Source organism: Pinus tabuliformis, chromosome 8 (genome assembly GCF_031772625.1).
Source record: "Pinus tabuliformis cultivar Carrire ecotype Pingquan chromosome 8, CPIR1, whole genome shotgun sequence".
Lineage (NCBI taxonomy): Eukaryota > Viridiplantae > Streptophyta > Pinopsida > Pinales > Pinaceae > Pinus > Pinus tabuliformis.
The window spans coordinates 1,149,452,971-1,149,525,059 of NC_142294.1; positions in this window are offsets into that span (position 1 = coordinate 1,149,452,971).

Here is a 72,089-nt window from a genome sequence, read left to right on the forward strand (position 1 = left end):
ATGAGTACCATTGGCCTCAGGGCCAAACAACTATTCAGGTTGGTCATCATTCAAAGTGACAACATCTTCTCCCTCTCCTATATTTAAAGTTTCAGTTATCTTTGATCTATAGGATTAATTCTTTACTAGTTCAATCAAAGGAACTGATATCTTTAATTTTGTTATTTCAATTTTGATGTTGAAAGGGATCTAAGCTTTGTTTTTTTGGATGAGATCTTCCTTAACAAATGTAGTTTTTGTGTTTTTATCTTGTTTCTCATTAGTAGGCAATTCAGTCTGTGTTTTAGCTGTTTTGCTTTGATTTCTCTTGTTTGAATTGATTTCAGTAATTGTTTCAGTTTGAGCTTCAGTGGAGGTTATATCTATAAATTTTTGGGGTAGAAGTCTCCAGTGTTCCCTTAGGAAGGATTTGTAAAATTTTAGTGACAAGAGTTTATGTTATCATTTTAGTTTTTCTCTGGATTGAGCTTCTGTTATATGAGGTTGATGAATAACTGGTTTAGGGGAATGGACTGTGGTGGTTAATATAGGTGAGGTAGAGGTAAATGAAGGTGTATTCATAGTGATTGAAGATTGTGCAGAAATATCAAAGGCAACAACAGTAAGAGTAGCTAGTTCAACAAATTGTTGAAGGTAAGCATCATCTATGTGGCTTATCAGTGTAGGGGCCAAAGATTCTAACTTGTCAAAAGTCTCCAAGACAAATTTATCTAAATCTGGATGGCTAGTCACCCTTTTTTATTTTATGAGTTGAATAAACTAAGGGTCTAAAACAGTTTCATGAATGGAATTCTCATATTTAGTTCTAAATAATGAGAGGTTAAATGACAAATCAAAAAGAAATTCCTCTAAAGTTGACAACTCCTCAGGGAGTGAGTTTGCTTTGACTAACTAGCTACTACTTACTTGAGTTTCTACCTTTTTTGTTTTTCTTAAAATTATGTCTGGGTCATCAGCTATAGTAGCAGGGTTTGGATATGGATTTGCCCTGGTATACGGAGTCTTCTTAGGAGCCATAATTCTAATTTTTTAATTTTTTTAATGAAAATTTTCAAAAACGACTTCGGAAAATGACCTTGAGGGGATTCAAATTAAATTTAAGGTTTCCTTAAAGTTTTATCAGACTAAGGATTGAAGTCCCTAGTATGGTTGCCAATGATGTTATCACTCCAAAATTTCTTCTAATTTGTTAGAAAAAGAAATGATAGAGGTAGCCACAAACCACTTTTAGATATCAAGACCTAGCCTTCCTAATCTCAGAGAGGGCTCTCTCTTTATGATTTAACTTTGTTTTAGTTAATTAATTTTCGGCCAGTTATGGTTGCACTTGGGTTTTGATTTGAATTTGGGTTGTGGGATCACTTACTTAGATGAAAAAGGGTTGTCTTTTACCATTTGGCTATGGAGTCAATATGAGATAAACAAGACTGGATTAAGTTCTAAAAACAATGTATACAGGGCAAGATAGAGGAGTTACTACAGATCTCAAAGGCTTAAATGGTGAAATGGTTTCCAATCAGATCTAGGGAGAAATTAAGGGTTCCCTAGGCCGGATCATGAAGAGAATGAAAGAGGTCAATCGGGATGAGAGAGCAATTAAGGGTTCTCAAATCTGAATATCAGAGGAAAACATATAAATGACTAATTGTACAAAACAAAGTGTACTTAAACAAATTTTGAGTTAAATGTCCAGTTAATTCATTCAAATTTGGAAAAACATTTAAGTTTATGAAACACATAATAAAGTAACAAAATCAGACAAAGAAGATACTTCACTGCAAATAGCTCATCACATGAATCCTGTAGTGCAATGCTTTTATTACTTGATTCAGTTTGTTGACTTGAAAATTGGTACAATCACCCTTAGGTTTAAGATAAAAATAACTCTACAAATGTATAGAAATCGACACTGAATACTTCGAATTATGAAGTATTTATACAAAAAGAATTTACAAAATATCTCAAACTACATTGAGAACTAATCTAGGAAAAGGAAATATGTTCATGCAAGAAGATAGAGATAAATATTGAATTGTTGTTTGTTGTCCCTGTTATTTAGGTTCTGTTATCTTTTAGTCTCTAATATTTTCCATTTAAGCTGCTTGGCTGTTTGGTATTCACACTAGATGTCTTATTTACTTATGACCTTTCATCTGATACACTTTCATCTATTTTTTTTCGAACTATTTCTTTATCTATCTCCTCTGTTTAACCTTTTAACTATATGCTCTATCACCTGCTTTCATTTTAACGTTTTACTGTAAATCTTACTCACTCTTTCATGTTTTTGTGTTTTTAGTAAAAATGATTTTTACTATGTAGAATACATAATGTTGCTTGGAGAGTAGTTTGTAAGAATCCTTTGCTATGCTAGTGAAAATGATTTCATCTCTTTTTTTTTAACATTTTACTGTGTAAATTGTTTCCTTCTACTCTGTGATAATTGTCTTTTCCTTATAGATAAAGGCTTTTGAATAGACTTCCTTTCGAACCTTGGATTAAATAGTTTTTATAACTAGTATCAAAATTGTTTATCCAAGCTCATGTTCTGCTAATCACCTGCAAAATAAAACAATTCTTTAATAAAATCCAGGTCTAAGAGGAGATGACCGAAGGCTGTATTTGAATTGGGAAGAATTGTCGACGGAGTCCAGAGCATGTTTGGGAAGTAATCCATGGTGAAATTCAATTTGAGAGGCTCAGGGTGGTGTAAATGGCTAAGGCAGGTTTTAGTGAAAAACGAGCAAAAAGAGTGAAAATGAGGGTCTTCAAGGTTTTAATGGGTAACGGCTAGAATTGGTGCAGAATTTCATAATATGAACAGTGGATGGTTTCGGCCTACACGGGGAGGCGGTTTTAGAGGCCGTTGCACTGATTTTGGCCATCGGGCGGTATTTTCATGAGATCACGCGAGTTAGCGTGGAGCTGCCACGTAACCAAAAGGGGCCTGAGAAAAACCATGAACCTCGCGTGCTCTCGGGCTGGTAAATGTCGGATGTCAGGAGCGCGCGATATGAATGCGTGCCGATAGATCTAGGGGTGAAAGATCTAACGGCTATCACACGGTGAAGTTGCACCAAGGGCAATTAGGTAGAGATTGGCGGGGCTTGGGGGATAATTACACTTAAATTGTAATTATTTAATGAATAAGTGGTATGGGTTAAAAGTATAATAAGTGGGTTTAATACTTGGGACCAGGGTTAAAATATAGCGAAGGTTTATTAACCGCACCAAGGGTGGTGTGTTAAACGGGTTTATATCGGGAAAAAGTGAATATGCGGAGTTAATTAAATAAAGCGAGGGGGAAGAAAAACTTAGGAAAAAGGGGTTTTATGGGTTAAAAGGGTTTTCTCGAGAAATATATGAATGAAAAAGTTAATAAAGTAATGCGGGGGAGGGAACCTAGGATAAGGGGGGTTTTAGTGGGTTTACAATGGAAAAAGGAAATTAATAAGGGGGGTTGATTTTTAAAGGGAATTGTCTAGGGAAAAGGGTTGAGATTAATGAAACAAGGTTAAAATGAGGGGAAAAGGTTTTTTTTCAAGGGGAATGGGTTTCACACTAGGGAAAAGGGGTTTTGGGTTGAGAAATGACCTCTACAAGGTATTTTTCTAGGAAAATGTGTGAAACTAACGGGTAAGGGTTAAAATGAAGGGAAAGGGTGTTTTTTTCAAGGGTAATGGGTTAATGGGGGAAATTAGCAAGTAAGAAATGGGTGGTGAAATGAAATGAGGGGAAGTTAAGAAAATCAACTTGTGAACATCTTTTCACTTTCATAACTGCTCCTGCACATTGAAACATAGGATTAAGCTTGATAAATATGCTTATGCTTCAATCAACTTTGTACTTTTGCAACCTTTCTTCTACTTACCTTTTATTACCCTAACATTTTTTCTTCACTTTATTGGGTGCATTTAAACTAGCAGACCCTTTCTTTCCTTTTTCTTTTGAAAAGTAAACTATCTAATTCTAACCTTATATCTTCCAATGGCTCAGATTAAGCTTATGAGTGCATTTTATTTCTCTACCTAACCACTGATCTGCCAAGATTAAACAGTTTGGCTAGATCTTTATTCTCTATCTAGAAACATGAAATTTAAAACATGAACTAGTCAAGATTAAACAGTTTGACTATCATGGGTTGTGGAATTTATGACAAGCTGCACACAACCATTATTTTTTACAATAAAGTAAAAAGCAATGGCACTTAGACTTGCACACTTTCATGATCTGTTTTTGTTTGGGGTTCATATTTTTTTGACTTTTTTGGTCTTTTCTTATTCTTTTTGTCCTTTGATATTTCTTTTAGGACATACCCTTTTTACATTTTTTAATTTTTAATATGGAAAAATTTTTACAGAAAGCAAAAGTATGTAAAATATTACAAGACTAATTATATCCAATTAAAAATTATGAATCCTACTATTATAGGACCCTAACTTATCCAAAGGTATATCTCTATAACTTTGTCGTATCTTTGGATCTCTAACAATATTAACATTAGGATTCCTCCATGAAATTTTTTACTTCTTATGATTCCATTGTTTGGCCCATTCAACATACTAGTTTTTGGTAAATCCTAATTTAAAAAATTCTTCCAAATACCTAGATTCCATATCCCAAGAAATTCTAGATCCCCGGTCTTATCACATAATAGACACTTCTTACATCATTTATGAATATCAATAGAGTCCTTAATAGACTTTGAATCTTCGGACCTATCACATGAAAAATTACATACATTTCTTCTATTTCACTTGAAGAACCTTGGGTTTCATCCTATTGACAAAATATGAGACATATCCCTCCAATAATTAATAGATATTAACTTCCCATATATATTAATTAAGGGGCTTTCCATGTAAGAATTTTTTTAAATGGGCGATTATTCACTAGAAAAACCAAGAAACAACACTGTAAAATTGAGGCTAGTTAACTTAACCAATTTCAACTGACAAAAATGGAAAGAGGGGGCTTATCAATTAATAATTATTTTAACCAAGCCACCAACCATTGAGAGAACTTAGTAATTGACTCCAATGAATCGAGGTAAGTTCAGTTAATAGAATTTACACATAATCGCTATTGCATCTAAGTTATTAGTTGTGTCTCCTATCAGACCATGTGACCAAGGGCTCTGGCTAAAGACTGCCCATCCCCAAACTCCAAACTCAATACTTGATTTTTCTAAAGGATATTTGTTGGCCTTTAATATAGTTTTCCAACGAAATCATAGGGATTGGAAGCGACTCTACTGGGGAAGAATTTTATTCAAAATACTGCTAAAGCTACAAAGTTCTTACCTAACCTTGAAGGAATCCAAAATCCTTCCTGTCATAGCCATTTACTAGGGATTTATTCCTTCGGAGCTAAAAGATGTCATCTCTCACATTTTTTCCCCACCTTTTACACAGTATTTTGTCATGCCTCCTGCACTTCCTTGTGACATACCCTGAAGTGCTCGAAACATGATCATTACACAATATACTCATCCATGTATATAGCTTAGATCCCTCCTTTAACTTTTCCTCGAAAATATCTAGAGCCTTCCCTGAAGAAATGGCTCATGAAACCCTAAAATGAAAGTCATCGCCCTTATGGAGCTCAAAACTGCTATGATCCCCTATTGCACCATGTTAAGCCAATGATGGCATCACTCTATTCCCTCTCATACTCACGATGGTCTCAAAAAGGAAGTTTTCCCAAATAGGATGAGAAGCTTCATGATCTAGAAGCTTCCAGAGCGGCGAGTTGGAGGAGGTTTCACATAGATAAGGTTGAATCCCCTTAATTTGACCTCTTGGTCTCATCCCTATGAGCTACCTCCTTGAGATGTGGGCCTAATCATATCTTTGGAGGAGGTCTAACTCCCTTTCCCAGCCTATAAATTCCCCTCTACCATTCTCAAACGGTTGATCTATGTCCATTTGCACCCCTATGCTGAGCTTGTGCTTAGAAGCTATTCATTAGACTTGGAGAAGGAGTGTTGGAGAGTATCTTGTCTTGGAAATGGATTACCACTCAAGGACAGCCTTTCAACATCAAGGCTATGGTTGTAAGCTTCCCCTTTATTCTTTAAATAATAATACAATTGTTGGTTCATCGTCTCAAAATATATATGTTCATGTATGTATTGGTTTGGCATTCCTTGATCAACTAAATAGGTTATTATTGGATTTGATATTGGTTTTGGCATGTTTTGTTGTCTCTTGGTCACTTGTGTAAGTACATAAGGGCTGGAAGAAGAAGGAACAAGTTTGTGACACAAGCGTTTCGAGGATCTCAACAAAGGAAATTAGATTAGCATGAGAGCAAGGTAGGCCATATCTCTTGTTATACTTTTCAATTATAAACTAGGAAGATGTCTAGTTGATTGTCACTTCAGTTGCTAGACCCACTCATTGGGCTAGAGGGATTGTCTCTATTTGCAGATAGGATTAACCTTGTCAACAAAATGGTGACTCCACTAGGGAGCCTATGACCCTTTCCTTCCATTCCTTCACCTTGTCTTTTGATGAGTTTGATCAACCATTAACTTTTGGACTTCATTACTTGTTTGTAGTTAGTGTAATTTTCTGGTAGATGCTTGAAGATTATTAACTTGAGATGTTTTTGAAAATTTTCAGTTTCTTTTTTGTTTTTCTTGACCATCATGGATTTGACCTTGATAGTCGCAATGATATAGCGGATTTTTTAGTTACAGTAGCAATGATCGCTACTTTACTCTTGACAGGTGTGATGATTGCAGAAAATTAAGAAATTTAGGGTTTTCTCTCTGATTTTAAGTTCTATTTTTCTTCTCTGTATGATTTACCAGTGTGTTCTTCATTGACTCTCTCATTGTCTGATTGCAATTTTCTTTTAACTTGGCTTGAGTGTGCTTGAAGTTTGATTAGCCTTTTAGGGTTATAGGTCTTCTAGGTTAACCTTCGTCCACTCATCGGTCTTCCCATAAGAGATCAGAGATCCATTACTTGTGTTAAAGAGTCTTTGTGTGTTCAGACATACTTTGTAGATCACGTTTTGGTTCTTGTGCCTTAAGTTGTTTTTATTAGTCGAATCATGAAAGTTACTTAAGCTTAATTTTACGAATGATAGATTACAAATCGATTGTCTCATTGGAATAAGAAAGAAGTGTTTACTTTGAAGTTTTCAGTGTTTTGAAGTGAAAGTGAGAGTGTTATTCTTCTCATAGCTTTCGAAGCATTTTGAGTTGCATTCAAATCATTGATGTGAAAGAGATTTTAATATTTTGTGGCTTGCTTGCATTTTCTTTTACTTTGCACTAGATTACATTAGTTGCATTTTGAAAAAGAGAAAAAATCATCATTATATCTTAAGGAAATTTTTCTTTAAGATTTGTTTTGCCATTGTATTTCCTTATCATATGAAAGATTACATTTCATATATTGCATTTAGTGTTTGAATATTGTATGGATGTGTTTTTGCATTTGGTTTGATGCATGATTTGAGTGATCTTCTTTACTACATAGATAGCTTTAATCGAATTGAAGGATTTCATTTCATCAACTAGTTTTCATTTTAGGAATAGGTAACAGTGTTAAGGCCTCGAAATTTAGACTTAATTACAAGATCAACTTTAAAATATATCAATTAACCTAAGGAGCATTTGAAACATTAATGATCATATCTAGTAGTCTAGGTTAGAGACGTATTTTGACATCTTTAAAACTTAGCAGCTATCATTCGCTTCAGCATTAGACAATGCTAGCACAGAATTGTGCTCCCCATAGTGTCGTGTATATAAAGGGAGACCCCCCTAGGTTGCATCCATAGGAAGACGATTCTGCCACCCTGTAAACATGATACATCGAACACAACATTCGGGGATATTACCTGCATGTATGTCAAGTCCTTGGTCAATTTATTTTCCGAGGTGTATATTGCAGTTCACAGTTACTTGGTACTCCCTTTACATAGATTCACCTGAGTAGTCATTTGGTCTTTTCTGACTCTCTAAATTTGAAAATATCACCGAGCACCTTGTCTTTTCAAGCTCGCAAAACTATTGAAAGTGATTAGAGTCACCTTTTCGCCCTTTTCTTGACTCTTAAAAGATGAAAGGCAATGTTTTTGTTTCTAAAATATAATTGCCCACAGTAAACATTTCAATCCCAAGCAATTGCTTCTTAGACCAAATTGAGTAATTTCCTATTAATTTCAAGATCGTTAAAACCCTAAACGAATTTTCCTTTCCTTTTTGCTGTTGAGAGGAAGCCATCATGGTTGAACCATTGAGTCCATCTCATATTTCCCCTTTGTTGTCTGATATTGAAGGGCCCTCCCAAGGAGTTCATCCGGAAATTCCACAGTCGTTTGAGGATCAAGGTCTTCAACTTGGAATTGTTCTAAGTGTTCAACCTTTGTCTTCTCATCCCCCTCCATCAGATTCCTAGTCACCTCAAGAATCTGATCCAAGTTCATCTGATAACCCTATCCAGACCCCCAAGGGTTTGCAAACTCCTGAAAGTTCACAAATGATGGTTGTTTATCCATCGAACCCATTATTCGATTTTGTTGTGATATCTCCTCAGCATCCTTACAGTCCGTATGATAAGCCTGGTATTCCTTTGGAGTTATCTCCTCATACATCTCTGGTCCCTTGTCACCAGCTGTTTCCATATATGGAGTGAGAAGGCGAGATCCCAATCTCCTCCCCAGGTCATTCAGAAGTTTCCGCTACCCATACTCCTCACATAGATGAAGAGCAAGGATATGAGTTCCCTCTAGAAGGCTTTCCTTATACAGGAAGAGTTCTGTCTCTATCCTATCGTGAGACTAGTGGACCCATGTTTCCACATGGCTATACATTTTAGCTCAGTTAGCTTCGGGTACTCCTAGTGCTTCGTCATTGTATTATAACCCCATTTGGTCTTACAGTGCTATGCCTACATCAGATTCGTTTGTTTAGAACACAACCTATCGACTGAATGTGAAAACTGCAGTCACTTTAGTTCCGGTTCAACCTACCATTCCATATCAACCTGTTTAATCATTTCAACTGACTCTTCTGGTTTAACCAACTATCTCAGGTCAGGTCTTGGTAAATGCTTCTATCCCTCCATCGACTGGACAAAATGTGCCACCACCTAGGGGGCAAGATCCAAATATTCCTCTCATGTCAGGAAAAACCAGTGTGAGTCGATTTTAAACTCACATGGTTGGAATGGATCAACCCTTTTATGGCGCTATTCCTAACCCTACTAGTTTGTTTGGGTCAGGTAACCTCCAATACCAGCAGCCATATATAGCTTAGGTCCCATTCCAATAGACTTATGTCCCATATGGCTCGTAAGCCTTTGTTAATTCCCCTTACATTCCTGAAGCTGGACCTTATGTTCAGCCTGGTCAACCTACTATTCCAGGTGGATATGGCCAGATCCAATTCGGGAAATATCAATACCTTTAGGGTATAACCCCAGGAACTATCCGTCTACCCTTGCAACAATAGGGACAACCTTTGCAGCAGCAAGGGAAACCTTCGTAGCAATAAGGGAAATCTTTGCAGTAGCAAGGGCAAGCATTATAGCAGCAAGGATAACTGCTACAACCAAAAGGGAAACCTTTGCAACAGTCGCAACAACCTTTGCAACCGCAAACTTAGTTTGTGCAACAGTCCTCTCAATATTTGTCCTTGTAAGGCCAACCTTTGCAGTAGCGAGGTCAACCTTTACAGTAGCAAAGCCAATCTTTGCAATAGCAACAAGGTTAGCCTTGGCAGTAGCAAGCCTTATATCCATATCATCAAGGTGAACCTTTGCAAGGACAAGGTCAACCCCTACATCAACAAGGTCAATCTCCTTACGTCCAGGATCAACAAGTTCAGTAACATTATAACCCATATGTCGCATACAATGTTGATCAATAGCCTATGGCAGGGCAGTATCAAGCCTACATACGGCTGAATCCTCCTTATAGGCAAGGTAACCCTCAGTGGGGACAAAACCAGATTCCATATGGAAAAAGTCCTCCATTTTGGGGGAAAAATACTTACCAAAAAGGATGGAATCCCTAGTTTGGGTCTCCTCAAAGGCCCTATATGTCGTTTAACATGCAATTTCCTTTCTTAGCTACGTTGGAATTTCCCAATGTTTAGAGGCTTACGAATGATCATATTCTTCATTTGCTTTACTGGCCCCCAGCTCCAACAAATATTCCAAGAGATTGCCCCAAATTTGAGGGAAGAGAGGAGGATCCACAAGCTCACGTGATGACATATCACCTCTGGAGCTCCTCTAATTCGTATGCTGATGATTCTATCTGTCTTCAAATATTTCAAAGAACTCTCACAGGTGTTGCCGCTAAATGGTACATCGAATTGCCTTGAGGTACCTACGATGACTTCAGCTCCCTCATTATGGATTTCCTCACTCATTTCCAGCTGCCAATTTGTTATGAATCTAGCACTCATTTTCTTACATCCCTTAGGCAAGACACCACGACCCACATTTCTGATCACATCCATGAATGGAGACGTCAGCATCACCTCATCAAGTTTGAGATTGTTCATGATTTTTTAACACAGTGGTTCACAAAATCATTCGTCAGCAAAATTGATAGTCATAGCCATGCGTGGATGCATTATTGAAGAAAACGCTATCGCCTGTGCCCATAATTTAGACTTGGTCTATTAGCAATCTGGCACATTGTACGATATGTTGCCTGATGGTTCAAGACCATCATTGGATCTAACAACATCTAATTCCCCGGATACTCCACCTTTTGATGGTGTGATTTGTTCTGTGTCTCAGACTCCCGTGAAGGCTTCTTTAAAGCAGAAATATGTCTCGAACGTTGGTTCCAAGAATCCCTCCAAAATTTCATCCAGTCTTGGTAAAGCCTCTGAGGTCCATGTTGTCCAGTCTACCACAATAGATAAGACCTCTAAAGGTAAAAATAAGGGCAAAGGTAAGGGTAGATCCGATGCCCCAAGATAAGACCCTCCTAAATCTTCTACTGATGATGCTTCTCGAAGAAAGCCAAAGTATCCTTGCCTCATCTGTGAGGAGGATCATTACACTAAGGATTGTCCCCAACAATCTGAAGTTAGTCACTTACTGAAAGGGAATCTGTCTATCTTAGAAGAACCCTTTCCATCACAACAGACGCAATTGGTAGACCATCCTCAGTCATCTTCTTCCTCAACTTCCCAAGTGTTCATGATTCAAGGTTCGTCATCTATCTTGATCGCTACCCAAACTAAGGACTATCAAGCTATGTCTAAGTAGACAATGGAGTATGAAGCAAATGATACGCCTTTACTTCTATTCCATCCAATTCTGATTTGCTCCATATCAAGAACCCTAATAGTGCAACCGTCATTTGACCACCTCGCAAAGGTGTTCTTCGGAAGTCATATTTCAATATGAATGCTAGATCTACATAACACTATAATATTGTTGAGGATTTAGCTTAGGCACTTTCCACAAATTCTACCTTGGAGGTTCTTCAATCCTGTCCAACACAGCAGAAGTCACTGCTGCCCACTATAGGTGCTATCGATCCTTATGATTTGAGTTTGATTACTTTCAATCTAGAGAATCATGTAACTCATCTTCCTCATTAGATTGCATTTCCGATACAAGTCCTTATCAAGGGAACAAGGATTCATCGAACGATTATTGATGAAGGTGCCTCGACCTGCATCATGTCAGTTTTTTGTTGGAAAGTGATTGGCTCTCCCCCTCTTAACCAATCACTGAACACCTTGGAAGACTTTGATGGCAAAGGTTCACGACCATATGATATTCTCACAAACTTACTGATTACATTAGAAGGCAAGACTGTTGAATTAGAAGTAGAAGTTGTAGATGCCAATCTCAACTACAACCTTCTTCTTGGGTGAAGCTAGACTCACACCATGTTTTGTGTGGTGTCTTCTTTGTTCCATGTACTTCATTTTCCTCATGAAGGAAAAATAATCACAGTTGATCAATTGTCTTTCTCTTCTTCTGGTTCATCGAACGGTAATGTTCCTTATGTGTGCAATACTGAGATTCCTTATAAGAGTGTGGGATTAGGTCTCTTCAAAGACTCTAATTTAATGGGTACCTTTTCTCTCCCACATCCAAACATTCATTTAGTCAATATGATATCGGGCTCTATGGATCCTTGGATTATCCCTATCGATGATCAAATTGACTCATTTGGTGATTCTATTCCTTTAAGTCCATTGGAGATAAATTATCAAGAAATTGTCTTAGATTCAATGGCCACTTCAAAAAGTCATAATGTCTTTAGTATGAACCTAGACATTTACGTGCCATCTCCTTAGCTTGGCTCTTAGGAATCACTGGATCCTTTGAAGGCGACATTTACCATTGATGAGAGTATCGTGGAGGTCATGTCTCTAGATGAAACTCCATGGAACAGTCTACATCATCGTTCTTCTATCCTCCCTAGCCTCGATGAGATGTCTTCCTATCTTGAAGCATTTGTTTCTCATTCACCTACACCTCTGCTTCAGACACCTATATGGGTGCATGAAGTCTTGTTGGAGGGTAACATGGGAAACATCATTGTTATGATGCCTCTTGACATTTCCATTAAGCCGGGAATTGTCAAGAACATCCATATTGGGATGTCCTATTCTCCCGATGAGATTAGGATTTATACTCAGCTTTTTAAAGAATTCTGAGACGTTTTCACCTGGTCATACGAGGAAATGCTTGGTATTGATCCAACCATAGTGATGCATGAGATTCCGACTTATCCCGCTGCTAAGCCTGTTTGGCAATGGCTTCACCATGTGCACCCTCGAAATGCTACTGCTATCAATGCAGAAGTAGAGAGGCTTTTGAAAGCAGGTTTCATTTATCCTATTCTATTGACAGATTGGGTATCCAATATTTTCCCTATTGCCAAAACGTAAGGTACGATACATGTTTGTGTTGATTACTATGATATCAATCGTGTGTGTCGGAAGGAAAATTATCCTACTCCCTTTATCGACCAAATCATTAATGAATGAGTGAGATTTTTTCATTCATGGACGACTTTTCTGGCTATAACTAGATTAACATTTCGCTTGCCAATGAGCATAAAACAACTTTATTTGTCCCTGGGCTACTTTCACTTACAAAAATCTTCCTTTCAGTTTTAAGAATGCTCGCGCTGCTTTTCAGCGAGCAATGTCTTATGAATTCCATGACATTCGACACATTGTTCAGTCATACCTTGATGACTTACCAGCTCAATTGGCTAAACGTCATGATCATCCAGATCACTTAAGAGCTATCTTTTTACGATGTCGGCATTACAATATCCAGCTCAATCAACACAAGTGTGTGTTTTGCATCGAGTCTGACCGAATCTTAGGTTTTGTGGTGTCTTGTGAAGGTATCAGGATTGATCCTTTGAAAGTTGAGGTCATAGTCAATCTACCCCTCCTTCTTCACTGCCACAATTATAGAGCTTGCAGGGAAAAACTAATTTTGTCTTTCGATTTGCCCCTAATTATGTTGAACTTGCCAAAGGTTTTACTCACCTACTTAAGAAGGGGATCCCTTTTATTTTGTATGGAGTTTCCCAAAAATCCTTCGATGCCTTAAAGAATGCCTTGATTAGTGCTCCTTTACTGCATCCCCCATTTACATCAACGATTACTTCCTGTATTTGGCTACAACAGATACCACTATTGCTATGGTGTTAGTTCAGGATGACGATGATGATAATGAGCACGTGGATTATTATCTGAGCCATAATCTTCTTGATATTAAGTCTCGCTATGCTCATGTCCAAAATATTGCTTTGGCGGTGGTTCATGTTGTCCACACATTTTCGACACTATATCATTTTGCGGAAAACCACCATGATTTCTGATTGTAACCCCATGACATATATACTAACTCGTCAGTTGCTGGGGGGAAAATACTCCAAATGGATTGCGATCCTCGAAGAGTTTGATTTGGAATTTACTGCTGCCAAATCAAAGAAATCGCTCGTGTTTGCATAGTTAATCTATCTTCTTCCGTCTGAAAGAACTCCAACTGATTTTACTGAGCAGATACCTAATGAACCTGTGTTTCTGGTCATCACTATTACCCTTGGTATGGAGACATTATTTTTTAATCTCCAAACCCAGACTTTCCGATTTGAGTTGTCCTAATCTGACTGACACCGCATCTGGCGTCAGTCCCAACACTATCAAGTCATCAATGATACATTGTATCGGGTCAGTGTGGACTTTATCCTTCACAGATGTCTCACCCTTGAAGAGGATGAGCGGGTCTTAAATTATTCCACTCTAGTGCCTATGGTGGTCATATGTACAGATATGCCACTACTCGAAAGATCCTCCACACTGGTTATTTTTGACCTTCTATCTTCAAAGATTGCATTCTAGCTATCGAAAAGTGCCATGAATGCTAGGTTTTCAATCACAAGCAGCGTGCCCCACCCACAGCCCTACACCTAGTCATTACCGTTGGCCCATTTTCCAAATGGGCCATTGATTTCAGGACCTGTAACCCTTGCTCGACTAGGGGGAATGGTTATATCATCGTCAAATGGGCTGAGGCCATGCGTACACACAATGCAGATGGTATTACTGCTGCACAGTCCCTTTTTAACCACTTCATAGCACATTTTGGTGTCCCTCAAGCTATCGTGACTGATCATGGATCATATTTTCATCAACACATGATGGCAAAGCTAATTGCTCAGTTGGGACTTTGACATGATAGCTCAACTCCTTCTTATCCATAGGCCAATGTCCAAGTTGAAGCAGTCAATAAGGTTTTGATTACTATGCTTCAGTATACTGTTTGGAAGCACAAAAAGGATTAGCATTTAATGCTATTCTCACCACTTTGTGCTTACATAACTTCTACTAAGACAGCCACTGGATTCACTCCATTCCAGATGGTGTATGGTTTAGAGGAAACTCTTCCAATCGAATGCGAAATCCCTTCACTTAAGCTAGCTATCTAACTTCTTACAAATACCTTTCCTGAATAGGAACGACTAATGTATCTTGAGAGACTCGACGAGACTCGTCGCATTTATGTGATGGTCATCAAAGATCCAAAGAAGCACGTCAAAGCTCATTTTGACCAAACTGTTTCTCCTCACACTTTGTTGAAGGTGACTTGGTCCTTCTTTATGATCAATCCAACAATAAATTGGGGACAAGCAAGTTCAAACCCATGTGGCATGGGCCCTACATCGTTAAACATGTTTTACAGAAAGGTACCTATGAGCTATGTGAATATGAGGGAAATGCATTGTCACAAACCTGTAATGGGTTGTATCTCAAAAAGTATTATGCGTGAAATTCATGTAATAAATTTTGTACATTAGTGTGTTAATTCATTAGTGTGTTTCTTTCTATTTTTGGTGTGTTTGTTTGCTTTGCAAACATATGTTTTTCTACTTACCCTATGTTCCACTCGGTTTGTAGATGTCATTAGGTCATTACATTGGTTTTACTGATGGTGCTTGTCGTAGCACACAGAACCTCTCTTCTGCAACATGGGTACTCTATGACCCTAATGGTGAGCTAATTAACTTACAAGGTATCTGCCTTGGTCGAACAACCAATAATATTGTTGAATATAGTGCAGTTATTGAACTCTTGTCAGAAGCAGTTGCTCTTGGCATTAGGGATTTAGTTGTCAAGTTGGATTCACAGCTCATTGTGTTACAATTAAACAATCATTACTCAGTAATAAATCCACAAATATTGCGTATGTATCTACGTGTTAGATTGCTAGAAAGAAATTTTGATTACATTACATATCAACATATTCCATGTAATTTAAATACATTAACCGATGCATTAGGAAATCTTGTTATTGAAAGGAATCTGCGTTATTTATGAAACTGAATCATGTCATGAACACATAAATAGAAATAAAACATGCATATATATATATATATATATATATATATATATATATATATATATATATATATATATATATATATATATATATATATATATATATATATATATATATATATATATATATATATATATATATATATATATATATATATATATATATATATATATATATATATATATATATATCACGTCTACTGAAGTGTTTACAAACAAATGTAAAAAAAAGGAGTGTTCTGGGACACTTGGCTTCCAAAGCGTACAAAATGTGTAAAAGACTAGATAAACTATCAAACTGCATGAATCTCATGGTAGCACGAGACCACCCTGATCACTCGGCCTAGCAAATTATGCAGTATCATAGAGACTCCCATTGTGTGTCTCTCCCAATGTAGTGGAACATCATCGATAGTGGCATAATTTGGAACCCCTCGAGTGATTGCCTCCATATTGTGTTCCATCTCAGCTAAGGGGTCAGCCCCTTCCTCATAGTCCGTACCCACTATCGGATGGGAATATCGTTGTGCTATTAGCGACATGCCTGGTGGTCTCTCTAGTCCCAAATCTGCACATTTATCATAAGTTGAGTCTCATTTTACACTTTTATAAAAATCATAAAACTTGAAAGATCCAAAAAACAAGTTTTTACCTGCATTTGTCCATTGTTCGCTTGGTGGTAGAGGTAGATTTGGATCCTCTGTGAGATTTGTGCTAGCATAAGCGTATTCATATACCAAAAGTAGTTGGTGTTCAAGCCAAGAGAATAATTGTGGTGGATAGTGCATATATTGACTTGTGCCTCCTCGAGGTATGAGCTGGCTCCATCTCACAAGCCTTGGATCTTGGGGGGCAGGATGTGGTACTTCTGCCCACTGATACCTGAAGAGGGGCACTTGCTTTAAAAATAAGGTCACCAGTATAGAGATGAACTGAAATTGCTTTAGGTGTCCATGCTTACCCTTGTTATTTTTTCGCTTAATGTTCGCCAAAAGTCCTCCACACTCGTTAAAGATGGTGGGGGTCAAACATGCGATAACATACTAAAACTGAGACTTGGAAGCGTCATGCAAAGTTTTCATGCCGGACACACTCATCATGGTGAACAAAATTATTCTCAGAATGAGGCTTTTGGTGATTGTTGCGATATTCACCTTACCTCCGTTATTTATATTGGCACCAGGATAGTATATATGGACTAGAATCCTAGTACTCTCACGTCCTTGGTGAGATCCAAAGATTTGAACTGCTTCTACTTGACGGGATAATCCTGTGATGAAATAGATGTCCATCTCCTCTGGTTCCAGTTCTTGCCCTTTGATGATGAAGATCTCTCATTCTACATCCCAAAGGCTAATCAGATAAGGTAGTAGCTCCATCTGAGCCCTCAACCCTGTGGTCCTGAAGAATTGTAGTAGGCCACAATCACTTAGAGCATTTATCCATGCGGGATCCTGAGATTCTTGGAAATCTTTGGCCTCATGGCCTCTTTCCTTCCACTCCATGGCCATATTCTCCTACAAAACAAGGTTAATCCTCTCTGTGGATAGAGATGATCCCTCTAACCGAATGAGTGGGTCTAGAAACTGAAGTGACAATCAACTAGACATCTTCCTAGATTATAATTGAAAAGTAGAACAAGAGAGATGACCTACCTTGCTCTGATGATAATCCGATTTCCTTTGTTGAGATCCTAGAAACACTTGTGTCTTGCTTCTTTTAGCACTTGTGTACTTGCACAAGTGACCAAGAGACAACAAAGCATGCCAAAATCCATAGAAAATCCAATAATAACCTATTTAGCTGATCAAGGAATGCCAAAAAGATACATGAATAAACATATATATTTTGGGAAGATGAACCAGCAGTTGTATTATTATTTAAAGAATAAAGGGGAAGCTTACAACCATAGCCTTGATGTTGAAAGGCTCTCCTTGAGTGCTAATCCAAGTTCAAGCCAAGAAACTCTCCAACACTCCTTCTCCAAGTCTAATGAATAGCTTCTAAGCACAAGCTCAACATAGGGGTGCAAATGGACATAGATCAACCCTTTGGGAATAGTAGAGGGGAAATTTATAGGCTGAGAGAGGGAGTTAGACCTCCTCCAAAGATATCATTAGGCCCACATCTCAAGGAGGTAGCTCATAGGGATGAGACCAAGAGGTCAAATTAAGGGGATTCGACCTCATCTATGTGAAACCACCTCTAACTCGCCACTATGGAAGCTTCTAGATCACGAAGCTTCTCATCCTCTTTGGGAAAAATTCCTTTTTGAGACCATCACGAGTATGAGAGGGAAAAAAGTCATGCCATCACTAGATTAACATGGTGCGATAGGCGATCATGAGGATTTTGATTTTCATAAGGGCAATGACTCTTATTTTAGGGTTTCATGAACCATTTCTTCAGGGAAATCTCTATATGTTTTCCAGGCAAAGTTAAAGGAGGGATATGAGTTGTACACATGGATGAGTATACTGTATAATGATCACGTTTCAGTCACTTCAAGGTATGTCACAAGGAAGTGCAAGAGGTGTGAAAAAATACTGTGCAACAGATGCCCCCTAAAGCATGAAGGTAGAATGAGGAGTGATGGTTGAGATGGTTTATGAGACTTTGGCAAGGACGATGACACACACTATCAAGAGACCTACAAATCAAGGATGCATATACATATAGATATCTGAGATCAAGACATGAATCCACATCATGGACGCAGCCATCGAGATGAAGAAGAATAGATAAAAGATCCATGGTATGGGCGCAGCCATCCAGATAACGAGGATCATCATAAATATAAAGTCTCACAGTATGGTAACAACCATCCCTATAGTAGAAACATGTGTACAATAATGAATGACATATAACTCCACAAAACCTAAGTAATAACAAACAAGACTCAAGGTGTTGCACTCAATCTTGACTCGATCAATGCACGAATTCTAACATGTGAATAAATGTGTTGAAGTCGAACATGCTAGAAAGCCACCTGGTTACCAGCCAATGATGTGGACCATTAACAGGTACGAGAGAAACCACCAATAATGACAATGGATCTCAAGGTACAACAATACAATCCATGAATGTGATATTGAAATTGAGGTCGAAAACTCGTGGAGTCACCCATTCGAAAGCTGTTAAAATTGGCAACCAGGGCAAAACTTCATGTGGGTCATCTTATTCATGGCTAATAATATTTTTATTAGATTCATCTCGTCGAGAGGTGTAGCATTGATATAAATATCATCCAATTCCGATAAGAATTCATGGAGATATGAATTTATTTTGATTATGGAATTATTATCAAGCCGACCTACAACTCATGTAGGCTCAGAAGCCCAACAGTCGCATCTATTCACCCACCAACGTTGTGTATAAATATAACAGGACTTTTCCTCATTTGGATTCACTCATCTCATCACATCTCTCTCTCTCTACTGCGCAGATATGAGTCTCTTCTCTAATGCACTAAAATGGGTCTCTCTCTCTCACACATGTGAAGCCGGAAGCTGTTGAATTTGACGCTGCAACCGCAGAAGTAAAGATTGACTTGCGTGGCCTAGAAGATCTCCTCTTTGGAACTACGCTGTAGGTTCATCTGAACCTCCTCTGAAATTCGCAACTTTTGGTGGTGGAATGAAGTCAATCCGACGAACGGTTTGCAAGATATCGACTGCCCTAGTTTGAAGCCGGAAACTGCTGAAACTAAAGCTGCAACTACAGAAGCAAAGATTGACTTGCGTGGCCTAGAAGATCTCCTCATCTGAACTACGTTGTAGGTTCATCTGAACCTCCTCTGGAAGCCAAAACTTTTGGTGGTGGAATGAAGTCAATCTGACTGCCGGTTTGTGAGATATGATCTGCCCTAGTTTGATAATGAAGCCGCTAATGCCGATGCTACTGATCTAGGGTTTGCTACTGCTGATATGAATCAGATTTATTGTACTATTTCTCTCTGCTGAATTATTGAAGATAAAAGAAGATTTGATCAAAGGGTTTCCCCACACATTGTGGGGTTTGTCCCTGGCTAGCCGCCACATCTTGTGTCTCTTGTCTTGGCTTGTTTTCTGTCGATCGTTTAATGTTCTATCTGCACTTTACTTTATGTACATGTGATTGCTAATCAGTGGAATATAATAAGAAAAAGAAGTAAACTATTATAAGCATAGAACATACCATAACTTAACATGGTATCAGAGCTGAGGTGAAGACAAAGCCCAAGCAAGAGCAAGAGCAATCATTGAAGAGAAGATTGGCAAGGCTATCCTAAAAGAACTATGGGGTCCTCAACACTCTTTCCTGCCGAAGACAAGCTCCGTGAGAAAGCTGACTATCACAGATGGAAGATGTCTATTGATCTAACCCTTGGAGATCAAGGAGTGCTGGACCATGTAAGAGGCAATATTGTTGAGCCTTCATCAAATGCATCTACTGCAACCTGGAACAAATGGAAAAATGGAGAAGTCAAAACAAAGAAGATCATCCGGGACTCTATCGACAAGCGCTTGGTGGCCTACATCTCTGATCTAGACACCTCCAAGGAAATCTACGACAGATTGGTGAGTTTACTTAAATTTAATGATGCAAATCAAGTTTTGTTTCTTAGAAATAAGTTGAGGGAAATCAAGAAGGGTAAAGATGAAAGTGTACAAACATACTTCTTAAGAATCACCGAGATCAAGAACGATCTCCTATCTATTGGGGAAATCATTACTGACAGAGAAATGGCACTCACAACTCTCATAGGATTACCATCTGAATGGTATGTGTTCAGGACTACTCTTCTAAACAATAATGTAATTCCTAGTTTCGAGAAATTAATGGCTAGATGCATTCAAGAACAAACAAGGGTAGAAGAGCAGGAAATGCCCTTGCCTAAAGGTCCTCCTGCTTCTTTTTCTTCTCATGCTAAGAAAATAAATAATTCTGGGTCTAAATCGAAAAGAAAGGCTGGATTTAAGGGTGGAAGAAAAGGATGATGTTTCCTTTGCAATAAAGTAGGTCACTATGCAAGCGAATGCCCTGATAGAAAGGACTCTCACCGTGACGATGATCAAAATCCCTCTCATGGTAATCGAAGGAATGGAAAATTCAACAACAAAGGAAAAAGGAATGCGGGAAATCAAGGAAGAGGACAAGCATTCAAGAAGGCTAGAAATTCTAGGATGTATTAAATGCACCTGACCTCAAAAGGAACCTGGTGTCCATCTTGGCAATGGAAGACAGAGGCTACAAGGTAACCTTCAGCAATGGCAAGGTATGTATATGGAAAAATAACATTAAAGATGCCTTTACTCTTGGGTTTAGTGTTGATTCATTATATCAGGTGGATGGAAGTCCGCTAGGTGTCATGTCTTGTGACACAACTCTTTAGTCTGAACTTTGGCATCGGAGGTTTTTCCACCTTCATTACAAAGCTCTACCCGATGTAAGACAGATGGTAACAGGGATGCCCGAATTCCAAGTAGAGAAAGAAGGTGTATGTCCAGGATGTGCCAAAGGAAAGCTCAAAAGGGGACCATTCCCCTCAAGCCAAAGCAAGACCTCCGATATAGTACAATTGGTTCACTCAGGCATACCTAAGGTTGGCATTAAGAGGGAGACTACTACACCACATACTCCTGAGCAGAATGGTGTGGTGGGAAGGAAGAACCACACAATTATGGAAGCTGTCCGGGCCATGCTACATGATCAAAGTCTTCCTAAGTTTCTATGGGCTGAAGCTGCAAACACTGCCGTATATGTACAAAATCGATGCCCTCATCAAGCATTGGGTTCCAAGACTCCTGAAGAAAAATTCACCAGTAAGAAACCTGATGTTTCTCATTTTAAAATTTTTGGAAGCCCTGTATACTTTGATGTGCCGAAAGAGAAAAGAAATAAATTGGGAGCATCTGGAAAGAAGGGAATTTTCGTGGGCTATGGTGAAAATACTAAAGGCTATAGAATCTATGTAGCCGGTCAAAGGGAAGTCATAATTAGTCATGATGTCACCTTTGACGAAGATATGGCTCTCAGCAAGGTGGACAATCTACTGACTTTGAGTAGCTCTCAAGAAGCCAACACCAGGGAACTGAAAGAAAAGGATGATGAATCAATGCCTGATGTAGAAGAACCCATGGATCCGATTGATCCTCATCCACATGAGCCTTCCTCTTCTAGGAAGAGGCCTTCATGGCTTAGGGGGATACTTGATGATGCTGAAGGACATGCTACACCCTGAGGAACCTTCCATCAAAGTACGAAACTTAATAGGTATCAAGGATACCTGACCATCATGAGCACGATCATACAAAATTAGCCTTCGTCATTCTCAGATGCCGTCAAGCATCAAGTATGGAAGGATGCTATGACCGAAGAATATGAGTCTATCATAAAGAATGATGTTTGGGAAGTAGTTCCCAGACCCCAGGACAAGACTGTTGTTACTTCCAAATGGCTTTACAAGATAAAGCATGCAGCAGATGGAAGCAGAGAAAAGTATAAGGCTCGTTTTGTTGCTCGAGGTTTCTCCCAAAAGGAAGGTATAGACTATGACGAGATATTTGCACCTGTTGCCAGATATACGACCATCCACTCGATCATAGTCCTTGCCGCTTCACAAGGATGGAACTGATCCAGGTGGATATTGGTGGCCACCTGCCAAGTCCACCTGGACCCCCACCATTGTTTCTCTCAGCATTTTCAGTTCCTTAATTGTAGCACAACTTACTATTTTTAGCAGTTTTTCGGGTCCTGAACTTCCGGAGCCGTTTTGAGGCCCTAAACGACGTTTTTTGGGAAATCTGGGGAAACATGGGTCCATGGACCGATGTTGCCTCCCAAAGTGTCAGTGCTTGGATAGATCTTTCTAACGAGCTATTGTACGCGTCAAACAGAGATCGTATGCCAAAGTTACGACCCTGGGAAGTTGGTGTACCAATTTACCCAAACGGGGCCCACAGTTTGGCGTTTCATCTTCTAGGGTTAGGTTTTGGAATGTTATGGGTTTTCCATTATTTCTCAACAATAAATAGGCCTTCGAGCCTCATTGTAACACAGTTCAGAGGCATGTAGCCACCACATCTCTTCTCAGAGATAAGCTACCATTGCCCTAGCTAGTTTATTTCCATTTCTGGTTGTAAGCATATTTCAGTATTTTCCATTAATGAAATGAAGTATTATTTCCACTGCATCTTTGTGTATATGGTTATCTCTGTAATCTGTTGCGTTCCTGTTTAAATCCGGATCAGTGGTATCAGAGCGGTCTGCTTTTTCTCTGTTTTTCTTTGCATGTCCCCAACAAGGTCGGGATATAAGGAGTTAGGGCTTGAACTGGTCGAACCTTTGCAAGACCAGCCTCGGAAATCCCGACGGCCTCCCATGGCAGATGAGAAGAAAGACGAGGGGGCAGGAGATCCCATCAAAATCTTGCTCGAAGAAGCTCTCGAGCGACAACGGAACGCGATGATGGACAGCTTTGCCCAGATCCTTCAGCGGCTACCCAGAAGCGACGCATCGGTTTCCAGCAGCTACTCTGGAAACGCCATGCCCTTTAAGGTACAAGTTAATTTTGAAATCCCCATATTCGAGGGTCAGATAGACGCAGATGCCGCAGATAAATGGTTAAATCTGCTAGAGGGTTATTTTTCTGTTCATGAATTTTCGAGTAGGGAAAAAATTGTTTTCGCTCTTCTCAAAGAAGCCCCCCACATCAAGGACTGGTGGGAAACCTACTGCAAGCAGAAGGATGAAAGTACTGGCTCACTATTTTCAGCCGCACCCACCTGGAATTCATTTCGGGATGCCATCAAGGAGCAGTACTACCCTGTCGGAAGCTATGAGGATAAATACATAAAGTGGACCACGCTGCGGCAGGGAAGGGACCAAGACGTGCCGGAGTTCACCAATCTTTTCCATACCCTTCGCACAAAGTTGGGTATCAAGGATTCGGAGCAACATTTGATACTCAAATACCGTGGCTGCCTGCACAAGTACATCCAGGAAGAAATACAATTCCTGAACATCTCCTCGCTCGACGCATCATACCGATATGCCGTGAAGGTCGAGTAGAAGTTTAAACAAAAGAAGCGAGACTTTGGATCTGCGAATCCAAAGCAGGGGAAAGGTGCCCCTAAACAACAGAACAAAGGACAAAGCCAAGGTGGGACAGCCCAAGACAACTTGTCGAAGCTACAAGGAAAGAATAGCGCCGCGAAGCTGAAAAAGGACACGGGAAAATGGTGTGAGTTCCATAAGAGCTCCACCCACAACACAAGTGAGTGTCGGGCCAAGCAGTCACTGGTGGCTGAGCTAAAGGTTTCAGAATCATATGCATGTTCCGATTCTGAGTCAGAATCCGATAAGGGAATGACAAAGGGAAGCAGATCATTGATGCGGATCCCAACGCCCCTGTTGCTACCGCCAAGATCCAGAAAAATGAACCCGAAGATCTAGAAGAGGAGGAGCGTCTCTTCCACTCCAAGATGTGGGTAAAGGGCTCCCCGATACAGTTCATTGTTGATAGCGGGAGTCAAAAGAACCTCATTTCGGCAGAGGTCATGAAGTGGTTGGGCTTACCGACCACAACACATCCACAACCATACACCATTGGGTGGCTTCACCAAGGACGAGATCTTCGCGTGAGCCAGCAGTGTCGCCTTCCATACAACATCAAGCCCTTCACGGATGAGGTATTGTGTGACATTGCTCCCCTTGAAGTTTGTGATGTATTATTAGGAGAGCCATACTTGTGGAAGCGACATGCTGTGTATGAATCAAGGCCCCGTGCTGTTATTATTACATTGGGAAATAAGTTGTACAGGATACCAGAGGTAGCACCACCTACCGCCATCTCTTTGATTACTGCAAAACAATGCAGTAAGATCATTTCCAAAACCAGGAAATTTGTTTTCCTGATGATACGCCCTCAAGGAAAGAAGAAGGCAGTGGCCGCGGCCTCCAGACGGGATCCCTCTGCACGACAACTACAAATGGACAAGGTTGTAAAGGAGTACGAGGACATCTTCACCTCCCCTGCAAGGGTTCCTCTGCACTGTCAGGTCAAGCACTCCATCGATCTGACCCCAGGTGCGCCACTACCCAATGGACCAATTTATCGGCGCTCCGTTCTGGAGAACAATGAAATCAAGAGGCAGATTCATGAGCTCCTGCAGAAAGGTCACATCCGTCCGAGTTCATCGCCTTGTGGGAGCCCGATCGTGTTGGTACAGAAGAAGGATGGGACGTGGAGACTCTGTATTGACTATCGGGCGCTGAACAAGATCATTGTCCGTAATAGGTACCCGATCCCGCGGATTGATGACCTCCTAGACCAACTAAAGGGGGTGAAATATTTCAGCAAGATCGATCTGAAGTCAGGATATCACCAGGTACCAATCGAACCCTCTGATGTGTGGAAGATTGCCTTCAAATCCAAGGAGGGCCTTTTCGAATGGTTGGTTATGCCTTTCGGATTGACGAATGCTCCTGTAACCTTCATGAGGCTAATGGATGACATATTGCGGCCATTCACCAACTCCTTTGTAGTAGTATACCTGGATGACATTCTGATCTTCAGCCAGAGTTGGGAAGAGCACCTCCACCACATCCGACAGGTTCTCCAAACACTGCGGCAACACAAGCTATGTGCCAATTTGGAGAAATGCACTTTTGGCATGACCCAGGTTCAGTATCTTGGATACATCATTGATGAACAGGGGGTGCATGTTGATCCACCCAAGATCCAATTAATTCGGGATTGGCCATCTCCAACCACTCTAACAGAGCTCCGCAGCTTTCTAGGTCTTGCCAACTTCTACCGCAGGTTCGTGTTGGGGTTTTCTCATATTACTTGGCCCTTGAGTCATGTCACCAAGGGAGGGGCGAAAGAAAAATTCTTTTGGTCTGAATCTCAACAGAAGGCATTCATGGAGTTGAAGGATCGCCTTTGCACGGCACCAATGCTCGCGTTACTAGATTTACAACAACCATTTGAGGTTGAGACAGATGCCTCTGACTATGCTATTGGGGCAGTCCTTACTCAACATGGACATCTAGTGGCATATCACAGTGAAACACTTTCAGACACAGTCCGGAAGTACCCCACTTATGATAAAGAGATGTATTCCATTGTACAGGCCTGCCGACAATGGAAGAATTACATTTTGGGGAAGGAAACGGTCATCCACACAGACCACCGACCCCTGCAGTTCATACAGACCCAAGGGAAATTGCAAAATGATTGCCATCAGAAGTGGTCTACATACCTACAACAATTCCACTTGAATATCAAGTATAAGAAGGGAAGCACCAATAATGTTGCAGATTGCCTCAGTCGACCACCGATCATGGCGTTAACCACCGTGCTCAACTCTTGTGGGCACGAGACTTCTGATTGGCCACTTCTCTACAAAAGCGACCCAGAATTTGGCCACACATACCAGACACTCTTGGAGGGTCAGCATGTTCCAGATTTTCACCTCCAGGATGCCTTGTTATGCCACCTGGGTCACCTTTGTGTTCCTTCAAGCGAGCGTGCCAAGATGATTTGGGAAGCACACTACAGTCGGGCTGCTGGGCATTTCAGGGTTGAGAAAACAGTGGCAGTACTGCAAAATTATTTCTATTGGCCGAATCTTCGATAGGATGTTGGGAAGTACATCAGATCATGTACTGCTTGTGCCATTGCCAAACCGACCATCAAGAAGCACGGCCTCTATACCCCGTTGCCTACCCCTAGTCGACCTTGGGAATCCATCTCCATGGATTACATGTTAGGCCTTCCTTCCACTAAGCATGGAAATGACTGTGTTTTTGTGGTCGTCGACAGGTTCTCAAAGATGGCCATTATGGCGGCCTGCAAGAAGAATATCACAGCAGAAGCCATTGCTAAACTCTTCTTTGAACGAGTGTGGGTGCACTTTGGGATCCCACAGTCTATCATCTCAGATCGGGACAGTCGGTTTCTCAGTACATTTTGGTCCAGTCTCTGGTCAATGCTGGACACCAAACTCACAAAGTCCACAGCCTTCCATCCTCAAACTGATGGCCAGACAGAGGTTGTCAATAGGATGATTGTGCACATTCTGCGCATGTATAACTCAAAGCATCCATGCACATGGGACGAGAGCCTCCCCTATGTTCAGCACAGCTACAACCGAGCTCTTCACAGCTCCACTGGCCATAGCCGTTTTCAGGTGGGTTTGGGATTCTAGCCACTATGCCCCATTGATGTGGCCATGCCGCTTGCAGCTAATCACATAAATTCAGCTCATGTCTAGTCCAAAACAGATAAGACCACCAGCTTCATTGAGCGCATCCAACATATTCACCAGCAGGTCCATGACATTCTAGAGAAATCAAATACCAAGTACAAGCAGCGACATGATCAACATCGAGTGCCACACAAGTTTCAGGTGAGCGACAAAGTCTGGTTGCATTTGAAAAAGGAACGCCTTACTGGAGCCTATCGGAAACTAAGACCACTCCGATATGGTCCTTACACCATTACTAAGGCTATGGGAGACAATGCATTTGAGCTCAGCATTCCCCCATTCCTTGGCCTGCACCCAGTGTTCAATGTGGACCGCCTTCGGCCATACTTTCCACCATTGCTAGACACATCCGACATTGCAGAACAGCTCACACCCATAGAATTAAATCTAGATTGCATGGAACAAGCTGCAACTGATCGGATCATGGACACACAGATCAAGAACACTCGCCAACAGAATATCCAACTGTATCGAGTTGTCAAAGCAGGCCAACTCCTTCAGCAGGGCAAGTGGCTCACCAAGGAACAAGTTCAGCAAAAGTTTCCTCATCTCAGGGAGGAACTCAACGCAATGGGGACCATTGCTTCCTAAGGGGGGAGGAATGATCCAGGTGGATATTGGTGGCCACCTGCCAAGTCCACCTGGACCCCCACCATTGTTTCTCTCAGCATTTTCAGTTCCTTAATTGTAGCACAACTTACTATTTTTAGCAGTTTTTCGGGTCCTGAACTTCCGGAGCCGTTTTGAGGCCCTAAACGACGTTTTTTGGAAAATCTGGGGCAACATGGGTCCATGGACCGATGTTGCCTCCCAAAGTGGTAGTGCTCGGATAGATCTTTCTAACGAGCTATTGTACACGTCAAACAGAGATCGTATGCCAAAGTTACGACCCCGGGAAGTTGGTGTACGAATTTACCCGAACAGGGCCCACAGTTTGGCGTTTCATCTTCTAGGGTTAGGTTTTGGAATGTTATGGGTTTTCCATTGTTTCTCAACAATAAATAGGCCTTCGAGCCTCATTGTAACACAGTTCAGAGGCATGTAGCCACCACATCTCTTCTCAGAGATAAGCTACCATCGCCCTAGCTAGTTTATTTCCATTTCTAATTGTAAGCATATTTCAGTATTTTCCATTAATGAAATGAAGTATTATTTCCGCTGCATCTTTGTGTATATGGTTATCTCTGTAATCTGTTGCGTTCCTATTTAAATCCGGATCAGGAACCTACATCAGATGGATGTCAAGACTGCGTTCTTGCATGGCTCGATCAAAGAAGAGGTCTACGTGGAGCAACCCGAAGGATTTGAGATTTATGATCGAAAATCTCATGTATGCAGGTTGAAGAAAGCTCTCTATGGGATGAAGCAAGCACCCTGAGCATGGTATGAGAGGATCGATAGCTACTTGATGAAGCTGGGATTCACTAGGAGTGAAGCCGATCCTAACCTTTACTTTAAGGTTGAAGATGACAAGCCTCTCATACTGGTGTTGTATATGGATGACCTCTTTCTAACAGGTGCAGACCCTCTCATTCACAAATGTAAGAGGGAGCTGGCCTCTGAATTTGAAATGAAAGACCTAGGACTGATGCACTACTTCCTAGGACTTGAAGAGTGGCAAAAGCCAGGAGAAATTTTCCTCTCAAGGAAAATATGTGGTGAAGATATTGGAAAGATTCAGAATGGTGGACTGCAAGCCTGTAACTACTCCGATGGAGCTTGACTTCAAGAAGTTAAGCGGTAGTGCTGCTGGACCTGTTTTACGAAATGCTACCGAGTATCGGCAACTCGTCGGAGCGTTAATGTTCTTAGTGAACTCCCGTCCAGATATATGCTTTGAAGTCAACACGTTGAGCCAGCATATGGTTGAACCCCACCACATACACTGGATTGGTGCCAAGAATCTGCTGAGATATCTTCGTGGCACTATCTCTCATGGATTAAGATACACTGCCGGAGAAGTGAGACTACTTGGATATACTGATGTTGATTGGGCAGGCAGTGTGGTGGACCGTAAGAGCACTTCTGGGTGTTGTTTCTCCTTGGTATCTGCTTCGATATCCTAGATGAGTAGGAAGCAGAAGTCGGTGGATTTGAGCACCACCGAAGCAGGATATACTATTGCTAGCATAACCTCGTGTGAGGCAGTCTCGTTGCGAAAGCTCTTTAGTGAGCTGTTTGGATTTACATTGGATACCACTATGATTCTCTGTAACAACCAAAGGTGGGATTCGATTATTGAGGAATCCCATATTCGTCAATTGCTCCAGTAGATAGACATCATCTGGGATATGGTAAGTCGATGAGCAAGGAAGCTCCATCACATTAAGATGATGTACAGGTTGGTACACCTTGTCGAAGCCCCGAGGAAAGATCTAATCTGTGATTTTCCCAAACGACTTGGAGTCAGCAAGAAACCATTGTACAAGGGTCCTGCATGTTGCATACATTGAGCTCTCGGAGCTCTGAGGGCTTGCGGTTCCTACTGGAGCAACATATGACCACAGGGTGACTCACCCTCCCCTGGTGGTGCACACTGGAACAAGATGATTCACTCTCTTGTGGGACAAGATGATTCGCTCTCTTGTGGAACAGGATGATTCGCTCTCCTGTGTAGCAGGATGATTGGTTCTCCTATGAGGCCTGGATTGATGTGTTCTCCATCGCAATTGTAGCAGGATTGATGTGTTCTCCTGTGAGGCCTGGATTGATGTGTTCTCATGGAAATTGTAGTAGGATTGATGTGTTCTCCTGTGAGGCCTGGATTGATGTGTTCTCCATGGCAATTGTAGTAGGATTGATGTGTTCTCCTGTGAGGCTTGGATTGATGTGTTCTCCATGGCAATTGTAGCAGGATTGATGTGTTCTCCTGTGAGGACAGGATTGATGAGTTCTCTTGTCGAGGCATCCTACCCATGCAGTCTGGGACTTATGGGAAGTACCTCTCATCTGATCAATGAGCAGGGAAATGAAGTTAGGGACCATAGTAGTACCGATGGATGCATCGTTGTAACTACCGTACTCCCTACGCTAGGATGACCTCCATTGATCTGGGATCAATGATACTGGTCTGGGACCAATGGTAGGAGTTGTACCATACTATGACGCTGACTTCGGGTCGGTTGAGATTGGTCTGGGATCAGTGGTACATACTCTGAGACTGACTTTGAGTCAGTGGAGGATGATATTGGTCTGGGACCATTGGAGTTGTACTCACTATGACGCTGACTTTGGGTTGGTTGAGACTGGTCTGGGACCAGTGGTACATACTCTGAGACTGACTTTGAGTCAGTATGATACATCCTCGATCATTTCTTCTTCTTCATAATTCGGACAAAAGCAGAGTAGAACAGAACAATGCAAGAGCAGAGCAGAACAGAACAAAAATGTACAGATCAGTGTAGGGCAGAACAAGACAAAGCAGAACAGGAAAAATAGAGCAGAGCAGGGCAAGGGTCAGTTTGTACAAGGCAGTGCATTTGATGGATGAATAGTAACGACTGATAGACAGATTGCAGATGAAGTTCTCCATGGTTGAGAGGGAGTGTTAAAATTGGAAACCAGGGCAAAAATTCATCTGGGTCATCTTATTCATGGCTAATAATATTTTTATTAGATTCATCTCATCGAGAGGTGTAGGATTGATATAAAGATCATCCAATTCCGATAAGTATTCATGGAGATATGAATTTATTTTGATTATGGAATTATTATCAAGCCGACCTACAACTCATGTAGGCTCAGAAGCCCAACAGTCGCATCTATTCACCCACCAACGTTGTGTATAAATATAAGAGGACTTTTCCTCATTTGGATTCACTCATCTCATCACATCTCTCTCTCTCTACTGCGCAGATATGAGTCTCTTCTCTACTGCGCTGAAATGGGTCTCTCTCTCTCACACATGTGAAGCTGGAAGCTGTTGAATTTGAAGCTGCAACTGCAGAAGTAAAGATTGACTTGCGTGGCCTAGAATATCTCCTCTTTGGAACTGCGCTGTAGGTTCATCTGAACCTCCTCTGAAAGCCACAACTTTTGGTGGTGGAATGAATTCAATCCGACGAACGGTTTGCAAGATATCGACTTCCCTAGTTTAAAGCCGGAAACTGCTGAAATTGAAGCTACAACTGCAGAAGCAAAGATTGACTTGCGTGGCCTAGAAGATCTCCTCATCTAAACTGCGCTATAGGTTCATCTGAACCTCCTCTGGAAGCCAAAATTTTGGTGGTGAAATGAAGTCAATCCGACTGTCGGTTTGTGAGATATGGTCTGCCCTAGTTTGATAATGAAGCCACTAATGCTGATGCTACTGATCTAGGGTTTGCTACTGCTGATATGAATCAAATTTATTCTACTATTTCTCTCTGCTGAATTATTGAAGATAAAAGAAGATTTGATCAAAGGGTTTCCCCACACATTGTGGGGTTTGTCCCTGGCTAGCCGCCACATCTTGTGTCTCTTGTCTTGGCTTGTTTTCTGTCGATCGTTTAATGTTCTATCTGCACTTTACTTTATGTACATGTGATTGCTAATCGGTGGAATATAATAAGAAAAAGAAGTAAACTATTATAAGCATAGAACATACCATAACTTAACAAAAGCCAATAATGAAAACCTGTCGTTGGATTTGAATAACTAGCCATTAGGGCATTCTACCTCTAAGGCACTGAAAGGGAGTTCCTAAGTCATCTTCTTGGATAATGAGCTGAAGTCGACAGGAAGTGACCTGCTGAAGGAGAGCAATGATGGATCCCCCATCATTGACATGAAATAAGGAATAAATTGGAATAATATTCAGGACTGTAAGAATGACTCAAACAATGTATAGGTAAAGAATTATAGATTGAACTTCTCTTTTACATATTGGCGACACGACTCTAGATTGCGGCAGCATCTGACTCAACATGGGACTAAAGGTCATGATGGTAGTGTGGAATAGTCAAATGAGAGGCAAAATGGATCACCCAAGCGCGGGAGGACAAGTGACTGAGTGAGGATATCCTAAACCCTACACTAAAGTAGAAGAATGTTATGTTCAAGAGTGACATGCTGCCTATACAAAGGATGTATCATCTTCATTTTTCCCCACTATGTCTAGCGAGTACCTCAATTATTTTTAATCACAAGATTGAAGGGGATATCATATGCTTCTTATGTAATTTCATTCTTCGAATGAATTCATCATAGTAAGTTTTATGAGCCCTAGGAAGGAGAAGCTCGGTCTCATCATGGTGACGAGTATTTCGTCACAAAGTTTTAACGAGCCTGACGTAAGAATAACTTGGTGTCTTTTTCATGTTTAGAGAGTTTGAAAAAAAATGAAAAAGAAAACTCCATCATGTCCCTTTTCGTAATTTGTCCCTCGAACCTGAAAGGGTAGAAAACAATATCTGAGGGAACCTCTTGACCATGTCGATCAAGGTGTACCTTTTTCGTAAATAGTGAGTCTCAGCCCAGAAAAGGGGTAAACATATACTGAGGTGACTATGATTCATTTACTTTAACAAGTTCAAAACGTCAAGTACTCAACAATATTTTCAATTTTTGAGAGTCAAAAAAGAGCTGAAATATGACTCCAGAGGGGTCCCTTTTTTGTTTATTTAATGAGTCCGAAAAAGAGATAAAATAAAACTCCTAGTTTCCGTCAATAATGATCACTGTTCACATTGAAGGAACCTGTAACTGCACAAGAAACACACCCATCATTGATATCGAGAGAAAATACCAAAATAACATGAAAAGGTTTGACAAAATGAATTTCAAAATTTATAAATAGGTAAAAGTAATTTCATTTCTACCATTTTACCAAACTGACCTTTGACAATGATTTTGTGCCCTAATTCTCTTGATTTTCAAGTGGCTGTTGCGGGAGATCCAAGGTACCATTTCACGATCCGTCTATGACAGGTAAGAGCTTCATCCATGCTCTTGAATTTCATTAATTTTTTATGCAATTGAAATGATAAATTTTAGGTTGGAAAGGAGGATTTTAAAATTTTATGTCACCGACAACCGTCGCGGGTATGGTCATTGGACCCACAATGGTCGCGCTTGAGCCTAAATGCTTGTGCAATGCTATCGCACTATTTTTAAAAATACGTGCGATGGCACCGAGAGTGAGTTTTTGAGATTAAAAACTTTATTTTAAGAAAAGAATTTTGATTTTTACCCATGTAAAAAGCATTGATATGTGTTTAAATGTTGTTTTTCAGGAGAATATGGTGTTGGAGTGGAAATAAAGAGGCCATGAGGCGAAGGATTTCCAAGCATATTAGGATCCAACATGCATAAATGCTTTGAGGGATTGTGGCCTGCTAAAATTCTTCAAGAACAGAAGGTTGAGGGCTTAGATGGAGCTACTACCTGATCTGATCAGCCTTTGGGATGTAGATCGAGAGATCTTCATCATCAAAGGAAAATAATTGGAATTGGAGGAGATGGACATATATTTCATCACGGGATTATCCTGTCGAGGAGAAGCAATTCAACTCTTTGGATATTGCCAAGGAGGTGAGAGTACCAGGAGTTTAGTCCATAGATATTGTTCTGGTGCCAAGTTAACTAATAGAGGTAAGGTGAAGATTGCAAAAATCACCAACAATCTGATTCTAAGAACAATTTTGTTCACCATGGTGCATGTATCCAGCATGCAATATTTGCATGAGGCTTCCAAGTCTCAGTTTCAGTACGTTATCACATGTTTCACCCCCACCATCTTGAACTAGTATGGAGCACTGTTGGAAAACATGAAGCACCAAATGGCCAAGGGTATGCACGAACACCTAAAGCAATTTGGGTTCGACTATATATTGGTGACCTTGTTTTTGGAGTGAGTGCTCCTCTTCTGGTATTAGTGGGCAGAAGTACCACATTCTGCCCCCCGAGATCCCAAGCTTGTGAGATGGAGCTAGCTCATGGCTTGTGGAGGCATGGGTCAGCATATGCACTATCCACCACAGTTCTTCACTTGGCTTGAATTCCAACTACTTGTGGTAGATTACTATGCTTATGCTGGAATAGATTTCAGGGGACATTTGTGGACATAGAAAATCACTTCGAAGGGCTGGAGAATTAGTTCTCCTACAAAATGAACTGTGTAGCAGTAATAGCATTTGCATTATTGGCCTTCTATCTAATATATATGAGGGGAATTAAGTTCCATGAATATCCTCCGCGCCGATTATTTCTGGCCTTCTATCTTCAAAGATTTCATTCTAGCTGTCCAAAAGTGCCATGAATGTCAGATTTTCAACCACAAGTAGTGCACGCCACCCACACCCCTACACCCAGTCATTAATATTGGTCCGTTTTTGAAATGGGGCATTAATTTCATGGCCTTTAACCCTTGCTCAGCTAGGGGGCATGGTTATATCATCGTTGTCATCAACTATTTTATGACATGAGCCGAGGCGATGCCTACATACAATGCATACGGTATTACTGCTGCATAGTTCCTTTTGTGGGACAATTGATTGTCTAGCACACAGATCGTATTACTGCTGCACAATTCCTCGGACTGAGATGACCCCTCTAGCCCAATGAGTGGGCCTAGCAACTGAAGGGACAATCAACTACACATCTCTCTTGCTCTACTTTTCAATTATAATCTAGGAAGATGTCTAGCTGAGTTTCCCTTTAGTTGCTAGACCCACTATTTGGGATAGAGGGATCGTCTCTGTCATCAGAGAGGATTAACCTTATCAACACCACCCAAGGCCTTTAATCTCTCTCATTTCAAATAACGATTTCAACTAATTAACAGTCCAAGCAGGGATACATAAAATCTATTTAACACCATAGATGGCCTAAAGAAGGCCAAATAAAATCACCAAAATTCTCCACAATCCCACTTCAAGTCCTTCAAAAGACTTACTATTAGTTCAACAGTTCTTTAATGAAATCTTTAACACTTTATATCAAAATTTAAATGAAGGATATATCTTCTGAGTCCTCACTTGATAATCAAGGCTATTACTCTTATTTCTAAGTCGACATCATCAATGGGACCTTCTGATCATTAAAAAATGACCAAAAATTTGATCCAATTGGATATTTGTGGCAACCCACCTATTACATTGGATCAAAGAATGATTTTAATATTTTGGTAGTTTTCTATTTTTGGCACATTCCAGGTCCTCAACTTTTAGAGCCATTTTGAGGCCCTAAACAACTTTTTTTGGGGAAACGAGCAAACATGATTGATGGAGTCATGAGTGTTGGACCCATGTTTGTAGTCAAAATTAATTACCCTAATATATACCTTTCTAATAGGCTATCGTGCATGCCAAATAAATATCATATACTAGAGTTGCGACCACAGGAAGTTGATGCTCCAACTTACCCCATGGGGGCCCATAAGCCTTTGGTGCTTCATATCCTGGGTTATGGTTTTGGATGTTTATGGTTTCTCATTGTTTCTTCATGATAAAAGGACCTTTGAGCCTCATTTCTTCAAAATTCAAGAATGTGAGTGGCCATCACATCTCATCTCAGAGAAGAGGGTGAAAGCATGAAAATGGGTTACACTTTTGGGCCAAATGTGGCAATGGAATCTCACATTTTTCCTTTTTTATCGAATTGTGCCCCTCAAAAGTCATATAAGAATTATGAATTTTTATTTGGAGTAAAAATATAATATGTGGATAATTATGTTGTTATCCTAATGATATTTTTCCCAAAAAAAAGTAGTGTCATATAATCTCTCAATTTTCTATTAAATGCAATATATGTCCTTGCAATTTTTCACAAAACTTAAGAGATATGCATGTGTTCACATAGCATAAATTTGTCTAAAAAGTGTAATTTTTAATATATATATATATATATATATATATATACACACACACACACATGAGCATAATCTACATGGAGAGAACTAAGTTTTTCATATTAATTTTTTTTATGCAAATTATATTTTTTTATTATTTTTCAAAGTTGGAGACGTAATATTTCAATTGCATTTTGGAGACACGTGTTCACATAATATTTTTTTCAACTCTTTAAATAAATTGAAAAACCAATAGTACCCTTTTTAAGAGGACTCATAATTGAAGATAGTGGTATTTTTTGAAATTTTTTCATTGTGTATATTTTATGTTATTGAATTTTTATTGAGCCCCTTTGAAATTTTCCAAAAAAATTTAAGTGTTATTTTTAAAAGAAAATAGATGAAAAATATCATATGAATTTTGTTAGTTTCTGTCTTTGCAGCCTTCCTTCAGTGATCAAACATGCTCTTACAAAGTGATTTTAAGGTGTCAAGGTCAAATTTTGTCATTTCAGTGAGTCTTTAAGCAAAATTTGGTCACTAGGTATTAGGTCTAGGGTTTGTTTTCACTCCTTTGAAAGTTGTCCAAATGTCGGTCCATGTCACCATTTAGCTTAGTGTACCATCATTCAGAGGGTTGTCTTCATCATGTCAGGTTCCAATGGGTCATTTTACACCTTGTTCATGCTTCAGTTGCGCCTAGGTAAGGTTCATTTCCCTCTCCTAGGGTTTTGAAGGCAATTTCTCTTGGATGGTCAAATCATCAGCAAAACTTGTATCCTAATGTTCATACGCCTTCCCCTATTTTTAATGTACCTTATTAAACACTTCCCATCACTGAGATCCCCCAAATTCCTCATTTTCGCACAAACCCTAGTTTCTTGCTACAACTTGGCAATTTTCTAGGCTAGACCTATGTTTTTCCCTTTTGGACCCCTCCCCCTCACTAAATCTTTGACATCCCACTTTCCCCTACTTCCTAACATCTCTCCCTACTTCCCAAAATTTTCTCAAGAATTTAGAAGCCCCTTATCCCCTTCATTTCACTTCATTTCAACAAATCCCTTGTTCCACACATCGGGGTAGGTTTTAATCAAATGATGTTTCTGAGCAACAAAAGATGAATTTTGGAAAATTTAGAGAGGTTTCTATCCAAAATATTCCAAGGAAGGAAAACCTCCTTCACTTTTTACACAAGTGTCATGGTTTTATCGAAATGTCAAAAATATAGTTGCCTTAGGAGAATTGATGCACCTCTAAAGTGACCTTGGGAAAATCAAGTTTTCTCCTAGCTTGGTTGACCGAATGTTATGAAACCAGCTCACAAAAAGATAGAAAAGAGAGATCCACGCCTTAGAATTCAGCCTCTTCGAGGGGGCAACCTCCTTTACATTACATAAATGAACAATTCTTGGATGATACAAATGACAAAACCTCCTTTCTATATATAGGAGTCTAAGGAGTCACAATATAATCCAGCCGACCTAACAATAATAATATAAAGGCACAAAAATAACAATAGAGGGATTCTATGGGGCATAGAAATAACAATATGGGGGTAATAGGGGCACAACAATATAAATAGGGGGTATAACTACAATAGTAATGGGTAATCACTAGTATTATAGGGACCCAACATGCCCCTCTCCTTCAAAAAAGTGTTGTCCTCAACGCTTGAGCAGTTCTGGATACTTCTGCATAAAATTCTCATCCTCCCATGTGGAATCTTCAGCGGATAAGTTCTTCCACTTGATAAGATACTCTGAAATTGATCGATTTCGTAGCTGTCGAGTTCTTGTTTCTGTGATTGCTTCCGGTTCCAATATAATTTTTCCTTCCTCGTCAAGTTCTGGCAATATTGTTTGAATTGGGAGCTTGTCACCTATAACCTTCTTTAAACATGAAACATGGAAAACTGGGTGCAATCGAGAAGCTGCAGGAAGCTCCAATTTGTATGCCATAGTACCAATCTTTTCCAACACCTTGTACGGACCATAATACTTTGGTGATAATTTATTATCCTTCTTAGCTTGCTTTAGGGACATTTGCTTATATGGTTGTAGCCGTAGGAATACCCAATCACCTACATCAAAACTTCTTTCACTGCGATGTTGATCTGCCTGTTGTTTCATTCTATTTTGTGCCAACACGAGGTTATCCTTTAAGAGTTGGAGGACTTGTTGTTGATGTTCGATGTGATGTTCCACTGCCTGAACCTTAGAATTTTCTCTTAAATATGATGTGATGGATGGTGGTTGATACCCATAAAGTGCCATAAATGGGGTCATTTTTGTTGCTGTATGGAAGGAAGTGTTATACCACCATTCAGCCAGAGGCAACCATTTGACCCATTGTGTCTGTTTATCAGATACAAAGCAACGAAGATATCCTTCCAAACATTTGTTTACTATCTCAGTTTGCCCATCAGATTGAGGATGATAAGATGAGCTATGAGCTAACTGAGTACCAAGACAAGAAAATAATTCTGTCCAAAAATTTCCAGTGAAAATGGGATCTCTGTCACTTACAATAATCTTTGGGTTTCCATGTAGCTTTTGAACTGTTTCCATAAATGCAGTAGAAACTGTACTGGCTTTAAATGGATGTGATAATGCACAAAAGTGTGCATACTTGGTAAGTCTGTCAACTACCACCATGATGACACTCTTTCCCTCAGACTTGGGTAAACCTGTGATAAAATCCATTGAAACCTCCTCCCAACGTTGGCTTGGAATGGATAAAGGTTGTAATAGACCTGGTGTCTTAATTGTTTCAACTTTATTTTGCTGGCAAACCAAACATTCCGCCACAAACTTTTGAATATCTGATTTAAGGCCATCCCAAAAAAATTCCTTCTTAACCCTGTGGTAAGTTTTTAAAAATCCTGAGTGCCCTCCTAAGGGAGAAGTGTGCAATTCCATAAGAATCTTTTGTTTTAGCTGGGAATTCTTACAGAGGTATAAGCGATCTTTGTACCATAACGAATCATTTTGCCAGCTAAATGTATCAGAAGTACTGGAATCTTGTTGTAGCTTTCGAATAAGTGCCCACACTTCTTCGTCATTCTTCCATTCCTCCCTTGCTTCGTTTATCCAATCTGGTTGGATAATAGAAATGGCACACAACAATGCTTCCACATCCTCATCCTTTCTTGAGAGTGCATCTGCCACCACATTTTGCTTCCCTTTTTTGTAGATGATTTCAAAGTCATAACCCAACATCTTTGTGACCCACTTTTGTTGCTCTTCAGAGGATAATCTTTGTTCTAAAAAGTATTTAAGGCTATCATGATCCGTTTTTACCTTGAAGTGTCTTCCCATTAGGTAGGGTCGCCATTTCTTAAGTGCATGGAGTATTGCCAACATTTCCTTCTCATAAATAGCTTTGTTAAAAACTTTCCCTTGATTGGACGACTTTCAAAAGCAATGGGTCTTTCATCTTGCATTAGAACAGCACCAATTCCATTTCCTGAAGCATCACATTCCACAATAAAGGTTTTTGTGAAGTCCGGTGTAGCTAAGACCGGTGCTTGGCACATTGCCTCTTTAAGATGTTCAAAGGCCTTTGTTGCTTCCGAAGTCCATGAAAATGAATCTTTCTTCAATAATGTTGTTAGAGGTGCTGCTATTCTCCCATAATTCTTAACAAACTTGCGATAATACCCTGTCAACCCAAGAAATCCTCGCAGATGCTTTATGGATGTGGGGATTTTCCATTCCTTAATGGCTTTAATTTTGCTAGGGTCTACCTTAACTCCTTCATGAGATACAATATGACCCAAATATTCCACCTCCTGGACTCCAAAGAAACATTTGGATCTTTTTGCATATAATTGTTTCTCCTCCAATAGTTGTAGCACCCTGTCAACATGTTCAACATGATCCTTCCAAGACTTGCTGTAGATTAGTATATCATCAAAAAATACTAACACAAATTTTCTAAGGAATGGTTTGAAAATTGAATTCATCAAACCTTGAAATGTTGAAGGTGCATTGGTAAGGCCAAAAGGCATGACCAAAAATTCATAATGACCCTCATGAGTTCTAAATGCTGTTTTCGGAATGTCTTCAATCTTCATTCTGATTTGATGATATCCCGAACGAAGATCCAACTTGGTGAAGTAAATTGATCCATGCAATTCATCCAGTAATTCATCAATAACAGGAATGGGGAACTTATCTTTAATAGTGAGCTTGTTGAGCTCCCTATAATCTGGACACATGCGCCATGATCCATCCTTCTTGTGCACCAATACTACTGGAGCTGAGAAAGAACTTTGACTCGGTTGAATTATACCAGCCTCTAGCATTTCTGCAACCATACGTTCAATTTCACTTTTTTGGACATATGGATATCTGTACGGCCTGATGTTTGGAGGAACACTTCCTGGAATCAGATGAATAGCATGATCATGATCACGCATAGGTGGGAGACCTTTGGGAGTCTCAAATACCTTGGAATGATTGTCCAGGACTTTTTGGAGATCTGGAGAAATAGATGATTCCAATGTGGAAACATCTAGCGAACATAATTGTGCAATTACACCTCTTTGCTCCTTTTTTAGAAGCTTTGTCATGCCATTAGAGCTGATTATCTTTCCTGGTTTCCCTGCAATACCCCTTAATTCAACTTCCTTTCCTTCCACAGAAAATTTCATGAAAAGTTCTTGAAAATTAAAAGCTATTGTACCCAAGGATTGTAGCCATTGGACTCCTAGTACAACATCAGCACCTCCCATTGGAATGGAAAGCATTGGGCTAGTCAATACATATTCTCCCATGGATAGCTTGATATTATGGCACTTTCCAGAACAATTTATTGTTCCTCCATTTGCAATCATCACTTGACACTCTGGTGCTGGATATAGGAAGCAATTCAATTCTTTTGCTACCCTACAATGAATAAAATTGTGGGTGCTTCCTGAATCAATCAACACTATTACCTTTTTCTTCTTGATTTGTCCTTCTATCTTGATGGTTTGAGGAGTGGTAATTCCCGCCAATGCATTACAAGATATGGTCGGATTTATTTTTTCTTCATCTAGGCTTTGTTCCTGGAATATATCCTCTTCTTTTGACCTTTCTTGCTCCTTTTCTTCTTCCTCTTCACAATCTATGTAGAATAATTTCTTCTCAGCACACTTATGACCTTTTGTGTATTTGCTATCACAATTGTAACAAAGCCCTTTTGCTCTTTTTTCTTCCAATTGTTGTGGTGTCAACCTTGTAGGTTGTGGAAGACTATGGGCAACAACACTTCCGTCTTTATAGTTGTGAACGGTATGCTTCCTAGTTGCCATAATTTTGCTTTCCATTTTTCTTGCTAACCTGAATGCCTTCTCTAATGAATCAGGTTCCCAAAGGCGCACATCATGTTGGATATTATCCTTTAAAGACCCTATGAACACATCAATCCTATGCTCCTCTGGAATATCTTTTACCCTTATGTTCAATTTTTGGAACTCCTCAATGTGCTCCATTATTGAACCCTTTTGTTTGAGACTTATCAATTGGCTAAAAAAAGTGTTGCTTTTTGTATCCTCATAATGTGCTATCAATTCTTCCGTAAAAATTGCCCAAGTGATAAATTGTTTACGAGAACAAAGCCATTGATACCATACAAACTGATTTGGTTCCAAATATAAAGTTGCCATACGTACCTTTTGTGTGTTTTGCACATTATTGAGATCGAAGAATTGCTCCATCTGTAATATCCATGTGGCGGGATCCTTGCCATCAAACTTCCTCATATCGATTTTTGGAACATGGTGAGTCTTCGATCCAACATTAGAGTCTATGGAATCATGATTAACATTTCTTTTGTTCTCATCATGAGTTTCCTTTACTACCTTTTCACCATTAGTGACCCTTTCTTGTAGCAACTTCTTCAATTCATCCATCTTATCATCCATGCCATCAATTTTAGCATCCATGCCATTCACCTTAGCTTCCATGCCATCCATCTTAGCTTCCATGCCCTTTATCTTAGATTCTACGCAATTTACCTTAGATTCCACGCCACTTATCTTAGCTTCTGTTAGCTTTTGTGAGCGTGACATTTGTTGCACTTGTTCTTGTAATTTTGATATATCATGTAGCATTTCTTCTTCTTCTTCATGAGTCATGCTAGAGCTTTCAGGTTCCTTACTAGGTGTTTGCATTTTCTTTCCTCGGGGCATCAGTTACCGATAATAATGCTTTACTATGCCCTTTGAATTCCGTTAAACCAAGCTTACACAAAAATTTAAAAAAAAGACTACACACCTTTTTTCACTTTATAGAAGCCTGATATTGAATCTGATGTATCTCTGTAATTTCGAATCATCCAGTTCTAAAATTTCTACTTGTAGTAGCCTTCTGCGTCCTCTTTCCAATGCCACAAGTCTGAGCCAAATTGGATTCTCCAAGGAAGAGTTATGTGAAATCTCCCACAGTGACTTGCTTTTAGACTGGTTCAGTAGAGCGAACTTGTACGACGTGCCACGAGTCACTGTTTCAACCTTTGACACTGAAACACAAATAAAAGAAACTACAGTCCGTTCTTTTTCTGTATCATTTTACGAAATTTCAATCCGATCCTCAGAGAGAGAGTTATGACGATTTTCCCCAGTTCACCTGTTTTGAATGTAATTCAGGAGTCTGCAAAAAGGCCAACTTCCACAGATCATATCTATGAACATATCACGCGAAAAGCTCTGAAATTCGGACTCAAGGTTCAGCGCCAATTCTTCTCAAATGGGTTTTTTTTGCGACTTCTGAAACGTCACTGAAAAAAAGTTATAGCGAAAATTCCACAATGACCTGTTTTGGAGCAGCGAAACCCTAGAATCCAAAGCTCTGATACCAAATGTTATGAAACCAGCTCACAAAAGGATAGAAAAGAGAGATCCACGCCTTAGAATTCAGCCTCTTCGAGGGGGAAACCTCCTTTACATTACATAAATGAACAATTCTTGGATGATACAAACGACAAAACCTCCTTTCTATATATAGGAGTCTAAGGAGTCACAATATAATCCAGCCGACCTAACAATAATAATATAAAGCCACAAAAATAACAATAGAGGGATTCTATGGGGCACAGAAATAACAATATGGGGGTAATAGGGGCACAACAATATAAATAGGGGGTATAACTACAATAGTAATGGGTAATCACTAGTATTATAGGGACCCAACACCAAATGACTTTCTTGATGAGTCAAATGATAACTAGACACAAAGATATTTCCAATGAGATATCATGTGCTCAATTTGGAGTTGAGGAAGACCTTCCAAAGTTGACTGCAACAGCACTCTGCCTTTAGGCAGTCTCATTTTGCACATTTTGACCAGTCTTGGGAGATTTGATTTTTGATAGGGAAAATAAACTCCAAATTGAAAAATTCCAGTTGGGTTGGGAAGTAGAATCAATAACCTTTCCAAAACAATATCCCATGCCCAATTTGGACACCAGAAAGGCCTCTAAAAGTCTCCTGCAAAAAGCACTATGCATTGGGTCATTGGTGTGACGCATAGAACTGGCGCGGCACATTGAGCTGCCCTCCACAGTGCAAAAAATACACTGGTGTGGCACATAGAAAAGGCACAGTGCGTTGGGTTTTAGGCGCAGCGCATAGAGATTCCAAGCCCAATTTTCTCAAAAACTTCATCAAATTGCCCAAAACGCTCAACACTTCCATTGTGCAAGTATGTTAAGCTCACATCATTGTTAGTAAAGGAGTTTTGCATTCAATGTATGGTGGTTGTTTAATAGGAAGATCAAACCCTACCCTTTGGCCATTTCTCAAGAAATTGTTGCCTAGGGTTTGCTGTGGTTATTTTGCTGCCAAGTTCATTTTGCCATTCCCTCACCCTTTCACTCCTTCACTCATTTTCTCACTTTATTCCCCCCATTCCCTAAACTCTCATATTTCTAAAAGTCATATATCCCTATCCTAATTCCCATTTCCCAATTCCTAAAATACAAATTCCAAAACCTTAGCTGTTATCCCTAAAGCTCCAATATCACTCCCTAATCCCCTATTTCCCTAAATAAACCCTATCCTAACAGTCCTAAAGTCCCTCATTTTTCCCTCCCTCTACAGTCCCTCATATCACTTTTCCCTTGGTGGCAGAAAATCAAGAAACACCATAATTTTCCTATTTTTCATCAAGAAAACTCACTTTCTAGCAGAGATGGAATCTGATCCGTCATATGATCATGAAGAAGAGACACACAATGACTCTCCTACAGAGGTACATGCACCCAGGAGACCTCATAAAGGTGGCAAAACATACGGGAAAACCGCCAAGCTACCCAAAGGAGGAAGGTGGAGCTCACTTCACTTGAGCAAGAGATCAATGCCGATCGGGAATCATGGCTTGAAAGAGCCAATACCCACTTAGAGAGGTTGTTGGAGAAGGCCAACAAGGAGAAGACATTATTGAGGCATATGGCTTATCATTACATGGTGAGAAACAAAGTTTGCAAGGCGAGAATAAGGATCTTAAAGGCAAAGCTGAAGAGGGCGTCAAGGGGGCGAAAGGAGGATGATAGACTTTAGATCTTGTCTGAGGTTTATTTGGCCCATCAGAGCACTTGATGGAGAAGACACAACCCAAATTTCAAAAAATTTGGGACACTTTTTGCATTTTTGAAATTTTTGGACAGAAACACAGAATTTCCTGCCCTACGCGCTGCGCCACCTGGTGCTCAATTTTGATGGGAGCCTCCAAATGACAAAAACTCGGTATTTTGGGATTTGGCATGAAAAAATATGCTTTCCTACCAATGGCCAAGAAATTTGGACAGGCTTTGAGCCCTCAAAAAGGTCAAAAACACTCAAAAAATGACCTCACTACCCCTATTTTGACACACAAGAAGCAGTGTTGGGAGAACTGACTTTTGGAGGGGAAAAGGGAGGCCAAATTGAAAAAATCCACTTGGGTTGGAAATTAGACAAACAGAAATTTCCAACAAGCATGCTTGGAGCTCATTTTGACATTGAGAAGGCCTCCAAAAGTGGCTCCAAATAGGCGCTATGCATAGAGAATCAGGCGCGATGCATAGAGGAAAAATTGCCAGTTTGACCAAGTATTGCTCTGTTTTTCGCCTAGATTTGGCTAGTTTGACTTTTTCACTTTCCTAATGGAAAATTTGTGATGTAATTTACTGTACATTGATGGATCATGATGTAAATATGTTAAATTTTCACTTGTAGAGGTAGACTCATTAGTTTAAAATTTGTTTGAAACTGAATGAATTAGTTCCCTTGTTTCTAGAGGCATGTTGTTCTATTGCCTAATTTCTAGTTCTCAGTTTAGAATTAGTTGAAACAGCTCCTAAACATGTGAGCTAGACCCCTAGAGGAAAGGATGAGCTATGGTTATCTATATTATGTTGTTTTTTTGTCATTAGCATGGTTGGACTCTTGAGAAAGCAAGGAGCTTCATTGTATACTCATATCAACATTTTGGCTAAGGAATTGAGACGAGGGTTTGCAACACTCTTTGGGATCCTTGTGGAATTTTGTTTTGGTACAGTTCTTTTCTTTGTAATTGTGAATTTACTTATGTGTTATGTATGCCATTATCTATCTTGTTTCTTCCTAACTAAATCAAACAAGAGTGAAAGTATAATCCATTGAAATTGCAGTGCTCTACTTGAGGTTTGCTTTAGTTTCTTGATGTTTTCAGCTATTTGGAGAGGATCCATGGATCCTCTTGCCCTCTTCAACTCCTCACCTATCTAATCCCTCCATATCATTCGATTTGAAGTGCCAAAATTAGTTGCCTACCTTGCCCCATTGAGATCTCTACAAGACTGAGCCTCATTCCCTGCACCCAAGATCTAACTTTTCATTAGAGTCAGTCAAACATCATTTTATTCAATCAAGCTCTTTGCACTTATACCTAGCCTAAGATCAGTAGTTATATCAGTCATCTCAAGCCTTTAGAGATTATATTTTGCTGAGATTGACCAGGAGAGAGCCCTCTCCTGACCTGGTATGGCTAGCTACTAGGTTAAGCGTGGTTTGATGTTGGCCCTGGATCCTACCTTTCTTAGCCTAAGGTAAATCTAGGCACTAACAAATTTGAAAGTGTCAAATTAATATGTGATTAGATATATTATTCTTTCATGAATCCAATGTGATCAAATCTGCCACTTAAAGACAATTTGTGCCCTAAATCCAATAAGGTGCGAAATGGGGTTGCAGAGAAATCTGCAGAAGAGTTGCTGAAACTATAATTTTTAAGACTTCAAGAGCTAGATCGAGTGCTGAAATGTAAATTCAAATTTCTTAATCGACTATTAAAGGAACCCTCAATCGAGAAAAATAAGTGGTTAACCAGTAACTCAATCGAGCTCAAAGGGTTGATTGAGCCATTAAAACACTAACTTGCCTGCGTCCTTACCAACGTTTTATTAATGGTATTAATGGTGAATCATACGGCTCAAGGGATCAATCGAGTCTATAGCTATATTGAGCATATGTTATCAACAAATAGTTTAGTTTCTAAATTCAATTGTGTAAAAAATACAACAAACATTCTTTCATAAAGAAAAAATAGAGCATGGAAATTACGGAAAGATTCATAACAAACATGCGAAATTGGAGATTTGGGTCTAGAAAAGTAAATAAATTGCCATCCACAAAGGAAATATGAGAGAAGTCTAGAGAAAGGATGATAAAAAGACATCAAACACTGAGAGAACAGGAAGTTCATGCAAATATAGGTAATTCAAATTGTCTTGCTTCTCATATTACTTGCTCCATATTGTGTGTATTATGAAATATGATTGAAAAGAAGAAAAAAATGGAGAATGAAACAATAAAATTAAGATAAAATAAGCATTGATGGTAATACCATGTAGTTAAAAAATGAGATATAACAAAAACTAAAGAAAAAAACTTGAAACCATACAGATTATTGAAAACCACTTGAAACCATACAAATTCTTGAAAACCACTTGAAACCATGCAAATTATCGAAAACTACTTGAAACCATGGTTCATTGGAATTTTTGAAAACCACTTGAATTCATGCAATTACGAACCACCATTGAATTGTAATGGTTTAAGATAGCCCAAAAACACTAAGGGTGTGATTTAACCAAAGAAAACCATTGGAACATAATTTCCATATATTCTTTACATGAATTACAATTCATGGAAATTCATTTACAAGAGGGATTAGAAAAAATTGTTGTCAAACAGGTGCTCCAAAACCTATAAACATTAGCTTTATTACTATTTGATATCCAAAGTAGGAGTTAAAAGAGATAAAATGTAGTAACATCTACAAGGAGCAAGAATATCCCTACTGCCAATGTGCATGAAATATGAGACGTTATTTGTTAAACATATATTTAAAAACATTAAAATTTCGTAACATTCATCATTATATATAGCATTTAATGGTTATTTGAATCCTAAAAGATGATCCCTACCTTTTAAAAGCTCACAAATTTCTTCTTTCAATTCTCACATGAAGGCTATGAGAAATTTTTAAAAAGAACAAGTTTTTTAAAGACATACAAAGTGTAGTGTAGATTCATGCTTTCACAAAAAGGAGTGTATTATTGCATATAACTATAATGATCTATGGAACACTCATGATTAATCAATATTAAGTTAAGAAAGATTCTTCGGCGAAAATCACATGGAATATCATTTGTCGACGCATTTCGAACCAACTAGTGTGGTTCATCGTCAATATTAAGTCAATATTAAATTCATAAATAATAAATGAAAAATAAATAAATTAGCATGCATGTATTGATGATATGCTAGAAATGTTTACAATGTTAATTGTCTTAGACAGTGGAATTCTAATGTCGATTAAATCCATCTACTTGTTTATCAACATATGTAATCATGAAATATATTGTAAAATATGGTTCAAAAGTAAAAAATATTTCTTTATTTTAAACTTTGTCAAGGTTTGATGAAAATAATTGAAAACATAAAAGATATTGGATATCCATCTTTGTTCATGCATAAAAATGGTTCCTTGTAGAAACATATAGTTTTTAAAATCATCTTACTCCTTGTGCCCTACTTGATTGTTGTGCTAAAATTTCCATCTACATTCTCCTAAAACAACACTCAAGTCATTTGTGCCCCTCTTCACAAGAAATGATTACAATGTACATTCATTATTGATAAGACCTTGAAACATCTTCCTTGTTGTCTAATCCACTAAAATATCTATCTCTTGATTTATTTTTGTTTGCTTATCAAAAATTTCATTATCCTTTCATCCCACACTTTTCCACATTTTATTTGGAATTGTGAAATTCTCTATAGTTATGATAAGTTCTTTCTTTAAGAATGATATTCTTACTAATTTTTAGGGTAATTTTAGTTACACATTTTAAAATGTTAAATGATATGGTGCTTCTAATGAAGAAATATTTTCCAACTAATTTGATTTTGTATAGTAGCATTTCAAATATTAACATACTTAAAAATTAGTTGAATAGGTTCCTAATTGTATCATGTATTGTGTATTTATGTATTGTTTTAGCATTCCGTAGTTTTCCTAGGCTGAAAAAGAAACTGCAAAGGTAACCACAAACCACTTTTAAAGCTGGGATCTAGCCCTTCTAGCTTTAGAGAGGGATCTCTCTATATAATTTCAATCTTAAAGTTTAGATATTAGGCTAGGTATGAAAGGTCATGATAGGTTTTTTTAAAGTTTTGGTTGTGGAATGAAATAAAATTCCATTGGGTATGGATTCATAAAATCTGCAGTAATCAATCACAAATAAACAAAGTATCTGAAATAGGGTGAGGTAGGAAAAATCCTGGATCTCATGAAGTATGTGTGGTATGAATAAGATGAATATGAGGTGAGAATAAATTAAATATAAAGCATACTTAAATGAATTTTATATTTAATTTCAGATGGAAAACATTGAGATTGTTTAACAAGCCAAAGCAAAGTACTGCAAGTAAATTCAGCTCTTAATCTTCTTGCAACAACCAAGGAAGAACATCCATATGAAAACTTAGAAATAAAAACAGGTTTACAAAGAGGGAAACATCACCATTTATTTGACACAAGAATCCTAAAACAATACTGCCTCTGTATTTCTGAATTGATTGCTTAAAAATAAAGTTCACAACTTACAATCAAAATATATTCTCTTTTACATAATCCAACCCTTTCTAAATCTTTTTACAAAATATTTATAGAGTTCCTCTTAAACTAATTCAGACCTCAAAACAAATTAATTACAAAATAATATCTACCAGAAGATGTAGATATTTCAAAAATAGAACTAAGTAATAGGAAATTTGGACTAATTTGGATGTTTTGTTCACACTTTGAGGAGAGTTGCTGACTATAGCTACATTTCTGCTTTTTCCATTTGCCTGCTCCCCAATCTGTAGGATTTATGTTTACCCTTATTCAACGAGCTCCAACAATTTATCCCATCGCTCTTCACTAGGATTGGAAAATTTTACCATACTCTGAAATCTCTCATCTACTTCTGTATATGTTTGAAAATTTGGTTTTCTTAGAAATAGATGATGGATTTTATTCTGAATGAAGAGATCATATCGTTGTCCTTCCATGAAAGCTTCTCCACGTATTTATCGTCTTACTTTAGTGAACTTGGATGTGTTTGTAGATATATTACACAACTGATCTTGATAGTGTTCTAATGGAATCAATTTTTCATTAGAAGCTCTTAGGGTTGGGAGTCCTTTATTTTGTGGCAAACCAAATTTTATGTTAAATCTTTTCACTTAAAGTTCTACTTCTTCGCATTTTTTCTCCACTTGTATCATGGGGTTCTTCTTTGCTAGGAATCTCTTCACTTCCATGACTATACCTATTATGTCTTGAATGCGGAGTTCTTCAAGCTCATCCTTAGCCTTGGAATTCAAAATTTTAATAATTCTATGTGCTTTTGCTGAGCTGTGTTCAATATCAATCTTTATTTGCTCAATTGTTGCCCTGACATTCTACACTAGTTCCTCCTACTCAAATATGACCTAAATTGATGACCATAACTCTGTAATATTTGCATTTATATAATGCCATATGCTCTGCTTGGCCTCTGCCAACATTTGAGCTGTTAAAGACTGATTCTCATATTTTTCAATTTCTTAAGTTAGTTTTAAGTTTCTCTGCATCTATGCAAGATATGAATTATCAACTTTGATTTTGCTTTCATTCATCATTGCCAGTGCTGCCATGAACTTCTCGTTCTCCTCATTTGTTAATGATAATTCTCCCAATGCTTTGACTAGCTTTTCAGAAGAATCTGCAATGGATGCTTCTACTTTTTGTTGTACTTCTTGCTGTGTTGATGTACTTATAGCTTCTAATTGTTCCTTTTCTTTTAATAGTGCCTCCATTTCCATCTCCATTTTATGAATTTGAATGTTTTGTTCAACTATTAATTTGAACATCTTTTCCTTTTCTATCTCTAGATTAGTTATTTCTTTGTCCTGAGGGTGCTATGTGGTTGGAAGCTTGAGTTATTTCCTCAGAGCTTGAATATCTGCATCCATATTGTTAATCATCTCCTTAACTGCTTTGGCATTACTAGGATCATATCCTAGTTTAATCACTCAATATTCTAAAGCTTTGGTTCTAGTGTGTTTGGCCAAGGATGAAGTTCACTATATCTTTAGTTGTGAATGCATATTATTCAAAGAGGCCTATAGTTTTGAGGAAACCATGGTTGAGCTTGTTAGTGTTGAATAGATCATTTCACCAGTCTGTTTATGCAAATCAATTTGATCGATTGCATGAACCTTTTTGGTACCAAAAGAAAACACTGAGGCTTTTTATTCTTCTACACTTTTGGGGATTGGAATTGTAGGTTACAACAATGCCAATTGGAACTATCCCTTCTCTATGTCAATTGCAGACAACATCCTGTGTTGAGTAGTAGCAGTTTTCTTCCAAAAATCTGATTACATTGTATCCTTCAATGCTTTATTCTTCTTCTTAATCTCTCTGTATCTCACAAAAATGTTTTGATGTGTTACAATGTAGGAAGTAGAAGATATAGGTGACTATGTTATATCTTCAACATCTAAGAAAGTGGTAGGGTGACCTATAAAAATAGTTGTAGTTTGTTCTTGTGGCTCCTTCTCTTTTGATGATTCTTCTTGAATGGTTGTTTGTATATCATTTTCAACATCAATAATAGTCTTGGCCTTAGGATCTATCTTGTTTCTTCATTTGAAAACATGAAAATCTTGAGACTCTAAATCTGTAGGAGACATACTTTCCCTTACTCTTTTCGCTTTCTTGTATTTTGGAATAGGAGTTTGTAGAGATGTTTGAATATCAATTTTCTCTTTAGCCTCCTATAGTGTTTTCTTTGTTCACTGCTCCTGATTGGCATACCGCTCTATTTCTGGCCTAGGTGCATGTGCATATGGTGTGGTCTTCTGCTCAACTCATAGTCTTGAAATTATCCCTAATGGATCATAATACCATGTGAATCTTAGCTTAAATTTCATTTTCTTTAGTAATTCATCCACTTCTTTTTTCATTGCTTTGGTATTTACAATGTAAGGCCCAACATGTGCCTTCAATTTAAATTGTGCCTTCTTTCGCCTTGATACAAAATGTAGGTCATCCATATTTGAAATGTGTCTAATGTATTCCAAGGAAAAAATTCTTACTGGTACAAATACTGGAAATCTGTAGGGAGGAAGTTCACACCCATAGATTCATATTTCTATATAATTCTGGTAAAGATACTAGTCTCCAACCTTAGCCTATTTTGTAAGATGCAAAACGTTTTTGATCTCCAGTGAAATTCTTGTTATAATACTACTGCTAAAAAGCACAGCGACACATGTAAAAATTGATCTACAAAATTACTTAATGAATAATCCTCTGAATTCTTTCTCACCAAGGAATCCCAGTGATGGATTGATAATGGACTTCCCTATTCATCCACCTTCTATAATTGGAACTTGAACTTGTCTGCTTGATAGAATAACATCAAATATACTAGGATTGACTAGTGTTCGAATTCAGCTTCGGCTTTAAATTTTAGAAATTTCTCATGAATAACATTTGATAGGTATTAATTTTAGTTTAATATGACTAATGGCTTCTAACCAATTGAAAATTCTAACCGAAAAACTAACACTACTTCATCTACCCATTGATCTATGGGATAACCTAATAGGCAAGTAACCATGGAAATAACTTGCGTTGACATTTCAGGGAAAATAGAAGCAGAGTATGGGTGATTGTTTCTAGGAAACTCCGAATTATCAGGAAGAGAACATTCAAAAATATGGGCTCACTAAGGGAATGTAAAATTTTGGTATATTTCCATGAGTGCATCAGTGGAAAATTTGTGTAAAAACATCTGGGAATTAATTTGAAGGGCTTGACAGATAACTTCTGGGGTAATTGAGAATAGGATTTCATTATTTTGAGAAATTACCATTCTCTAGCTGCTAAGGTACCTAAGATGAATCCATGTAATGAACTCTGGGAAAATCTGAGTCTGGGGAAAGGTAAACTGAGTTAAAAACGTTCCTGGGATACTTAAATCATCATTATTATCTAAAAGCATTTGGTTCTCCCAATTATGAAGCTCATCTAAATAATTCACATCGAGTTTCCGCTATCTTATATTGTGTGTCAACCAAAGGTAGCTCATTTAAATTTGGAACAAAGGGTAAGACATGGCTCTTGACAACAATTTTCATTTTTCCCTTATGTGACGACATTTCAGATTGTAAAGAGGCTAAAGGGAAATTACCTAATTTGTACTTGATTGATAATAGAAGAGGATGGCGATTGCAGAGGGAATTGGTGCACTGAAACAATCTCTGTGTGTGAACCTGCAATGATACAATGAAATGGAAAAGGGAGAAAAGATGGGTAATGTGGGGTTTTTAAATGAAAGAGAAAGAAAATTAATGATAAAATTATCATTTTTGGAGGGTCGCAATTAAAGGTGTAAATGTTGGCAGGATTTAATGACCAACGTACATATGACTGTTGGTGGGAAATTTGGCGAACGATAATGCGACTTAAGGGGGTGACGTGACGTGGATGGATTGGTGGCATGGACGAATGTGGTGGTGTGGACATATGTGGAGTGAGAGCCAATGGGAGCGGGGCAAAGTGGAAAGGAGAGATGGTTTTTTTTGGGGGGGTTGAACAATAAGCGATAAGGGAGGAGAGGCCCCTGATATTTTTCTTTAAATACTTTTCTTATATTCCTCGCTTAATTTTTTTCCCTATTTTTCTTTCTTTTTCCATTTTCATAATTTATTTTTCTTTCTACTTTTTATATTTTTGTTATTTTTTTTGAAAGACTAAACAAATTTAAAGTGAAAAATAATGTACAACATTCCATTGGGATAAATAACTAGACAATCATACCTTGATTAATATATTTATAGGACCCTAACATATTGTATGGTTTCTCAGTCACAATTTATCTTATAGTTAATTAAATATATATGAATTTATAGATATAGATTTTGTTTTATCTCATGAAATAAATTTGGCCCTTCAATTTGGTAATTAGTAGCTTGATTTTTCAAGAATATCTCATTCTCTCAAATACAAAACATTCACCACATCATTAAGTTCTTTAAGTAATAATTCCATATGAAATATGTACATTTAGAAGTTTCCTATATACTTAAACTTAATTTCTATTAGTAGATTTAGTTCAACAACCTTGCAAATTATTACACAAATCAATAGATTTAAATAATTGACATTGGATTTAAATAATTGAAATATTTGGTATATGATATATATGAACAAAAATATAATAATCTCCTTGTTACAATAGGGATCACTTTTAGTTTGGGATTTATATCTAGTCTTTTGAAGAAATAAAAAATTGGTTCTAAGAATGAGTATATTTGAAAAAAGTCTTGAAATGCTTCACTTTGTTGTAGAACTCAATTTTAGCTTAGGATTTATATATTCTTTTGAAGAAACAATTTTTTTTTGCTAGGAAGAACTAATTTTTAGAAAGGTCAAATGCTTCACTTAGTAAATGGAGACAATATTCTTATGACCTATCAAATTGAACTTATAAAAAATCTACAATATTGTATTTTATTAACCGTTATAGAAATATATTTAATCATGAAATGTAACTATATAATACATATATTTCACACATAATTGCAATTAAAACACTTTGTACGTGCACTAGATTCACTTTGTATAGATCATCACTACTAACCAATTTTCTATATTAATGATTACAATTAGAGTAATTGAGACATATTATTTTACTTTGGAATTTTGTAAACAAACATATGCTCACATAGTATAATTAGGAAAGAAGTAAGTGGCCCATCATCCACACATCATTTCTTTTCTTGCAATGAACAAAATTAGGGGAATTGTATTAAAGGATCATGAACCACATATTCACATACTTGCAATTCAAACACTTTGTATGTGCACTAGATTCACCTTGCACACACCATCACTACTAAATAATTTGGTTTACTAACCATTAAAAGTAGAGTAATTTATTATTTTTTAATTTGAAATTTTGCACACAAACATATGCTCGCATAGTATAATTAGGAAATAACTAAGTGGCCCATCATCCACGTGCATCATTTGTTTTCTTGCAAGGAGAAAAAATCACATAGTTTAATTAAGAGAATTGTAAAGGATGACCACATATCCACATCAATTCACACTTTGTATGCTCACAATTTCACTTGCACGTGCAGTCACTCCACACACTAATCTCACTTAAAATTTGTATAAAGGGTATACTGTTTCCATAATATTTGTACCTAATTTATTTGAGCTTATATTTTTTTTCACACCCTAAGTGAGGCAAAGACTTGCTAAGAAAAATCTTAACCTAAACACAATAAATTCCCAACAGGGGCCACAAGATAATTTATAGTTTAGACTAGGACCATGGCGATAGGAAGCACATAAGCTGTCATGGTTTTTTTTCATATTGAAACATCAAAAGTTGTCTTTTAGGGAGCTTAAAATCTTGCATCATCTAGTGACAAATTTGGTACATGGATAGAAACCTATGAAGGGTGTATGGCCTAGGTGGCAGATTATCGCAGAACTTCATGTTTTCTCGTAATGCGTGGTAGGGGTTCTAGGTCCAAAACTGACAACCAGAAGCTAAGATTCTTCCATTCCCACTAGACATATGTAACCTATTATCCAAATATTAGGGAATCTTTCCATATAGGTTACGGTGCAAGAGAACTTAGACTTGAGGTGATCTTGGTCATGCTACTTAAAGCATCGCCATGTCTTTCGGGATGTAGCCCTAGTGCGTTTAGCCACTATAACCCTTTCCATACCTTGATTGGTTTTTTGGCTGCTGGAAGTGTCACCAGTGACATTTATGATGTGGCCCCAATACCCTATTCTAACATCTTCACAAAGCCCAATTACTACTTGAGCAGAAGGGTGTTAGGTCTTTTTAGGATTTTTTTCTCATATGGAAAAATTTAGATAAACCTTTTTTTGTTGATCTTTTGCACACATTCAAATAAAAGGAAAAATTAACCATTTATTTTTTGTTTTATCTTATATATGTGATTGATTTGGTTTTCTTAAGGAAAATGTATGTGCCTAAGTCTGCTTACAAATACAACTGTCTCAAGCATTGTTGATTTATTTCCTTTCTTACTAACTAATTTATTTCTTAGAATATAATTTTTGTCATTAGTTACATGTTACATAGGGATTATATCATCTTCAGGTGCCTCCTACATACAATTCACATTATCATGAAAATTATATTACCTCTCATAAATGTTGAATCTTTTACCTTTCATCACATTCTGAATCACCCCTTTTGTTTACACAGGGACAAATACTTTTACTGATCCACTCTCTTCTTTAACCCATATTTCAATGAGCTCGAAACCCTTTTCTTTTCATGTTTCACCTTAGAACCCTTGGTCCATATGATTAGAACCCTAGTGTTTCCAAATTGATTTTTGTTGAGTGAGGAGGATTTATTTTACCTTACATCATATTCTAAATCACCCATTTTGTTAACACGGGGACCAATATTTTTACTAGTGCACTCTTCTTTGACCCATATTTCCCTGAGCTCGAAACCCTTTTCTTTCCATGTTTCAACTTATAACCCTTGGTCCATGTAAACTTCAACTACCTAGTTGCCAAGTATCAAATCATATCATGGCCTTCCACCTATGGTGATTTCTTAAATAAAAATGTGTAGATTTACTATTCACTTGTCGTATGATGATTCACTTTCATTACAAGTATAATTTTTATTCCACTATGCATGGATGGAAATTGAACAACCACATGAGGGAGACGATGTGTCCCATTAAGCTGATCAACCAAATGATGATCAATATGTTCGATATCGACCTGATTAACCACTAGAGGAACATGGGCCCTATCAAGTTGATCAATCATCACTAGGGGAACAACATGTGCCATGTCAAGCTAATGAACCAATGGAGGAAGAAGACTTTCCCTATCGGGATAATCAACCACTGGAAGAACAAATTGTTTCTTCTCAAGTTGACAGGATAACAGGGAGTTGTAGTTGTTTGGAAAAGAGTGCACTGTTTGCAAAAAAATTGGATGCAAGAACAATAGAGGACCTTGGGGAGCCTATCCCTACTCACACTATTAGATACCATGTAAATAACATCATTCAACAACATTTTGAGAAACATTCAGTTGTTTCACAAGCTCATATACTACATGGGTTGATCAAACATAAGATACTAAAACATGTCACAAAGATTTTGGGTGTCCAAGATGATAAAAGCAAGAAGACACATATGAATGTCGCTAAAATTACATCAAAGGAATTCACTATGTTTGGAAAATTAACAAAATGTGATGTTTGAGTTGTACACATGGAAATTAAAACTGTTATTGTTGTGCCAAGTACGTAAAGACAACAAAAGTCGGAAACAATGTTGAAATTGTTCCAAGTCTCGAGAAAAAACTTGTATAAGCATACCAAATTCAGAGTTCAAGTGAATGAAACTGATGAATCTTCTTGATGGGATCTTGCCAATAGAAAATCTGCCAAGATAGGCTTACAACAGGAGTCACAACATTCGTGGTAGACTTTTGGGAGAGCAATTACTGTGCTATTCAAAATAGAAAGCATGTCGTATGACATCGCATAGCTAAAGGTGAGTATGTGGAACACACTAAGTACATTTTAGAAATGATAGAAGTTGCACTATTAAAGGAATTTCAGGAAAGAAATCTCCATGTGAAGATATTCATAAGGATTTTTAGAAATTGAAGCCATGGTTTATTAGGCCTAATACAATCTGTGACACATGTTATTTCCAATATCATGTTGAATTTCAACTTCATTATGAAACTTTCTAGGAATTTTACAACAAGAACTATCATGAACACCCTCCTCCTCCTACAGTGCATGATTTTGTTTCATCAATATTGCGTAGAAGGGAGCCAGAAGAGTTGTATCAGAAGAAAATATGTATAGGTGAGAGATGATGCACTAAATGTGGTGATTTGGAATTTCTCCATAGGAACTTTCTTATTGATCTCAACTCATCTGGGATGTTAGATTTCATCATCACATGGAAGCATTATGAGTATGTCGTGGGAAATCAACCATCTTCTTCAACTCTGGCACCTAAGAGGATCAAATATGTTGAGGATGAGATTCCTATTTCATAATTCATGGGGGTGTTCCAAACCAAATCTATAAATATATCAAACACTGGCACATGTCTAGGTGGAAAGTGTCTAAATTTAAGCATTCTCAGGAAGTATTTAGCAAGGCACAATCTTATCAATGGTGGATTTTGCTGAGAATTACACATTTTCTCTTCAGAGAGAGATACAAAGTGAGTATTATCACTCAGACCAAGTTTCCATATTAGTACATGTTCTATACATACATGCACAATTAAACATTGATGGTAGGGATAACACTGACAAGTCATGTGATGTGATTAAGGAGTATCACTTTTACACCAGTGATGATAATGAGCATGACAGATTGTTTGCGTAACATTTCTTTGAACTGATTTATGAATCATCAAAATAAAGCGGCATATCACTCAAGAAGGATTGGATATGGTGAAATGGTTATGTATGTCAATTCAAGTCAACACACACTATTTATTGGTGAGCCGACTACACACAAAGATAAAAATTCAACATACTTGGAGCTACTTTGAAACAAGACATGGAAAGGGTGAGAATAATGGTCCAAGTGCTTGTGTGAAGTGAGAATTTAGGTGGTAACAAATGATTCATGATGTATATCAACTCACATCATCACTAGAGGTGGTCAATTAGTGCAAATCTGATTTAGGACATTAGGGTCATGAATCTATAAGGCCTGTGCATAGGTTCTTCTGGAATATTGAACTTGGCTATGTGAATAGATCCATTCCTTAGTATTGTAATACTATATAAGGAACAAGGGAATTGACTCAGCGAAGAGCAAAGACATGGGGGGAATATTTACCATCGAGATCAGAAAAGTCAAATTTTTTTGTGAGTTTTGCATCGGTGTTGATGGATGTAGACTTGATAACTATGAAAAACACAGGTACATGAAAGGATGGAAATATGTCCCTCTTAATCCAAAGGGGCCTCATCCAATTCCGACGTGGCAACAGATGCACAATGAAGAGGCCATGATTTCACTTGATCATGATCGAGTCTCTGGTCTTGTAAGGAAAGGTATGTGGCTGATCTATCATTAAAAATTTCATTCATAAATTGAAATATTTAACATATTTAACTAATACATAATTTATCTTTTGTTTGTAGGTGATTGTTTTGTTGTCACTACCCTCACGGGAAATGAAGAGACTGTAGCCTACTATTTATGCGATGTACATAGGTGAAAAGGAGGTTGGTGAGACCATATGAAGATGAACAATTCACATACCAAATTAGTGACATGGTTGTGATGGGCCATTTTTTTGAAAAGGTTAAAAAAAATATTGATCACATAATTTATAGAGATTTTAGGCTTGAATATATATCTTTTAAATACAATCATCTAGTCATAGCATCTTAGATCAATCTCATAGAAATTAAAACAAAGAAAGGTGAACCAAGGAGATGGAAGATGAAAAAATCAGACCACGAACGTATTATGGAGACTTGTATTCCTATGGGCCATTGGATAGATGAGTATATGATGCAAATGTCAAGCCTTGAAGTAGAGTCTATAGTAGTCAAGTGTAATCTAATCTAGTATAAGAGATCTCAAATGTATAATTTTTGTAATCTATAAATGTGATAGTTGAATACTCTCGTAATTTTGTAATTTTTAATAAAGAAATGTTTCGCTCTTATCTAAGATTGATTCATAATGGTGTACATATATGTTATATATGGTTTAGTTTTATTTAGGTGCTTAAGTTTATAAATTACATCGAATTTCAAGGAGGTGCTTTAGAATCAATAGGGATTCAGATTTAGAATTAATTAAAAAATTTCAACTTAAATTTTTTAAATGTCATGTGTATAGTATTCATGTTGAGCATGCAAGAAGTTTTATATATCTATATACATGTAATACATCTTTGGTTTCTATAAAATCCATTTCAGTATGTAACAACCAAGTTTATATGGTCAATTTTACTTAAAATGGAAATTCAACAATGTAGGTTATGAACAACATTGAAATATTTTTGTGTTATTAATAAAAAATATGTCATGTGTCAATTTGATATAAAACTTTGGAAGAGTTACAGACATTCTTCATATTGGAATGTGATGCAGGTCAAATAACATTTGACTATAGGGTCATCACACAAATATAAATAAAACTAAACTGAAGATCATACACCAAGCATATGGACATAAAACCCAAAAAATGATAAATTAATAAACATAATAATTACAGGAGAACAGGCCCAATGATTGGCCTCTCATTCCTCACACTCACTCACATATTTCTACATCTTACATGCCTCATAGGCTCACCTCAATTTATACAAATGGATTAGAACCCAAGGTAGGTTCTAGATCCCTAAACTAACTCCAAAAATATCTCTCATGATCCCTAACATCTCTCATCTAATCCCTTATCCCTAGATAAGAGCTAACTAATCCATAATCTTCTCAAACCTTCCACAATGCTCTCGAATCTTCTCATATTTACAATAATCTTCATTCTCTCTTAAAAATATAGAAAAATACAATAAATAATTAAATCACCACTTTACAAACTAACTCCTCTAGTAAACAATTGACCCATGTTAGATGCACCTGCATCAGAATGTAAGAAGTGTAATCAATATATATATATATATATATATGTGTGTGTGTGTGTGTGTGTGTGTGTGTGTGTGTGTGTTGACACCTAATCCTCATGACTGGGAATTTTATGTAAATAAATATATTGGGAAGGTGAACAGTCATCGGGAGATGAACTGAAAAATCACTCCCTATTGTATATAACAATGAGTTACCTATGGAATATACACGAATCAGTTTTTCTGAGTTTTCTGCCAAACTGGAGTTACTCCTGGCCTGACATGGTATCAGAGCCAGTCCTAAAAATAGTCGTAACTCCCTTCATCTATGCCACTGCCTCTGTCCTGAAAGAGTCTGCCACTGCCTCAGTGCTAAGCGCTGCTCTACCTCTGTCACTGGCCTGACATGCCCAGAGATGCTTTGGTGCCTCATTTCGCTCTCACCCAACGCTCATGGTTGTTAACGTAACTCCCTTCACCCAACGCTCTCACCGTTCTCTCACCTAACGCTCTCACCGTTCTGAGGGATTCCATGCGCAGCGAAAACGCCATCGACAAGATCGTTGAACGCTGCCTAATCCAGGGTTTTCATCCTCCCTCCAGACTGCTTGACTTTCCTCGGGGATTTGGACGGTGGCAGATGCATCCGTTCAGTAAAACTTATTGCTCAGAATGATTTCTTGAGAACGCGGAAAGCTCTTACCAGTTGGGAAGGTTTTGAGAGACGTGGAATCTAGATTTTGGTGCCATTCTAGTGATGCAAATCTCCATCGTGGAGGGCGCAGCTGGACTGTTGAAAATTCTTTCCTGAAAGTCGTTCTGATGTAACACGTCGTTCTGACATTTTTCAATACTAGTTGAACGCTGCCTGATTGTGAACGCAACTGAACGCTGCCTGATTGTGAACACAATTGAATGCTGCCTGATAAGAGTGTGGTATCACAGTCGTTCTGTATTTATGTAAAACTCTTCATTGCCATTAACCCTAAACGAATGCTTTAATGGTATTATGATTTTATTATGATATCGATTCGAGATAATTTCCCCAACTAAACTGCGAAGTTAGGAGGCTCTTGATGATGTCGTGCACCTCACTCTATTTATGTGAAGTTGTCAAGGCTAAACGTTTGCACAAGTCAAATTCCTACTAATTTCTGCATCATATTAATCCCATTGTGATTATTTTCATATCTTATTATTTTGGTCAAGGTCTTTCGACTTTGATATTAACGATTAAAAGGTTGGAATATGTGTGAAAGCGGCTCAGTTTTGATAAGCACATATCAGAGCGCATTGTTGGTTTTGATAAGCACAAATGAGAGGGCATTGTTAGTTTTTATAAGGAGTTTGTGAAGAAGGGACTTGTCTAACTTGTCTACACATCGTTTGTTTCAGAGGATTATAGTTTTTGAGACTTGGAGATGCTGATGAAAGGGTTTAAAAATCATCAGCCTTTGATTTGAATGCCTGTAGTATTGCACAATTTTTTTTTTATCATTTGAATGTAACGTTGCGTTGAAGCATTAAAGTGATATGTAATATTGAAGTGATATGTACATAATATTTCAATGAAATTCTGATGCTTCTATCAAATATTAGAGGGATTTGAAAAAAAAATATAGTGCATAAGGTTGTAACGTAAGGAAGTTTTTTTTTTATCAGCAGAAGTATTTTTTTACAGAATGCATTCAATCATCTCTATGGTAGGAATAGTTCTCACTGGCAAGGAGAACTATCCTGAATGGTCCTGGATGATAAAACACACCCTCATCTTCAATGAGTTGTGGAAAGGAGTGTGTGTCGGAGAAGGAGACAATGACACAGTGCAGCCTACATCAGACAAAGAGCTCGTCATTTGGGAAAACAAGAACAACAAAGCCTATGCATTAATAGCAGCATTTGTAAATGAAGAAGTAAGTCGCCATATTTCATCATATTCATCTGCCTTTGAAGCTTTACAAAAACTGAAAGAACTCTATGACTCACATTCTTCACTTGAAGTTGTTCAGATCATGATTAAACTCTTAACCCTTGAACTGAGAAATAATGATCCTCTTGCTCTTGCATCTGAAGTAAAGTCTATAATGCATGATATTAAATCCACTAAGGTTGAGCTGGATATCCCTCTTATTGCTTTTCTCAAGGCACTCTATCCTACCTACTCCAATTATCTTGAGTCTTTACAAGCAAATGGAAATCTTAAAGATATAACCTTTGACCCTCTTGTGAAAAAGTTTGCTGAAAGAGAGAAAGCCTTTGGAAAGAAGACAGTCCCTAAATCTTCTGAAGAGACTGTTTGCCTTGCTCATAAAGAAAAGCATCCTGCTCAAGATTCTACAAGAGGAAGAGGTGGACGAAGAGGAAGAGGAAGATACTTCAGAGGAAGGGGGGCAGACATTCTCAAGGAGAAAAAGCAGATCTGCATTGCATTCGCTGCAAACGAAATGGATCACATGATGCTTCTACATGCAAGCTACCATGGGACAAAATTGAGTAGAAAAGAAACTAGCAGAAAGGTAAAACTGATGATAAAGACAGAGGTAAAGCACCTGAATCCGCTCACTATATTGAGGCACAATGTAACATTGGAGTAAATGAAGATTTGTTTAATGCTTCACTTGCTTCTTAGAAAAATGATTGGTTGCTTGATTCAGGAGCAACCTGTCATATGACTCATAGGAAATATTTTTTTGAAGATTTCACTGACAATGTCGATGGAGCAGTATACTTTGCAGATCAGTCAAAAATCAAGCCATCAGGGCTTGGCACAATCAGGATTAAACTGCCTGGTCTTCCAGACTTTCTTTTGGATCATGTTCTATATCTCCCACAGCTCAAGAGAAACTTGTTGTCCTTGGTTCACATCCGCCAGCAAGGTCACTCCATTCATATGTTTGATGCCAAGCTTGAGGTAAGAAAATCATCTGACCATTCACTTGTCATGAGGGGAATAGAAGAAGAAAGACTTCTCAAACTGCAAGGAACCTCTGCTCATGCACAACATTTCTCATATATTTCGCATCATGAAGAAGGTACACTTCCATCAAGTTTATTATGGCATGCTAGATTTGGACATTTAAACTATGACAGTCTCCGCTTATTGAAGAAAAATGGTGTTGTTGGTCTGCCTACAATTCCTAGGAAACATAAGCAATGTGATGCTTGCATTCTAGGAAAGCATAGCAAACAGTCTTTTCATGATTCACATTCAAGAGCACATAGGAAGCTTGAACTCATTCATTCAGATTTATGTGGTCCAAGGCCTGTTCCTTCTGCAAATGGAAATAAATATATCATGACTTTTATTGATGATTACACCAGAATGTGTTGGGTTTATTTATTGAAGAACAAATCTGATGCTTTTCAAACATTCAAGAATTTTCATAAATGGATTGAAAATGATGCACAAACTCATATTGGGTCTATTCGCACTGATAATGGAAAAGAATATACATCAAATGAATTTGAAAACTATCTTCGCCAACATGGGATCAAACATCAAACAACTGTGCCTTATAATCCCCAACAGAATGGTGTAGCAGAAAGAATGAATAGAACAATCTTGAATATGGTACGATCCATGCTTTTCTTCAAAAATGTAAAGATAATGTTTTGGGTTGATGCTATTCTATGTGTTGCATATATAAAGAATAGATGTCCATCAAATGCTATAAGAAACAAGACTCCTTATGAATTGTGGTATGGACATGTTCCTTCGGTAAAACATCTCAGGATCTTTGGTTCCACCTGTTATGCTTTGATACCAAAGGTACATAGAAACAAACTTGGTGCTAAAGTCGTAAGTGTATCTTCCTGGGGTATTCAAACACCTCTAAAGCATACCGCCTCTATGATGAAGTAAATAAAAAGTTTGTTGTATCTAGAGATGTCATTTTTCTTGAATCATCCAAATCTGACAATGTTGTTGAGCGGAAACTTGATCGCTTGGATAGATTCGCAAAAACGAAATCATTTCAACAATTTGATAATCAGATTCCACATCTTAAAGGGGGGATTCCTATACTAGATCAACATGTGGAATATTCTTCTGAAGAACAATCTCCCCTGCATGAAACTCCAACAACAGATTATGCTTTAAGTGATGTAATTGATAGAATTGGGAGACTCAATCTTGATTCAGTCCCAACTCAATCAACAGAGCAGCCTGGACCATCTCAGAAAGGTCCCCCAAAGTGGCTGACAAAGACACTTGAAAGTGTTCGTCCTGATGAAATTGGAAAAACAGGAACCAGAAATTCAAACCGACAAAATGGAGGTGATGTAGATGACTCTAATTCACCTGTTGATATGGATGTTACTTATGATTGTGAATTGAACTTGTCTACAGATTTTGAACCAACTTCCTTCAAAGAAGCTGCTTCCCATGATGAATGGAAAGAAGTGATGCAAAAGGAGTATGATGCTCTCATAAAGAATGGCACTTGGAAGCTGGTTGATCCTCCATTTGGAACCAAACCAATTGGCTGCAAGTGGGTCTACAAGAACAAGTACAAAGCTGATGGCTCACTTGACAAGCACAAAGCTAGGATTGTGGCAAAAGGTTTTGCACAGAAGGAAGGGGTCGATTATGAGGAAACTTTTGCCCCCACAGCAAAATGGGCCACCATCCAGAGACTCTTTGCACTAGCAGCTCAGAACGGTTGGAAAGTCCATCAAATGGATGTAAAAACTGCATTCTTGAATGAAGATCTAAAAGAGAATGTTTTTATGTCTCATCCTGAAGGATTTGTTGTGAAAGGACATGAACATAAAGTATTCAAACTTGTGAAGTCCTTGTATGGCCTCAGACAAGCACCGCGAGCCTGGTATGAAAAACTAACTGAGCATCTTCTGAAACTCAACTTCAATCATTTTGATCTTGATGATGCAACTCTGTTTGTCAAGAAAGTTGGCAAAACAGTTGTGTATCTTGTGGTATATGTAGATGATCTTTTAATGACAGGGAACAATGAAAGCTACATTGCATCCATAAAGAAGGAATTGGGGAAAAGTTTTGAAATGACTGATTTGGGCTATGTTCATTACTATCTTGGCATTGAAGTAACCCAACATCCAAAAGCCATATTTCTTTCTCAAAAGAAATACATTGGAGATTTGTTAAACAGATTTGGCATGATAGAATGAAATCCTCTTTCTACTCCAATGGAACAAAACTTAAAGCTCACATCTATTGAAGGAAAGGAATTTGAGGATGCAACAAAGTATAGACAGCTTGTAGGAAGTCTCATCTACCTCACTACTACCCGACCAGACATTTCATTTACTGTTGGAATCCTCTCCAGGTTCATGCAAAAGCCTTGTGAGGGACATTGGTCTGCTGCAAAAAGAGTTCTAAGGTACTTGAAGGGAACTCAAGACCTTGGAATCAAGTATACACAGGTGGACGACTTCAGCTTGATTGGATACTCTGATTTAGACTTCGATGGAGACAAAGAAACTGGGGTATCTACTTCAGAATATGCTATGAGTCTTGGATCAGGAGCTGTCTCCTGGAGATCACGCAAACAATCAGTTCCAGCAGATTCCACAACAGAAGCAGAATACGTGGCAGCAGCTGAAGCAATGAAAGAAATTGTGTGGCTCAGGAAAATTCTTGAAGATTTGCAGGTAAAACATGTACAATCAACTCCACTCATGATTGATAATACCTCTGCAATAAAGTTGGCCAAGAACTCAAAGTTCCATGATTGAACAAAGCATATCAATACTAAATATCATCTGATTCGACATCATGTTGAGGCCAAAACAATCCATCTCCATCATTGTTCCACAAATGAGTGAATTGCAGACATCTTCACCAAAGCACTTGGAAGGGAAAAGCTTGAACGATTCAGAATGATGCTTGGACTCACCAACATCCCTTCAGATTAAGGGGGGGAATGTTGACACCTAATCTTCATGATTGGGAATTTTATGTAAATAAATATATTGGGAAGGTGAACAGTCATTGGGAGATGAACAATCACTCCCTATTGTATATAACAATGGGTTACCTATGGAATATACACGAACCAGTTTTTCTAAGTTTTCTGCCAAACTGGAGTTACTCCTGGCCTGACAACATATATATATATATATATATATAATGGTATGACTATGTTATGACTATTAATCACTTATAGATAACCTCAAAAGAAATAAAACCGAATAAAACATATTAGTAGTTCACTTCTTGACATCTAAATTAAAATCATTTTAATTTAACATACATTGGTTGTGCACTAAACGACACTTTCTACAAGCCAATATGAAAACTAAACTTGTTATTTTGCAAAATTTTAATTCTTGAATGCTCTTACTTGAAGTTCTTAAGATAAAAAAATGATTGAAATACTTGGATAGACAAACAAATTTAGGAAAGTGCATAAAATTATAGAAGCATATCATTAATTGTTTAAATTAAAACATACATTGAGTGAACTTAAATATAACACATTCAAATTCAAATTAATTAAAACATTTTTTCTACAAATATAAACAATATGGAAATAAATGATTTTGAACCATGCATTTAAATAGTCCCCTACTTGTGACTCAGTCGAGTGAAAATGGAAGTCAGGTGGGATGGGGATCTGATCAATATGGTTTTGGTTCTCCCCTGCACGTGGTTTAATGCCTCCATACTCAACATCCCACTCATGTGTCCACATAACTACAACATCGAAACCCCTCCACATCTAGGTTTGCGTACTTAATGACAAAGAAAAATTACAATTAGTCTATGCATTAATTAGCATGCATACATGTAACTTAAAAAAAAGAAAATGTTGAAATCTTAAGAATACTAAAATTCACCTCAATGCTTAGTCCATGCATTTTATGAGGTGGAGGTGGAGGTGAAGGAGATTGAGCCATGGAAACATGCACTAGAGGAGGCTGCTCTCATTGGTCAACTCCCCCCTCAAATGACCTCCAAAGCTCATATGTGTATCTGGGTTGTGCTTGCATCTTATCATGAAATTATTAATATAAATTCAATTTGATACAAACTTATTAATATAAATAATGTAAAATTTTATGATAAGAGTCAAAATTTTTGTATATATGTACCTGATCTATGTCACGTGGGATATTCACCCTCCAAGTCTCTCAGATGTTATCAAAAAATGTACATGCATATGACAAAATTTGGTCATGTCATAGACTCTTGAGATATGAATCATCATGTAATGAAACTAGTGGGCCACAAGGCAACGAAGGTGGCTTGCTCATTTCTCCACACAATGCGACATATGCAATGGCCAATTTTCTCTGCATGATATTTGAAATGGTATGCCTAATCTCAACACCAAGTTGTGATGAATTATCTAGCTCTAGAGAAATACCATGCTCCGAGATGGTCATGGAAAAAATCTTGGAGGTGGTGCTACATGCGTAGGGCCCCTATGAGACTGACACGTTCATAACTGCATCCTAAACTAGGTCCATAAAACTTAGATCCGGTGCAGGTGTAATCTGACCTTATATGTAGCAAAAAATATACATATACATGCTTTGCCAAGTAAATGGGGACCTGGTCATGGAGGGGGAACTGACCCTAAGCTCTAATGAATCAATCATAAACAAAAGGGGCCACATCAATATTCTTAAAATATTTTAGCGAAATCAGACCAGCATGTCTAGCACAACATTCTAGAGGAATGTAAAACAACTCCCCACGAATATCATTGTTCATGTTGATCTCTTTCATTGCCTTCAAAGTATGTGGGCCTATAACCTCTAACATCCTAATCCTATGTATGCAATATAGGAGATGGGTTTCTGGGCCCACCCTCTCGTATGCCTTGATCAACTTGTTGATGTTATCCAACATCAAAGACAAACTACACTAGTAGGTGAACTAGTAGAGATTTTATCTAGCTCTCGTGTGATCCATGTATGTTGGGCCTTAACATCCTCAATTGTGATACTAGCTATAACTTCGTTCCATGGAGGGATTGACACTACACTTTGAACCTTGACTTCACCCCATTGAAGGTTTGCAAATCATCAAAAAAGATAGAAACACTCTCTCTGACACTCTGACTTCTGTCAGGGTGAGGATCTATGAGTGGAACAAAAACTCTAGTATGGCTATGTGATCTAGCCTGACCATGTATAACAAATCCCCCAACACTCCGACGGGTTGTGGTTGGGGGTTGTATGGGAGATGGCTATGCAAATTACATATAACACATATAAACCAATCCAATAAAAAAATGGTGACATAGAAAGAATGAACTCACAAAAAAACCATTTATAAACTCAAGTAGAATAATCTAGGATAAAGTATTAAAATAAATAGATGTCTATTTTGATAAATTATCAACCAAAGTATTGATTTCCATGTAAACACAATCGAAAAATGTGATATTGAAAATCTAACTTATGGTTTTTACCATTTATCAATAATGCTTATTATTCATAGAGCAAAAATATGTACATATAAAAATTGAAATAAACCTATTTGCAAAACTAATAAAACTTCATGCCAACCCAATACTCCATAGGACAAGTTCTTATAATATTTGATTTTGACACATGGCATGTCCTAGGTGCAAGCACATGAAGACAATATTTCTGATATGACACACTACATAATGAAATGTTATGGTACAAATTAGAAAAGATTCAAATGCTTATATATTCACTTTAAATGCACTTTTCATCATGGATTTAATTTATGTATCAATGATGACTTATTGAAACTTAAACACACACACATATGTTATAATTATGCTATATTGTGTTATAAAGTTAAATAAAAATATAGAAGTGTAAGTTACAAACATTACTCAAAATAAATTTAACAAGGGTGGGAACGAAGAGATATACAGTTGTCATGTATCGTTATATTAAATAATTCTATAAATATGAGTAATGGGGTTTTTAAGGGAAATTATAGTTTGTAGATCAACTTGAGTCTTAAAAAAGTTGTTGAGCATCACCCATCTTATGCTAAATTATGAAGAACACATTATGTTAAATAGTTAAACTGTGTTAAATGTTATATTTATATATGTGTGTGTGTGTAAGAGAGAAATGTTATAACTATAACTATGTTATATATCTAGTTATATAGTTATGTTACATGCTATGTTATATTATATAATTATATATTTAGTTATGGTGTATATAGATAATAGCTATAGTTATGCTATACTTTACAACGATATATATATATATATATATATATATATATATATATATATATATATATATATATATATATATATATATATATATATATATATATATAATTTTATTGTACTTTTAATTTAATTAAAACTAGTTTATTTAAGCACAATTAAATTTATAAAACAAATTACTATATTTATTATTAAAATATATTTATTTAAATATAAATTTATTTAAATTTAAAATAAAAAATGAAATAAAATTTCTTATTTGATTTAATAGAGGTTCACCATGTGCAACCATATTCATTATGTCAAGTTGAAGTTCCTAATTTATTTATTTATTGGAGTTATATAGTTTAATTGTTTTTTGTTTTGAATTTTTTTTTGGGTATTTTTTTGATCAAATTTGTTTGAAATTTAAAATTCATTTTTAATAACAAAAAATAAAATAAAATAAAATAAAAAATTAATTCACTAAAATCTTGATTTTTTTTTAAACATAAAATAATTAAAATAAAATTTACCATTGAAAATATTTATAATAAACAGTTAATATTACAGATAACATATAAAATGAAGTTAAAAAAAAATAAATTGAAACCTAATTATAGTTTTTTTGGATTATTTTCAAGGGTTTTCTTGGTCGTTTTCTAAGCTATTTTTTATGGTTTTCAAGGGCTTTCTTGGTGGTTTTTTTGTGGTTTTCATGGTGAATTTCACGATTATTTTTTGTAGTTTTTATATGCTAGGTTTTTTTTCAAATTAATTTATTTTATTTTATAGACAAAGTTTAATAAAAGAGACAAAAATGACAAGAAACCTACCTTTGCTTGAGCCTCTAGGTCATTTGCAGGGTTGATGGGTAGTTGTATCAAGTTCCTCCATCTCAGTCAATCTTAGAAATCTTCCGTCGAATTCCTTTTCCTCTCGCGGTCTGAGAAAAATGACTTGCGCAGGTCATGACTCGGGTTTTTGAAGTAGAAATAATGCTCGATCAAGCTATACCTTTCGATCAAGCCAATGGCTCGAGTGAAAGATATATCTCGATTGAACCATCACTCTCAATTGAGTCATTAACTTGGGTTAAAAGACAAATCGATCGAGAGTTTATTTAAATGCTTGATCGAGCTACTTTTAAGCGCCTCAACAACTTGATTGAGCACTTAAAAATTGCGCAATTGAGCATTCGATTTTTAGCAAAACGTGCCCTCATTTTTCCAAAAAGTGTAACCGAGTTCCATGCTTTGACCCATAAGCTACCACTGCTTGAGATATTTTTCTTTTGTTCTCCATGTAAATAGTTTCAACATTTGCTATTTATTAATTGAAGTTTAGTTTCATGATATTTTTCTGTTTATGTTTTGAATCTATATTTCATTTCGTTCCTTCATAAATATGGATCAGTGGTATCAGAGCAGTCTTCTCTTTCTCCTTTTTTTTGTGCATGTCCCTAGTGAGGTCAAGTTATAAGGATTTGGGAATTGAACTGCTTGAACCATTGCAAGGCCATCCTCGCTAACCTCGACATTCTCCCATGGTAGAAGCAAAGAAATAGGAGGGAGTGGGAGATCCTATCAAATTTTTGTTTGAAGAATGCCTGGAACGTCAAAGGAAAGAACTGATGGATAAATTTTCCCAGATCCGTCAACATATACCAATAGGTGATGCATCTTCATCTAGTAGCCACTTTGGAGGCACTGCCCTCTTTTAGGTACAAGTTAATTTTGATATTCATATACTTAAAGGCGAGATAGATATAGATGCCCTAGATAAATTTTTAAATTTGATTGAATGATAGTTTTCTTTCCATAGTTTTTTCAGTAAAGAAAAGTTTACTTTCCAATTTTTTTAAAGCCACCCCCCACGTCAAGGAATGGTGGGAAACTTACTATGAGAAAAGGGCCACATAGGTGTCTGCATTATTTTCAGTCACACCTTCTTGGAACTATTTTAAGGATGTTGTTAAGGAATCATATTACCCTATTGGAAGCTACGAAGACAAATATATAAAATGGACCACACTACAAGAGGAAAGAAACCAAGAAGTGCCATATTTCATGAATATCTTTCATACCTTGCATATAAAGTTTGGTATCAAGGACTCTGAGTGACATCTGGTGCTCAAGTATATTGGTTGTCTACATAAATACATATAGACAGAAATCAAGTTCCTGGACATCTCCTATCGTGACGCAACATACTAATATGCTATCAGAATTGAGAAATAATTTAAACAGAAGAAGAAAGACTTTGGATATGTGAATCTTGAGTGGGGTAAGGGCACCCCTAAACTGTAGAAAATAGGTAGAGTCAAGGTGGAATAACCTATAACAAACCATCGAATCCGGAAGAAAATACTAACAATGGGAAGATGAAGAAAGACACAGGAAGGTGGTTTGATTTCCAAAAAGAGCCCCATTCATAACATAAATGCGTGTCATGCAAAGAAGTCACTAGTGGCTAATATGAAAGCTTCAGATTCAGATGTAGATTCAAACTCTTGGCCAAAACCTGACAATGTGAAATAGATCATAAATACAAAACCTAGTGTCCCCATTACTACTACCAAGGTCTAGCAAAGTGAGCTCAATGATCTGGAAGAAGGTGAGCATCTATTCCACTCATAAATGTGGGTGAAGGGGGATCCACTGCGATTCATTGTCGATAGAAGGAGTCAAAAGAACCTCATCTTAGTAGAGGTCACTAAGTGGTTGGGCCTGCTAACAACACCACACTCACAGCTATACACCACTAGGTGGCTGCACCAAGGAAGAGATCTCCATGTGAGGCAACAGTGTCGCTTGCCCTACAACATCAAGCTTTTCATGAACAAGGTATTGTGTGATGTTACTCCCCTTAAAGTTTG